The 65,563-nt window shown below is 51.3% G+C and overlaps 2 protein-coding genes across 6 annotated transcripts in view; both read right to left on the bottom strand.

The window, feature by feature from the left end:
- Positions 1-17,870: 17,870 nt before the first annotated feature.
- On the bottom strand, positions 17,871-36,760 carry CD300A (CD300a molecule). 5 transcript variants are annotated; one of them, XM_023211905.3, is made up of 7 exons: positions 36,358-36,760; positions 29,176-29,514; positions 28,360-28,579; positions 25,525-25,619; positions 21,386-21,423; positions 20,868-20,975; positions 17,871-18,662 (listed from the first exon to the last, which is right to left on the bottom strand). In XM_023211905.3, the coding sequence occupies exons 1-7, from the start codon at positions 36,395-36,397 to the stop codon at positions 18,537-18,539; spliced, it is 966 nt and encodes a 321-aa protein (XP_023067673.2). In that variant the 5' UTR covers positions 36,398-36,760; the 3' UTR covers positions 17,871-18,536. The 5 variants fall into 5 exon arrangements, with proteins under 5 accessions (XP_023067673.2, XP_023067674.2, XP_023067676.2 ...); XM_023211906.3 differs by having other exon boundaries at positions 28,360-28,513; positions 36,358-36,700; XM_023211908.3 differs by lacking the exon at positions 36,358-36,760 and adding an exon at positions 35,994-36,340 and having other exon boundaries at positions 17,877-18,662.
- A 12,881-nt stretch (positions 36,761-49,641) lies between these two features.
- GPRC5C (G protein-coupled receptor class C group 5 member C) overlaps positions 49,642-65,563 on the bottom strand; it is a 19,531-nt gene continuing 3,609 nt past the window's right edge. Inside the window, exons 2-5 of the mRNA XM_031934327.1 lie at positions 60,379-61,461; positions 57,331-57,425; positions 54,309-54,458; positions 49,642-51,962 (exon numbers count right to left, since the gene is read on the bottom strand). Of these exons, the coding sequence (XP_031790187.1) occupies positions 51,930-51,962; positions 54,309-54,458; positions 57,331-57,425; positions 60,379-61,461 (1,361 nt within the window). The 3' untranslated portion in view covers positions 49,642-51,929. The remainder of the gene's footprint in view (positions 51,963-54,308; positions 54,459-57,330; positions 57,426-60,378; positions 61,462-65,563) is intronic.

Here is a 65,563-nt window from a genome sequence, read left to right as displayed (position 1 = left end):
TCACATGATCACCTGTCACATGACATCACCCATCACATGACATCACCTGTCACATGATCACCCATCACATGCCATCACTCATCACATGATATAACCATCACATGACACCACCCATCACATGACATCACCTGTCACATGACATCACCCATCACATGGCATCGTCCATCACATGACATCGTCCATCACATGACATCACCCATCACATGACCATCCATCACATGACATCACCCATCACATGACATCACCCATCACATGATGTCAATGTTCCAAAGATAAGCGGAGCACTAAATTGATTCTGTTGAGTGAATATGGGAAGGAAAATATCCAACTCTCATCATACCCTACTCACCAAGCAGGAAAGACATGCATAAGCTTCTCCTGAAAGTCTTATTTTAGGGCATTGTCCTGACCATGAAGAGAAAAAACAAGGGCCTTGGAGAGGACGGGCAGCTGGCCAGAGGCAGGAGGGAGCTGTGGCCCGGCGTCGGGAGCAATGGTGGGACATACAGGGGGAGAAGAGAGACATTCTGTGGTTTATACGTGCATTTTGCCAATTATGGAATCAAGATGGAGCTCACAGTCCTATCCCCATCACTCTTTCAGCCAGGTTCTAAACATTTTCTGCCACCGTTACCTCTCCTAATACTTGAAATTAAGACCTAGTGGGAGGGGTGAGGGGAAAAGGTAGACAAAAGAAAACGACAAAGGAGACCCAGGCTGGAGATAGAAGGGCTTTGTCACAAGCATCCAGACTGAGGTGGTGGCCGCAAGCCACATGTGGCTCTTGAGTGCCTGAACACATGGCTAGCCTGTGTTGAGATGTGCTCTAAGTGTCAAATACACACTAGGTTTTGAAGACATTATGAAAAAATAAGTTAATTTAAAATATCTCCATCATCATTGAAAGGATATTATTTTGAATGCTTTGGGTTAAATCAAATCTACAATGGAAATTCATGTGGCTACTAGAAAATTTAAAATTACACACATGGCTGGTATTATATTTCCATTGGACTGTGCCGGGCTATAGACCACGTGGCATCGGGATTTTGCAGGAGCTGGAGGGAGATTCATGAGGCTGCCCCCAATCCTACTTCCTTCCAGCCTCCTGGAACTGGATGGTGAGGGTGGAAGGGTGGTGGGTTCTGTTCCCAAGTGGGGACGTTTGGAAAGAAATGACAGTGACACAGCCACTCATGGCTGAGCACAGGCAGACTGGATGTCCACTGCGTGCTAGACACTGAGCTGTGCTCTGGGGGCAAAACATCATTCCCACACTCAAAAAGCCCTCTTTTTGACTCACAAGTCATCCTCTTTCAAGGGACAAGTGCCCTTAGCGTGTAATGCACAGATGCCCCGAGGTGGTTGCCGAGAGGTGACAGCCATCTGATTCCACGGTGACCAACAGAGACTTCAGAGGGCAGAACATGTCACCCGGGCATGGAAGGATAAGCAGGAGATCCCCTGGTGGAGAAGAAGGAAGGGGCTTTCCAGACGGGGGTATGTACACCTCGCAAGGACAAGACAGAGCTTGGAGAAAGGGGTGACTTCTCAGGATGGCAGGAGGTGGCGACGCAGGGCTAGATGAACAGGTTGGGTCCAGTCAAAAGCATCGGATGCCATCCCAAGAAAAATACCAAGAGCTTCTGAGAATAAAATCAGGAGGGGTGCTGGAGCATCTTCTAGTCTTTTCTCTCCTGGGCAACTCTTTTGAGTCCTTTTGGGCTTCATAATAATTATTTTATGTTTTTTGTTTTTTGTTTTTGAGGTAGAGTCTTGCTCTCTTACCCAGGCTGGAGTGCACTGGCACGATCTCTGCTCACTGCAACCTCCGCCTCCCAGGTTCAAGTGATTCTTGCTCCTCAGCCTCCCAAGTAGCTGGGATTACAGGCACCCGCCACCACGCCTGGCTAATTTTTGTATTTTTAGTAGAGACGGGGTTTCACCATGTTGGCCAGGCTGGCCTCGAACTCCTGACCTCAGGTGATCCTCCCACTTCAGCCTCCCAAAGTACTGGGATTATAGGCGTGAGCCACCATACCTGGCCTAAAAAAAACTTTTAATGACTTCTAAATTGTTTACAAAATGAAATTGAAGCCTGTCAGTGAAGCTGATGTTCTGTGAGCTGGCCTTTCCCTCCGCCTCATTTCCCACCACTCGAGGCCTCCCCTTTCTGCTCCAACAGGAAGGAGTGGCCAGCTCTTCCTCCCCAGGCCCTGCCTCATGCAAGCCTCTTGCCACGCACTTTCCTTTAGAGGCACCTGGCTTGCTTATCTTGTAAGACTCCATCCACCATCCAAGAACCATTTTCAGGAAGCCACACAGGTGCCTACTTGCCCTCCACCACAGTGGGATGTGCCTGTCCTGCCTGCTCCCAGCACTTCTTGACTTTCTCTATCATTGCAGCTCAGGACATTTTGTAGTAACATTTTGACACTTAATGTTATCAGGCTCCCCAACTGGTATCCAAGCTCCTTCTAGACTGTGTCCCCATATAGTAAAAACATCATACATATTCATTACTGGATGGATGGATGGATGGATGGATGATTTAGTTCTTCTAACCACTATTCTTGGTCCTGGCTTCCTGATAGTGACCACATGATTAGTTGGGTCCTCCCACCTCTGGTTCAAAATGTCTAAATAGGTTATTTACTTATAAACTTTTAAAAAATCAGAATGGGCCGGGCGCGGTGGCTCACGCCTGTAATCCCAGCACTTTGGGAGGCCAAGGAGGGCAGATCATGAGGTCAGGAGATCGAGACCATCCTGGCTAACGTGGTGAAACCCCATCTCTACTAAAAATACAAAAAAATTAGCAGGGCGTGGTGGCGGGCACCTGTAGTCCCAGCTACTCGGGAGGCTGAGGCAGGAGAATGGCGTGAACCCGGGAGGTGGAGTGTACAGTGAGCTGAGATCGCGCCACTGCACTCCAGCCTGGGTGACAGAGCAAGACTCCATCTTGAAATAAATAAATAAATAAATAAATAAATAAAATAAAAAATCAGAATGGGGTCAGGTGCAGTGACTCACACCCGTAATCCCAGCAATTTGGGAGGCTGAGGTGGGAGGATTGCTTAAACCCAAGAGATTAAGACTAGCCTGGGCAACATAGTGAGACCCCGTCTGTACAAAAAACAAACAAACAAACAAAAACCACACACACACACACAAAACAAAAGCAAAAAAATTAGCTGGGCATGGTGGTACGTGCCTGTAGTCCCAGCTACTTGGGAGGCTGAGGTGGGAGAATTGCTTGAGACCGGGAGGTTGAGGTCACAGGAGCTATGATTGCACCACTGCACTCAAGCTTGAGTAACAGAGTAAAAACCTGTCTCAAAAAATAAAAATTTTAAAGTTGAAGGAAATCAGAATGGGAATTAGTTGAGAAGATTCAAAGCAACACTCTACATAAATTCCACGTAAGGCTGCCAAATAAAGAGGCAGACATTAGATTCTCCTAAGGGAAATGGTAAATCCGGAGGCTAAGGAGAAAGTTCCAGTTGACACCGTGTTGATTATGGAGTTTCAGCTCTCTCGTCGTGAAGCTGTCCCTCCTCCCCGCACACTCCAAGGCTTTCCTGAGGCTCTGAGAGGCCAGCTGCAGTCTCAGTGGGGACCAAGCTGCTTCTACTTCATTTGTGTGGTGAGTGAAAATGGCCCCAAAGTCCCATTTCCCAGAGCTCTTTCTCTGACACTTGTAGAGAATCTTATGCAGAACTTTCTCCTGACCCCATGTCAGTTGATGGCCTGTGAGATTGACAATCTAACAAGTTTGGACATTCGTGACACTCCTGCTAACCCAGGTATGGAAAGCTCGGAGAGGCAGTTTTCCGATCCTGTTCTGCTTCTGTGGAAGGCAGAGCAGCTTAGCCCATTGACATTCTGCAGGTGACTTTGATCTTGAATTCAGTTCATTGAGTGTCAGGTGATTACCCACCCCTATCAGTCAAAGCTCCCTGCTCCTTCCACACAACTCATCATCCCTTTTGTTCCCTGGCATTCCAGATTCTTCCACTGCACGTATTAACTCACAGACAGATGCCAGCGTCGTGCTTCACATTTTTTTTGTGTGTGTGAGATGGAGTCTCACTCTGTCGCCCAGGCTGGAGTGCAGTGGTGCAATCTCGGCTCACTAAAACCCCCGCCTCCCAGGTTCAGGCGATTCTCCTGCCTCAGCCTCCAAAGTAGCTGGGATTACAGATGCCTGCCACCACGCCCAGCTAATTTTTGTATCTTCAGTAGAGACAGGGTTTTGCATCTTGGCTGGGCTGGTCTCAAACTCCTGACCTCAGGTGATCCGCCCGCCTCGGCCTCCCAAAGTGCTGGGATTACAGGCATGAGCCACTGCGTCTGGTTGGTACGGCCACCACCCTTACAGATTGTTCTATTATGTTTCTACTAAACACTTGCCCCCACAGCTCACACAGGCAGCTGAGATCACTCGGTCACTCATCCTCTGCGACAGCCACATCTGCTGTTGGGTTTTACTAGGAAAAAAGTGGCTAGTTAAGCTTTAATAGTTTATTAAGAAGGTCATTGTGCTTTATAGAATGGCTTAACAATTACTGAGAAGAGAGAAAGAAAGAAGGCAAGAAAGAAAGAGGAAGGGAGGAAGAAAGGGAGGTAATTCATATGCAGAGAGAACATTTTGGGATCAAGGACTCTACTCAGTGCTTTCCTGTAACTCTCAACACTCCTGGAAGGTAGAACCTGCTGTTCTCATTTCCCGCTTTCCTTCCCAGACACATGGGAACCCAGGGCTTGCCCTCAGCCTGGGCTTCAGGATTAGGTCACGGGCTGCAATGCACCATGTGGCCCAGATTTGCAGAATGTAGGTCAAAGGGAAGAGTCCAAAGGTCAAATTCAAAGGACCTGAGAATAGCAGCAAAGGAAAGAATCGACAGCAAAGAAATTTTGGACAGTGAGGATGCAGGTGACGGGTGCTTAGAAAGAGTCCCAGAAGTGACGAAACAGCATGGGGGGCCCAGGGAGAGAGTGGCAGGGCCTTTTGTTAAAAGCTTGCATCAGCTGTGTATGGTGGGTCATACTGCAGTCCCAGTCAGTCAGGAGGCTGAGACAGGAGCCTTTCTTGAGCCCAGGAGGTTAAGCCCAACTGGGACCACATAGTGAGACACCATCTGTATAAATAAATAAGAGTGGCCAGGCGGAGTGGCTTACATCTGTAATCCCAGCACTTTGGGATGCCCAGGTGAGCGAATCACCTGAGGTCAGGGGTTCGAGACCAGCCTGGGTAACATGGTGAAACCCTATCTCTACTAAAATAAAAAAATTAACCTGGTATGGTGGCAGGTGCCTTAATCCCACCTACTTGGGAGCCTGAGGCAGGAGAATCACATGAACCCAGGAGGTGGAGGTTGCAGTGAGCCCAGATCACACCACTGCACTCCAACCTGGGTGACAGAGTGAGACTCCCTCTGAAAACAGAAATAAATAAATGAGAGCTTGCTTCAGAGCCTGGTGAGGGTGAACGCACTGGAGGGGCACTGGATCATTGCTGGAACAAATGAGGAAACTGAGACCCAGATGGCCTTGAATGGCAGCCCCAGACCATGTAGGTAACAAGGGCAGAGGTGGGATTAAGGCCTGTTCTATCTGACCCCAAACCCAAGATATGAACCACAGGTGGGGTGGCTGCCCTTGACACACTGCAGTTGGGGTGGGAAAATCTAGGAACTGGGAAGGGGCAATTGGACATGAAATAAAGAAACTCAAGGTTAGAGAGGAGTTGAGTTTTCTTGTTTTTGTTTTGCTTTTTCTTTTTCTTTCTTTTTCTCTCTTTTTTTTTTTTTTTTTTTGAGATGGAGTCTCACTCTGTCACCCAAGCTGGGGTGCAATGGCACAATCTCGGCTCACTGCAACCTACGCCTCCCAGGTTCAAGTGATTCTCCTGCCTGGGCCTCCCAAGTAGCTGGGATTACAGGCGCCTGCCACCACACCCGGCTACTATTTTTAGTAGAGATGGGGTTTCGCCATGTTGGCCAGGCTGCTCTTGAACTCCTGGCCTCAAGTGATCCACCTGCTGCAGCCTCCTAAAGTGCTAGAATTACAGACGTGAGGCACCGTGCCCAGCCAAAGAGTTGAGTTTTCTTTCAGCACAAAACATCCAAGGACTGGGCGTGTAGAGGGGCTGGAAAGCCATGAAGGAGTTTTCTGTCTGTTCCCCTGTTTCAAGCCCTCCCCCTTCTCAGCTGCTCTAACCCAGAAAGTACAGAATTCCTTTGTCGTTGACAGACAAACACCAACGAATTCAACAGGCTTGGGATCCAGGGATGTGTGATTCCCCGCAGGGCCACAGGGTGGAGATATGTGGCTATCAAATCTCTGTGTTTTGGTTCCCAGGCAGAGTCAGGTCTAACAAACCAGGGTTGGTGTTTGCCCAAACAGTAAACTTGAAAAACAAAGAAACACAATCGTGAGGTCATTTTCTAAACCGTGGATAATTCAGCCCTAAAAGGCTTGGGCTAATTAAAAAATGTCTTGCGCCTCCTTGGACCAATTGTGAACTATTGATGATTAACATTATTTAATCCTCCAAATATCTATCATGTTGGCATTCTGTGCCAAGCGAGGTGCTGTATTTTGAAGGCAAACCTGGATTGTAAAACAAAGACAAGGCGCAACTACGGGAGGGTTTCACCAGCTACTTTCAGAAAACACCGGAGTGGCACCTTTGTGTGCCCGGCTCATGCAAAAAGAGACAGTGTCAGCAACCTGTTCTCAGATGGTTCTGGGGAAAGATAGATAGAAACAGAGTAACAAAAAAGTGGCAAATTAAAAAAAAAAAAAAAGATAAATCTGGGAAAATGACATATGGGAGTTCTTTGTACCTTTCCACAGTTTTTCCTTAAGTTTGAAATTGTTCCAAAATACAAGGTTTTTCGTTGCTGCTGCTGTTGTTGTTGTTTTTAATGCTAAGATCCAGAAGTCCTGGATTCAAGGTTCAGATTTTATTACCCAATGGAGTGGCATTTGTCATTTCGGGTAGCCTCTCTGGCCCGTGGCTCTTCTGTAAAATAAAGAAGATGGCCAGACATGGTGGCTCATGCCTGTAATCCCAGCACTTTGGGAGATCGTGGCAAGAGAATCACTTGAGGCCAGAAGTTCGAGACCAGCCTAGCCAACCTAGTGAAACCCTGTCTCTACTAAAAGTACAAAAAAATTAGCCAGGTGTGGTGGCATGTGCCTGTAATCCCAGTTACTGGAGAGGCTGAGGCAGAAGAATCACTTGAACCCGAGAAGCAAAGGTTGTAGTGAGTCAAGATCGCACCATCCAGCCTGGGCGACAGAGCAATACCCTGTCTCGAATAAAATAAAATAAAATAAAATTAAATTAAATTAAATTTAATTTAAAAGGTAATCTGTTGTCACTGCTGTAAAGCATTCTGTTGTGTGAATAAACCTCTCAGCTCACCCATTCCCTGAACAAAACAAAAAGAATCAAGTGGAATGTTCACTCTGCATATGAATTACCTCCCTTTCTTCCTCTGTTTTTCTTTCTTTCCTACTTTCTTTCTCTCTTCTCAGTAATTGTTAAGCCGTTCTATAAAGCACCGTGACCTTTTAAATAAATTATACTAGGAGGCCAGGCACAGTGGCTCATGCCTGTAATCCCAGCACTTTGGAAGGCTGAGGCGGGTGGATCACCTGAGTCAGGAGTTTGAGACCAGCCTCGCCAACATGGTGAAACCTTATCACTACTAAAAATACAAAAATTAGTTGGGCGTGGAGGCACGTGCCTATAATCTCAGCTACTCGGGAGGCTGAGATGGGAGAATCGCTAGAACCCAGGAGGCAGAAGCTGCAGTGAACCGAGATAGCGTCATTGCACTCCAACCTGGGCGGCAGAGCGAGACTCCATCTCAAAAAGAAAAAAAAAAATTTTTAAATTAAAAAAGAGGAGCGTAACTAGCCACTCTTTTCCTGGTAAAACCCAACAGCACATGTGGCTGATTACAGAATGATGAGGTGACCGAGTGACCTCAGCTGCCTGTGCAAGCTGCCATGGCAAGTGTTCAGTAATAACACATTAGAACCATCTGTAAGGGTGGTGGCTGTACCAACCAGACTCCTAACTGTTTAATAGGTAAAGCACGATGTTGGCATCTGTCTGTTAGTTAATGTGTGTGGTGGATGAGTCTAGAATGCCAGTGAATAGAAGGGAACAGGGAGCTTGGATTTACAGGGGTCCATAATCTCCTAATGCTCGATTCACTGAATTCAAGATCAAAGTCACCTTTGATATTTGAATAATCAATAATCAATTTGATTAAATATCACATAATCAATTTGGATAACTGATATTTGAAATAATGTTTTTATTCATTTACCCCAATATTTATTTATCCCCAAAATATTATCAGGCTGGGTACAGTGGCTCACACCTGTAATCTTTAACCTTTTGGGAGGCTGAGGGGGGAGGATGGCTTGAGCCCAGTAGTTTGAGACCATTGTGGGCAACAAAGTGAGATTCCATCGCTACAAAAAATCCAAAAAATTGGCCAGGCATGGTGGCACATGCCTGTGGTCCCAGCTACTCGGGAGGCTGAGGCAGGAGGATCACTTGAGTCTAGGAGTTCAAAGGGACAGTGAGCCATGATCATGCTGCTGCACTCCAGCCTGGGACTCTGTCTCAAAAGAAAGCTTATGTACACACACACACACACACACACACATCAGTTCATCAGTCCAACAGGTACGCATTGTGTTATCAATGAGATATTTGACATCCTGTCATTTGCAGTAAGTCTTAGACTCAAAGCCTGTCTCAGTTTGAACCGGCCAGTCCCAAGGGCTCCATGCTCGCCTGTGGCTGCTGTGCTGGGCAGCACTGTCTCCTGCAGGTTCTCTTGGCAACTCTAGGTCGGCCCAGCCCTGGGTCCCACCAGCTCGCGCTCTCTCCCCTCCCCATCTCTGCTTCAGGCCACCCTCACCCCTTTTCTAGTCTGAGACTGGACAGTTTCCTCTGGCTCCTCGTTATTTCCTCAAATCTATGGCCTATGCACTTTCCTACCTCTTTCAACAAAGACTTGAAAGTTTTGAAACTACCTGGTCTCCTCTGCTTTCTGCTGTCTCACCACTTCCCGGAATCAGTGGAGGGGTGGAGTAGATCAGAAGGAACCATGGGAACTACAGAAATGCATCAGCTAAGCCGGGCGCAGTGGCTCATGCTTGTAATCCCAGCACTTTGGGAGGCTGAGGCGGGTGGATCACTTGAGGTCAGGAGTTTGAGACCAGTCTGGCCAATATGGTGAAACCCTGTCTCTACTAAAAATACAACAAATTAGCTGGGCATGGTGGCGAGCGTCTGTAGTCCCAGCTACTCAGGAGGCTGAGGCAGGAGAATTGCTTGAAACTGGGAGGTGGAGGCTGCAGTAAGCCGAGATTGTACCACTGTACTCCAGCCTGGGTGACAGAGCAAGACTGTCTCAAAAAAAAAAAAAAAAAAAAGAAGGAAACGCATCAGCTAGCATTTCAAAACTATTTTCCCACCGTAAAGGGTTTTCTTTTTTAATTTTGCTGTGTGTGTGCGTGATGGGGTGGGGAAGAGCAGTAGCGGGGAGCTCACTAATGGAGAAAGGACACTCCCAACCCCTACATCCCCCCGTAGGCAAGAATCTGGGGCTGGCCGATTCCTTTCTTCAGGTGAGGGCTCAGATTATGCAACGTCTTCCTCTTCAATGCTTTAGTGTAAGAGCAGTGAGCAGAGGGCAGCTCAGGAGATGGCGGTTTTGATAGGAGGACAGAGGAGTAAAGGGCAACAGGGAAACAGACTGTGCATTCTCAGTGGGCAGGGGTCGAGTTTTGTAACAACTATGTTCATTCTTGTGTTATGTACTTGTTGCCATCATTTTATCCTCACCACAAACATAGAAAGAATTAGAGAGTTATTTTTCCATTTTGTAGAAAGAAAAAAAAAAAAAACCTGAAGGTCAGGTAACCTGTGACTAGCTCTGTTTCCTTTCATTCATAAAAAGCAGAAAATCAAAGTCAGGCGTTGTGGCTTACACCTGTAATCCCAACATTTTGGGAGGCTGAGGCGGGAGGATCGCTTGAGCTCAGGACTCTGCGACCAGCCAGCCTGGGCAACATGGTGAAACCCAGTCTCTACAAAAAATACAAAACTTAGCCAGGTGTGGTGGTGCACATCTATAGTCCCAGCTACTCAGGAGGCTGAGGTGGAAGGATCTATTGAGCCTGGGAGGCAGAGGTTGCAATGAGCTGAGATTGCACCACTGCACTCCAGCCTGGGCAACAGAGCGAGATCCCAAAAGTGACTCCCGAGAAACCAAGGAAAAGGCTTCTGCTCACATTGCAAAGAAACTGCGTGCAGGTGGGACTGATCCCATCTGTCCTGAAATCCCCAGTCCCACCTCCCACAGCGCCTGGCCCATGGCTTCCTGCATTTGTTTAAGAATTTAAAGCAAGAAAATGAAATCCTGTTTACGTGTTCTCATATGTCTTTTTTTTCTTGTGTGTATGTGTGTTTATGTATGTACACACACCACACACACACACACACACACACACACACAAAAACAGAGCAAGTTTTTAGAAAATGACAACATGCCAAGTGGAGCCACTTCATAAAATCTTATTTATTTCGTATGCTCGTTTCTGTGAACTGACATTGTGCACATAACGTGTCTTTTTTTTAGTCCTCTGCCTCTAGGTCACAGATCTTTTTCTTTTTTTCTTTTTTCTCTCTGAAGCAGAGTCTCACTCTCCTGCCCAGGCTGGAGTGCATGGGCATGATCTTGGCTCACCACAACCTCCATCTCCCGGGTTCAAGTGATTCTCCTGCCTCAGCCTCCCAAGTAGTTCAGATTACAAGCATGCATCACCGCTCCCGGCTAATTTTTTTTTTTTTTTTTTTTTTTGTATTTTTAATAGAGACGGGGTTTCACCATGTTGGCCAGGCTGGTCTCGAACTCTTGACCCCAGATCTGCCCACCTCAGCGTCGCAAAGTGCTGGGATTACAGGTGTGAGCCACCACGCCTGGCTGACACAGATCATTTTGTGTTTCACATCTAAGTCTTTAATCCACTAGCATCTACCTCTATATATGCAGTTAGGTAGAGATTCAAGTTGTTTTTCTGCACAGAGGAAGCTGGGATGAAGCTTTTCCCAGCTTCATCCACTAAGCAATCTATCCTCTCTCTGATGGCCTGTGGGATTACCTTTATTATTATACTTTACGTTCCCATATATGACCTAAATGAAATACAATTCGTATACGGTATTGTCAGTGGCATGTGAACCAGAACAACTGGAGCTGGATAAAACGAGGCTAAAACCTACTGGGCTGCGTTCCCAGACGGTTAAGGCATTCTAAGTCACAATGAAATAGGAGGTCGGCACAAAACACAGGCCATAAAGACCTTGCTAATAAAACATGTTGCAGTAAAGGAGCCGGCCAAGACCCACCAAAACTAAAATGGTGACGAGAGTGACCTCTGGTTGTCCTCACTGCTACACTCCCACCAGCGCCATGACACTTTACAAATGCCATGGCAATGTCAGGCAGTTACCCTATACGGTCCAAACAGGGGAGGCACGAATAATCCATCTCTTGTTTAGCCTATCATCAAGAAATAACCATAAAAATGGGCAACCAGCAGCCCTCGGGGCTGCTCTGTCTCCAGAGTAGCCATTCTTTTATTCCTTTACTTCCTTTTTTTTGGAGACAGAGTCTCACTCTGTCGCCCAGGCTGGAGTGCAGTGGCGCAATCTCGGCTCACTGCAAGCTCCGCCTCCCAGATTCACGCCATTCTCCTGCATCAGCCTCCCAAGTAGCTGGGACTACAGGCGCCCGCCACCACACCCAGCTTTTTTTTTTTTTTTTTTTAAGTAGAGATGGGGTTTCACCATGTTAGCCAGGATGGTCTCAAACTCCTGACCTCGTGATCCACCCGCCTTGACCTCCCAAAGTGCTGAGATTACAGGCATGAGCCACCATGCCCAGCCTATTCCTTTACTTTCTTAATAAACTTGCTTTCACTTTGCACTGTGGACTCACCCCGAATTTTCTTGTGTAAGATCCAAGAACCCTCTCTTGGGGTCTGGATTGGGACCCCTTTCCTGTAACATATTTCTCTGACCTGTAACAGCATGAACCGTATGGTCTGCTCATACACTGGTTGAACTAAATGGAATGCAATGATCTGTCCTTGATCTTTCTGTTTGCCACTGATCTGGCTGTTTGATCTTGTGCCAGTGATACCACATCGTTTTTATTCCTACGTCTTTGTCCTTGTGGTGTGTCTTAGCATCTAGCAGGACAATTTCCTTCTTTCTAACTGTTTTGAAAGGTCGAATTAGCTATTTGTAGACCTTTATTCCACTGAATGCATTTTAAAATAAGTGTATGTTCCTCAAAAAAATTTCAGCTGGACTTTTTATTGGGAGTGTATTGAATGTACTGATTAATTTGGGAAGACTCGACATCTTCGTGTCATTAAGTCACCTGAAGTAAGAGCCTAAAAGACCTCTCCATTTATTCAGATCATCTTCTGTAACCTTTATTGGAATTTTGTTGTTCTCTCCATAGAGGTCTTATATAGTCTCGGTGATATGGTTTGGCTCTGTGTCCCCACCCAAATCTCATCTTGTAGCTCCCATAATTCCCACATGTTGTGGGAGGGACCTGGTGGGAGATAATTGAATCATGCAGGCGGGTCTTTCCCGTGCTGTTCCTGTGATAGTGAATGGGTCTTATGAGATCTGATGGTTTTAAAAATGGGACTTTCTCTGCACAAGCTCTCTCTTTGCCCGCTGCTATCCACACAAGACGTGACTTGCTCCTCCTTTGCCTTCTGCCATGATTGTGAGGCCTCCCCAGCCACATGGAACTGTAAGTTTGTTAAACCTTTTTCTTTTGTAAATTGCCCAGTCTCAGGTATGTCTTCATCAGCATCGTGAAAATGGACCAATATAGTAAATTGGTACCAGTAGAGTGGGGTGTTGCTGTAGATACCTGAAAATGCATCTACATTGGAACTGGGCAACAGGCAGGGGTTGGAACAGTTTGGAGGGCTCAGAAGAAGACAGGAAAATGTGGGTAAGTTTGGAACTTCCTAGAGACTTGTTGAATGGCTTTGACCAAAATGCTGATAATGATATGGACAATAAATTCAGGCTGAAGTGGTCTCAGACTGAGATGAAGAACTTGTTGGGAACTGTAGGAAAGGTGACTGTTGTTATGTTTTAGCTGAGAGACTGGCGGCATTTTGGCCCTGCCCTAGAGATTCGTGGAGCTTTGAACTTGAGAGAGATGATTTAGGGTATCTGGCAGAAGAAATTTCTAAGCAGCAAAGCATTCAAGAGGTGATTTGGGGACTATTAAAGGCATTCAGTTTTATAAGGGAAGCAAAGCATAAAAGTTTAGAAAATTTGCAGCCTGACAATGAGATAGAAAAGAAAAATTCCATTTTCTGAGGAGAAATTCAAGCTGGTTGCAGATATTTGCATAAGTAACGAGGAGCCAAATGTTAATCCCCAAGACAATGGGGAAAATGTCTCCAGAGCATGTCAGAGGTCTTCACAGCAGCCCCTCCCATCACAGGCTCAGAGGCCTAGGAGGAAAAAGTGGTTTCGTGGGCTAGGCCCAGGGTTCCCCTGCTCTGTGCAGCCTAGGAACTTGGTGCTCTGTGTCCCAGCCACTCCAGCTATGGCTGAAAGGGGCCAATGTAGAGCTCGGGCCATGGCTTCAGAGGGTGCCAGCCCCAAACCTTGGCAGCTTCCTTGTGGCAGCTTCCTTGTGAGGCTGAGGCAGGAGAATGGTGTGAACCCGGGAGGCGGAGCTTGCTGTGAGCCAAGATTGTGCCACTGCACACCAGCCTGGGCGACAGAGCGAGACTCTGTCTCAAAAAAAAAAAAAAGTACACAGTACAACTACACAGAAGTCAAGAATTGGGGTTTGGGAACCTCCACCTAGATTTCAGAGGATGTATGGAAACACCTGGATGTCCAGGCAGAAGTTTGCTGCAGGGGCAGAGCCCTCATGGAGAACCTCTGCTAGGGCGGTGTGGAAGGGAAATGTGGGATTAGAGCCCCCACACAGAGTCCCTACTGAGGCACTGCCTAGTAGAGCTGTGAGTAGAGGGCCACCGTCCTCCAGACCCCAGAATGGTAAATCCACTGACAGCTTGTACCGTGCACCTGGAAAAGCTGCAGACACTCAACGCTAGCCCATGAAAGCAGCTGGGAGGGAGGCTGTATCCTGCAAAGCCACAGGGGCAGAGCTGTCCAAGACCGTGGGAACCCACCTCTTGCATCAATGTGACCGGGATGTGAGACATGGAGTCAAAGGAGATCATTTTGGAAATTTAAGATTTGACTGCCCTGCTGGATTTTAGACTTCCATGGGACCTGTAGTCCCTTTGTTTTGGCCAATTTATCCCATTTGGAATGGCTGTATTTACCTAATACCTATACCCCCATTGTATCTAGGAAGTAACTAAACTTCTTTTGATTTTGCAGGCTCATAGGTGAAAGGGACTTGCCTAGTCTCAGAAGAGATGTTGGACTGTGGACTTTTGAGTTAATACTGAAATGAGTTAAGACTTTGGGCAACTGTTGAGAAGGCATGACTGGTTTTGAAATGTGAAGATATGAGATTTGGGAGAGGTCAGGGGTGAAATGATATGGTTTGGCTCTGTGTCCCCACCCAAATATCATCTTGTAGCTCAAAATTCCTATGTGCTGTGGGAGGGACCTGGTGGGAGATGATTGAATCACAGGGGCGGGTCTTTTCCGTGCTGTTCTTGTGATAGTTAACGGGTCTCAAGAGATCTGATGATTTTAAAAATGGAAGTTTCTCTGCAGAAGCTCTCTCTTTGCCTGCCACCATTGATGTAAGATGTGACTTGCTCCTTCTTGTCTTCCGCCATGATTGTGAGGCTGCCCCAGCCATGTGGAACTGTGAGTCCAATTAAACATCTTTCTTTTGTAAATTGCCCAGTCTTGGGTATGTCTTTATCAGCAGCATGAAAACAGACTAATACACTTGGTAAAAATTAATATGTCAGTTTTGGGTATAGAGGGATAACTAGCAAGTTATTAAAGATTGCTATTTCAAGCTGGGCATGGTGGCTCACACCTGTACTTTGGGAGGCTGAGGCAGGAGGATCACTTGAGCCCAGGCGTTCAAGACCAAACAGGCAACCTAGTGAGACCTCATCTCTACAAAAAAATAAACAAAGTTAGCCAGGCATGGTGGCGTGATCCTGTAGTCCTAGCTGCTCCAGAGGCTGAGGTGGGAGAATTGCTTGAGCCTAGGAGGTGAAGGCTACAGTGAGCCGTATCCAAGCCACTGTACTCTGTCAGTGCACTCTGCCTGAGTGACAGAGCAAGATCTGTCTCAAAAAATAAATACATAAATAAAATGATTGCTATTATTTTTCTTTTTCTTTTTTCTTTTTTTCTTTTCTTTTTTCTTTTTTTTTTTTTTTTTGAGATGGAGTTTTGCTCTGTTGCCCAGGCTGGAGTGCAATGGCATGATCTCAGCTCACTGCTACCTCCACCTCACAGGTTCAAGCAATTCTCCTGCTTCAGCCTCCCGAGTAGCTGATATTACAGGTGCATGCCACTGTGCCCAGCTAATTTTTGTGTTTTTAGTAGAGATGGGGTTTCACCATGTTGGCCAGGCTGGTCTTGAACTCTTGACCTCAAATAACCCACCTGCCTCGGCTTCCCAAAGTGCTGGGATTACAGGCGTGAGGCACCATGCTCGGCCAAAGATTGCCATTTAAAGATGCTGTACACTTGGCAATATCTATCAAAATTACAAGTGCACAGACTTTGAATTTCTCCAACTTTACCCTTCAGCTCTCTATGAAAATGTGCAAAATGGCATGCGTATGTCATGGCACAAACAATGGAATGTTATGGGATGTTCTGCAGCATTTATAGAAGAAGGTAAAATAATCTCCAAGATGGTTGTGACATGAAAATACTACTGTGCAGGAATGGTGGAAATGGGGGCATATCCCCATATATGGGAATGGGGAGGAGCATATACATGTAGGCTGTATACACATGTATATATGTGCAAGATGATTAACTATCTCAGGGGAGAAACATAAGAAACTATTAACCTTATTTATCTCTGGATTCCTGGTGACAGAAATAATAAAGGGACTGACTTTTCACTGTATATTCTCCTGTAAATTTTGAGTTTGGGCAGGGCATGGTAGTGCATGCCTATAATCCCAGCACTTTGGGAGGCTGAAGTGGGTGGATTGCTAGAGCTCAGGAGTTCAAGAGCAGCCTGGGTCACACAGCGAAACCCTGTCTCTACAAAAAAATTAGCTGGGTGTGGTGGCGCACGCCTGTAGTTCCAGCTACTCAGGAGGCTGAGGCAGGAGAACTACAGTGAGCCATAATTGTGCCATTGCACTCTAGCCTGGGCAACAGAGGAAGACCCTGTCTCTGGTTTGACAGAGATGGTCCTTCCCAGTGTCCTTTGGTATGCAAAGCTTCCTGGAAGGGAGTTGGCCAGTAAGACTTCTGGAAGACTGCTGCGAGCCAGCCCACTCCCTCCTGCTATGAGGCCTCCTTGGAGAATGGGGGTGGTACCAACTGAGACTCTCTGGCAGGAAGTGATATGAAGGACACCCAAGGGGCTGCCACCTTCCAAAGGGCAGGTGGTTTATACCAGGGAACTTATTCCTCCACCAAGCCTTAGAGATTGATGGGGCAGGGGGCTGGGGCCAGTGTGTGGCTGTGGCTGCAATACCCTCCTGTCCCAGCCTCCCCGGGCCACTCCACCCAGTTTTATTGTGGAGGTCGTGGTTGTTATAGCAGCTGGCATTGATAACCAACTGATAGCCTAGACATTTGCATTTTACAGAGGACTTACTTCTAATTGATAGAAATTCAGACTTAATTAAAGAGAAAATACTATTTCAGAGAATTGAAGTTCACTCCCATTGAGGAGAAGGGGTCCTTCAAACAACCCCTTGAGTCTTAGAGTGAGTCTGGTGCCATGCGCCTTTGTGTTTTAAACCACCCTGCAGAATTCTGTCTCTGCAAACAGGACCTCAAGAAGGGTTACTGCAGGTCGGGACTGGAACATGACCGGGCTCAATTCAAGTGAAGTCAACAACTATTTCTGAGTTCCCCTCCATACCAGGTGCATGTCTAAGCCCCGGCCTACATTATAGGCTTCATGGCAGCCTCACCTTTCAGATCCAGGGGTCCACATTGCACAACTCCAGGAGTTCAAGACTGAGCAACACAGTGAGACCCTGCCTCTAAAAAAGAAAAATTAAAAGGAAAAAATAGAAACATAAAGCTGTTGGCAGCTGCCACAGTTGCCTGGACAACTCTGCATCAAATTTCAAATCTCCCGACAAGAAAACTGCTGTGTTTTCCAGCATGGAAACTGCCAGGCATGGTGGCTCATGCTGTAATCCCAGCACTCAGGGAGGCCAAGGCAAAAGGATCGCTTAAGCCCAAGAGTTCAAGACCAGCCTGGGCAACATGGTGAGACCTCATCTTTACAAAAAATAAAAAAGTCAGGCATGGCGGCACATGTTTGTAGTCCCAGCTACTCAGGCGGCTGAGGCAGGAGGATCACTTGAGCCCAAGAGTTCCAGGCTGCAGTGAGCTGTGATCATACCACTGCACTCCAGGCTGGGGGACAGAGCGAGGCCCCGTCTCAAAAAACAAACAAGCAAACAAACAGACGTCATGGTGAGAAGCAGCTGTGACCCACCTTCTCCCGCTCAGTGGGACTTCTCTTAGGATGTCCCCAACCCACTGCACCCACAAGGCTTCTCTGCACTCATCTGGTATCAAAGCTGGGAGCTTTCTTTAGCAGAGGATTACAGACACATAGCAGGCATTGTTTAAATAACTTTTTACTTTTCCCTTAATAAGATATTTGAAACTGTTTTTATATCTCATATTAAAAATAAACCTAGGAGTCCAGAGAAACTTGCCACCAGTCCTGGAGCCATGAGCAATTCTCTCCTCCCTCGGGCCTCAGTTTCCTTGTCTGTGAGGTGGGGAGGATCTTTGATCTTGATCTTTAGTGGGTCCCCCACCATGGCCCCCATGTGAACAGATCTCCACTTTGGCACTCTCTTGGCTCTTCCTGACAGTTCTCCCCAACTCCCAAGCAATTCCAGACATTCCTGCAGGGCTGTGATGGACAAAGCTATTGGCAGGTGCCGCCTACGTGAGCCACATCTTTTCCTGGAGCCACGTGAAGGATCTTCGTCCTCCACACACAGAGCCGGGATGAAGCAGGGGCAAAGTGGAAAGGGGCGACAGGTGCTGGTGACTGGGAGTGCTTCCTGCTGCTCCCCGGAGCCCCCAGCCCTGCTGGCCCTCAGGGAAGCCAGTCGAGCTGATGGCAACAGAGGGACGGCCTGGGAAACCCAGCTGCCTGTCTATTGGTCACTGTCGTCGAGGGCAGGCTGAGGAGGACGTGGGCCAGGGATAAGGGAGCCATCCCTGGACTTCCTGGGGCCCATGAGACCTCCGGACAGTGAGGCAGGACAAAGGCCTATGTCTTCTTTATCACATTGTAATATGAATCTGGTTCTTTCTCCCGGGGCCTCTGAGCAGCTATCCTGTTGGTGTTAGAATCAAACACCACCGAGGCATAGTGAAGTTCTTCCCTGGGGGCGGCCTGCAGAGAGAAACCGAGAAACCGGAGGCTCGGGAGAGGCAGGGGAAGGAAGGACCCCCAGCATAGGACGGAGGAGGGAGGACACCTGAGGAGCCTTGGAGAGGCCTCACTGTAGAGGCTCTACTGTCCTGGCCTCTTTCTCTCTATGATCCTGTCCACCCAGCTGCTTCTCCCCACCTGTGCAAGCCACACCACAACATCCCCAGCATCAGAGGCGGGAGGCTCCCTGGACTCCTTGGGGCTGACTCAGCCTAGTCCATTCTACAGAGAAGAAACTAAGGCCCTGAGAGTTGGCTGGGCTCCCCTGAGACACCTCTGTGATTCTCTTAATGAAATATTCTCGCGGCCAGGCATGGTGGCTCACGCCTCTAATCCCAGCACTGTGGGAGGCCAAGCGGGTGGATCACTTGAGGTCAGGAGTTTGAGACGAGCCTGGCCAACATGGTGAAGCCCCGTCTCTACTAAAAATACATAAATTAGCTGGGCGTGGTGGCGGGCACCTGTAGTCCCAGCTACTTGGGAGGCTGAGGCAGGAGAATCCCTTGAACCGGAGAGGCAGAGGTTGCAATGGCCAAGATTGTACCACTGTACTCCAGCCTGGTGACAGAGTAAGACTCTGTCTCAAAAAAAAAAAAAAAGAAAAGAAAAGAAAAGAAAAGAAAAGTTCTCACAATGAAGCAGCCATGGGTCCCTTTCTGAGGTCCCTTTCTGCAGAGGACCCCTAGTTCTCTAGGTAGAGGTGAAGCCAGTACAGGGGTACCACATTGGCCCTGCAGCTCTGATTAACTTGCTGTGTTGTGGGCATGAGTCCCAACTTGTACCATGGGGGCTGGGAGAAGAGTAAGACCATGCCCCATCCACTTTAGATCATGAGACAACAAGTTAGAACAACAAGGATGTTGCTGGTTCCAGGCCATGCAGCTTTGTGGACACAAGATCATGTCACGCAAGGAAGGAGTCAGGCTTGACCATCGCAGGGGCGCTCAGAAACTTGGCCAGGAGCTAGCCGAGTGTGATGTCTCAATCCTGTAATCCCAGCACTTTGGGAAGCCAGGGCAGGCAGATCACTTGGGGTCAGGAGTCTGAGATCAGCCCAGGGCAGGTGGATCACTTGAGGTCGGGAGTTCAAGACCAGCCTGGCCAACATGGTGAAGCCCCGTCTCTACTAAAAATACAAAAATCAGCCAGTGCAGTGGCAGGTGCCTGTAGTCCCAGCTACTTTGGAGTCTGAGGCTGAGGCAGGAGAATTGCTTGAACCTGGGAGACAGAGATTGCAGTGAGCCAAGACTGTGCCACTGCATTCTAGCCTGGGGGACACAGCAAGATTCTGCCTTAAAAAAAAAAAAAAAAAAAGAAAGTTGGCCAGGAGCCATCCAGGACCCTGGGTCCCCAGACCATCCTCATCCTCATTCTGACAGCTGGCGGGAGGTTGGGGAGGGGTGTGGCTATCAGAGGACCCAGAGGTCGCAGGACTGGATCCCCTCTTCCCCTGTCCGGTGCAAAACGGCAGCCTGGGGAGAATGGTACCAGGCTGGAGATATCCCAGGGAGTTGGGCCACTTTTCCAGGCAGACCAGCAACAGTGTCCCCTGTCACCCTGGTGCCAGCCCTCCATGGCACCACACAGCATGTCTGAGGGGCCCCTTCAGCTCCCAGGCCTGGGGGGTTCTTTACACATCCCTGTCTGATGCTTACGCATCTCCCGATCCTCTCTGCCAAGGGACCCCCAGCTTCTGCTTGAACTCTCCCACTAGTAGGTGAGTCATGACCCAGGGAGGCAGCCCCCATCCCGTTATCCCAGTTGAAGGTGGCTGCGCCCAAGGGTTCACCCACAGCGGGTCACAGACAAAAACCTGAAAAACAGAGTTGATGCCAAAGAGATGATGAGACCAAAACAGTGAGAAGTCTCAGTTTCACACCTTGGCGCATGAAACACAGCAGGTGCTTAACCCATGCTAGACTTCACAGACTCTCAGAGCCATAGCTGCTGGCCACCCCCCTAACCCCCCAGCTGCAATGACACCAAGCTCTTCTAAGGACCTCTACTCTGGCAAAATCAACACTTGTTCCATCTCCGTGTGTCCCCGTCCCTGACAGGCACAAGATCACCAAGCTCACCCCTTCCTTCCCCTTCTGCCCACCCCCCTAGGGGTGCCCTGGCACAGCCCAGGGGCCACATGCCCAGAAGCCGGGCTCCTGCACTTACCACGGTGCTGTATTCTACCTGCACCTCTCTTGGTGGTGCTGGCTCTTCCTGCAGAGGCCAGGACAGCAGCTCCAGATTCGCGTAGTGCAGCTCACTCTGTTCAGCAGCCTGGGTGGGCGGGAGGTCCCAGGTGGGTGTCCACGGAGCCCTGCAGCCTCTGTCCCTGCATCTCTGCATGTGTCTCCCCCTCCTCTATGCTCTGAGTGCCTCAGCCCCCACTTCCCCTTCCTGCCTCCACCCCACTCCGTCCAGTAGTTGAATGGTCCCCAGGTCAGCTCCGCTGGGAGGGCCTCCCTTCATTCCATTTGCCCTGTTTGGGAGGGGACAGGCTGGCCAGGACTCAGAGCAAGACCCAGTGACCACATCTCCCAGCATCGTTCGTCCTGCTCTGGGCGAGCTCCCCGCTCCATGCATCCACCATCCATCCTCCATTGGCCAATGGGACTGTCCAACTCCCCAGCATCCTCTGTACCCTCCACCCAGCCACCTGCTACACCTCCTGCTGAAGCCCCCCTTACCTGCTTGGGGTTCTGAGACAGCTCTGAATGCTCACCAGCTAGAGATAAGAGGAGAGGAAGGAGGTTGAATCCTGGAGCAAGGGCCAGGATGGAAGGTCCTACAAGCCTTCTGGGAAAAGGCCTTTCCCTAGAGACCTCAGCCCTGGGGACCTATCCCTTCAGGCCTCAAGCATGGTAGGAACTCAAGAGTTTGTTGAGTGAGTGAATTAGTGGCTTAGTAAATGAATGAATTAACACAGGATGAGTGAATAAATAGAGAAATAGAAAGATCCTAGCTGGGCCGGGCATGGTGGCTCACGCCTGTGATCCCAGCGCTTTGGGAGGCCGAGGAGGGCAGATCACCTGAGGTCAGGAGTTCAAGACCAGCCTGGCCAATATGGTGAAACCCTGTCTCTACTAAAAATGCAAATATTAGCTGGGCGTGGTGGCACATGCCTATAGTCCCAACTACTTGGGAGGCTGAGACAGAGTTGCTTGAACCTGGGAGACAGAGGTTGCAGTGAGCTGAGATCATGCCACTGCACTCCAGCCTGGGCAACAGAATGAGACTCTGTCTCAAAAAAAAAAAAAAAAGATCCCAGCTGGAGGAGAGGGACCAAAGCAAGCTCTCAATGCGGGATCTCACATAAATGTTTCCAGGGGAGGAAGGATACCACTGAAAAACCCTGTACATCTGGGGCTTAGGGCTGCATCAGACTGTGGGAAGTTGCTGGGGGCCTTTGCTCCCATCCCTGTGCCTGAGGTCTGCCCCCCCAGACAGCCCACCTGCCTGCTGCCCCGGGCCGTAGGGAAGGAGGCCTGACAGCCCCAGGCACCCCAGCTCAGGCTCACACAGCCCTTGGCCCCCAGAGCACTGTAGGGGTGCTGCCTGTGAGCACAGCCCTGTACACCCTGACCCTTTCACCCCGGGAGCCCGGACCAGGTGGGCAGTGGGTAACACACACGCCGCTAATGCCCTTGGTTAGGTCCACAGCCAGGTAACCAGGGCCCACTGCACTGGATGCCGCGGGGAGAGACACTGTCCACCCTTTGGGGGGCCCCCAGAATCAAAGGGGAGGAGTCCACAGTTGAGAGACACAAGACTACGTATAGTGATGGGCTTGCTGAGCCGCAGCTGAGCTAACGGAGCACGCAGTCGGGTACTCTGGGGTGCAAAGTGCTCTGCTTCCAAATGTTGTGTGCAGGCAGCATGCCACCCTCTCTGTCCCCACCTGGGACAGGTGTTCTGATGAGAAGGGGGAAAAGAGCTGGTGGGGAAGAGACAGGAATTCAACGCCAGGGAAGGAGGGTGGTAGTGAAAAGGTTTGGGGGAGCCAGCCGCAGGGGAAGCTCACTGAAGGTAAGACCCAGTCTACCCCAGTCACAATGGTGTCCCCAGGGCCCAGCATAGGCCTGGCACACAGTAGGTGCTCAGGACAGCTTTGTTGTATGAATGAATGAATGAATGACAAAGGTGGGCTGGGGGAGAGAGTGGGGAGTAGGTGTGATGAGGCAGGCGTCGGGCTCCAGACAGGGCAAGGGGAACTCAGCCCTGGCCACACAGTCAGGGGATCGGGCACGGATTTGCAAAGCAGGGGACAGAGAGTCAAAAATGCTTGAATAGAAAGCCTTTATCTTGTTATGAGGATGGGTTAAAGGAAGCTTAAGACACTGGTAAACTCTGCAGTCAGCAGTCTGTGATTTTTAGAACATTTAATAGCTGGGAACATGGTACCATATATATATATATATATATTTTTTTATTTTTTTTTTTTTTTTTTTTTTTTTTTTGAGACGGAGTCTCACTCTGTCACCCAGGCTGGAGTGCAGTGGCGCCATCTCTGCTCACTGCAAGCTCCGCCTCCCAGGTTCACATCATTCTCCTGCCTCAGCCTCCTGAGCAGCTGGGACTACAGGCGTCTGCCACTATGCCCAGCTAATTTTTTTGTATTTTTAGTAGAGACAGGGTTTCACCATGTTAGCCAGGATGGTCTCAATCTCCTGACCTCGTGATCCACCCACCTCGGCCTCCCAAAGCGCTGGGATTACAGGCATGAGCCACTGTACCCGGCCGGTACCATATGTTAAGTGCAAAAATGTAGGTTTAAAAGAGAATGAGGGGTATGAGGCCAATTTGTTAAGATATCACAGATGCATGACTGGGTGTGGTGGCTCACATCTATAATCCCAGCACTCTGGGCTTGAGCTCAGGAGTTCAAGACCAGGCTGGGCAATATAGTGAAACCCTATCTCTAAACAACAACAAAAAAATTAAACAATTAGCCAGACGTGGCAGTGAGCACCTGTGGTCCCAGCTACTTGGGAGGCTAAGGCAGGAGGATCACTGGAGCCCTGGGTGGTGGGGGATCGAGGCTGGAGCGAGCCAAGATCATACCACTGTACTCCAGCCTGGGTGACAGAGTGAGACTCTGTCTCAAAATAAAAAAAAAGAGAAAAAGAAAACAAGAAATCATAGATGCATTTATAAAGGCATAGAAAAAAAGACTGGAAGGACATACCTCAGGTGCCAGTGGCTGGTTTTCTCTAGGTGGTGGGGTTTTTAGTTATCATTGATGATGGGGGATTTATTTCCTCCTTTGTGCTTTTACTCATTTTTCAACTTTCCTACAATAATCACATATATCCTTCTTAAGGGAAGAGTGAGAGCCTTTCTGGGTGAAAGGGCACAAAGGAAACTGAAAGGGACTCAGAACTCAAACAACCCAGTGGCGTCCACGTGAGTGCTGAAGTTTAGACTGGGGTTGCCAGAAAATGACACAAGCGAAGCAGACGGGAAAGAGGAAGTGATTTTCTTCCCATACATCCTGTACAGATCTACTATAGCTGATTTCTCCCCCAAAAGCCTGGGTCCCACGGAAGGCACTGGAGGTGCGTGTGAGCAGTGCTCCCCACCAAGTATGCACCAGCCTATCCTGCAGCTATGGGACAGGATAACCCCATCTCTTCCCACCCCAGTCTCACTGCAGTCTTGGAAGGCTTTGGACAAAGATTCCCCTGAGAATCTTCTGCCCATGGAATCTTGAATTCTCCAAACAGGGAGGAAGTTTCAGGCTTACACTTGACCTCGGCCAGGAATCTGCTCTCCTAGAGGACTGGTGGCCACACCTCCACTTGTTCCTCTGTTCCTGTGCTTATTCAGTTCGCCTATCAGGTATTTATTGAGCACCTACATACTGAGTGCCAAGAGTTCCTGTTCTTTCTTTTAATCTGAGCTCAGAGGAGCGCAGCTGGACTAGAGGTTGCCTGGAGCCCCCTGGGGTGCCCATTGTGGCTGGAGATATTGAGTAACACATTAATTTGATTAATACTGGTTCTGTACCTCCTTGAAGCACACGCCTGTGGGAAGACAGGTGAGGACACCAGCAATGACAATCTGGTTTCCAAAAGGCTGTGACAGCAGAGTTATAGCCAGGAGGGGTCCCAAGTCACTCTTTGAAGTCAAAGAAAAGGTCCCAGAGAAAAGAAAGTCTGAGGACCACCGTTGGAGTCCACTGGGAGCGAGCTGGGGAGAGAGGGCAGGGGAGACCCTCCAGGTGTCCAGAGCAAACCCAGAAGGAGAGGAGAGGCTGAGGTTGAGGCTCTCATTAAAGGAGATATAAGAAGTTGGCTTCCAGGGTGCACGGATGGGGAGAGGGAGGTGGGTAGGGCCAGATGGTGGAAGGCTGTGACTCCTGGAGAGACCTGGACTTTTTATGGTGGGGGAGATCATGCAAGGGTTTATTTTACTGTATAGACACGGGGGTCTTGTTGTGTTACACAGGCTGGTCTTGAATTCCTGGGCTCAAGCAATCCTCCCATCTCAGCCTCCTGAGTAGCTGGAACTACAGATGCACATCACTGCACCCAGGTCACCATGCCAGGGTTTTAAACAGAAGAGGATCATTGCTTCATGGGCCAGCCACCCTTGGGCTGGCAATGGGAATGCCTGCTGCTAGGGAGCCACCTCCCACAGCCTGTAACCACCACGCACAAGGATGCCTCCTCTGGGACCTGCTCTGTTGGATCACAGAGGGTGTGCGGTCTGGGTGTCGCATTTGATAGCAATACTGTGAGACGAGGACATAGCTTTGAAGATGAGTGTCTGTGGTCAAGGCCTGACCACCCCAGGTGGGGCAGAGGGGTGTGGGGAGCCAACTCACCTTTGATCCATTTCTGAAACATCCTCCAGGCTAGCAGGGAGGCCCCCATCAACAGAAGCAGCAACAATGCCAACAGGGAGAGGAGCAGCGGGAGCCTGGAGGAGGCACAGGGTGGTGAGGGTGGGACGAATTGCCTTCTCCAATTAATTTTTTTATTTTTATTTTTATTTATTTATTTTTGAGACAGGATCTGGCTGTTACCCAAAGGAGGCTGGAGTGCAGTGGTGATCATGGCTTACTGCGGCCTTGAACCCCTGGGCTCAAATGATCCTCCTGCCTCAGCCTCCTGAGTAGCTGGGTCTACAGGCACAGGCCACCACGGCTAATTTTTAAATTTTCTGTAGAGATGCAATCTTGCTATATTGCCCAGTATGGTCTCAGACTCCTGGGCTCAAGCCACCCTCCTGCCTCAACCTCCCAAAGTGCTGGGATGATAGGCGTGAGCCAACATACCTGGTCTTCTCTAACTTTTTAAGTAGATAGATACGGTCAATTTAAAAAAATAGACAGTATAAAGCTTCCTTTCTACACACCCCTCATTTACACATTCCCCAATTTCCCCACATACACACACATGCTGTTCTTAAGAACCTTCCAGACTTTCTTTATGTGTATACAAGCAAATACGAATGTACGGGATTTCCCTTCTCTTTTCACACAAAAGAGGCCTCATCTAACACTATTCTGGTTTTACTTTACAACACATCTTAGAGGTCTTTCCACGTCAGTGCATAAACAAGTCCCTCACTCTTTCCTATAGCTGCAGGGTATTCCAACACATGTATAGACTGTGATTTCTTTAAATGTTCCCTCTGAATGGGCATTTCCTCCAGTCCTTTGCAATGGTAAACGTTGCTTATAAATCGCCTTGCAGCTCCACCTTTTCACATCCGACCAGGCAGCAGCAGATTGACCAGGAGGCTGACGCAGCCCAGCTTCAGGCCCCTCCATTGCTTGGGCCCCTTCCTTCATGCCCACGTTTGCATTCATAATTTTGTCATATTTTTCTTAGATTACCCACCCACTAACCCACCCTGCAAATTGCACAACCTTCAGGCCCCACAGAACCCAGTGCTGCCACCTATGCATATCTACAGGGTAAGCTTCTGGAAGTGGCAGGTTCAAGCCTGAACTTTGCCTTGTCTTATATGTTGGCAGAAGCCTGTAGAGGGGTTTCTGGGTGTTGTCTAGTAAAGAATCTGGCTGGCCTTTGTCCCCAGCTCTTAGGAGGGAGGCTCTAAATCCTTGGAATTTCCCAAGAATTAGGAGTGTCTTTGTTGTTCATGAATCACACCTGGACTTTGGTAAGAGATGAAACAATAGGATGGGGCTGGTCACCAGAAAGACCAACCACGTAATTAGAGATTTGGAGCCCTGAGCCGGCTCAGCCTCCCAAAGAGGGATTGGAGGTGGAGACAGTTCAATCACATCATACCTATGTAATGAAACCCCAATAAAAACTCTGGACACCAAAGCTTGGAGGATCTTCCTGGTTGATAAGTATATTGAGGTGCAGGGGGGAGGGTGCAGGTGATGCTCCCTGATTTTAGCTGGAGAGGGCACAGAAACTGTTTGGGATCCTCCCAAGCCTTGTCTTATGTGTCTCTACATTGGCTGGTCCTCATCTTTATCCTTTATCCTTTATGATAAAACTGTAACTATAATACTTTCCAGAGTTCTGAGTCTAACAAATTATTGAACCTGAGGGGGTCCTGGGAACCCCCAAATTTGCAGCCAGTTGGTCAGAAGTGTGGTGGCCTGGGGATCCCCAAAGTTCAACTGGCATCTAAATCAGGGTGGTCTTGTGGATATGGAAGCTCTTCACCTGTGGGGTCTGCACTAACTCTGGGTAGCTAGCACGAGGATTGAATTGTGGGATTTTGGGCTCGAATAGGGAGTCCGTGAATCCCAGAAATGGTTTGTGACTGCACGTGTTTTTCTGAGGAGAGTGTCCATAGATGTCAGATTCTATGTGGGGTTGGTGACCCCCCAAAGAGGTTAAGAACCACTATTTAGAGAGGAGAACTCAAGGCTTTGGAGTCACATAAACCAGAATTGGAAGCTTAGCCTTAGCCTCTTGTAGCCACTTGACTGGGCAAATTGCTTAACCTCTCTGAGTCTCTGTTTACTCATCTGTGAAATGGGGATTGATGTGGGTTGGCTGTGTCCCCACCCAAATCTCATCTTGAATTGTAGCTCCCATATAATTCCCATGTGTTGCGGGAGGGACCCGGTGGAAGATAATTGAATCATGGGGGTGGTTTGCCCTACACTGTTCTCGTGGTAGTGAATAAGTCTCACGAGATCTGATGGTTTTATAAGAGGAGACCCCTTTTGCTTGGTTCTCATTCTCTGTCTCGCCTGCTGCCACATAAGACATGCCTTTCGCTTTCCGCCTTGATTATGAGGCCTCCTCAGCCATGTGGAACTGTGAGTCCATTAAACCTCTTCCTCTTTATAATTTATCCAGTCTCGGGTATGTCTTTATCAACGGTGTGAAAACAGACTGATATCGGGAATGACGATAGTACAGGGCTGCAGTGAAGGGCAAATGAGAGCACTCACATGAAGCATCTAACACGGGCCCCGTAGGATGTCACCAGCCCTCAGTAACTATCAGTTTCCTTCCATCTGCCCCTGACTTCTCCTCGACCTGAGCCCCCTTCCAAAGCCAAGGGCAGGTCCAAGCCGGGGTGTACAGACTGTGGCTTCCAACCTGGGCCTGGGGCAAAGGGAGCGATGCACACCTCTGGCTGACCCACATGGCTGAGGTCTCCGCCCTGGGCTCCTCCCCGCACAAGGCCCCCTCCATGTCTCAGGGGCTAGGGTGCTTACTGTGAGCTCACGACCTCCTCATTTTCCTCCCGGTTGCTGGTACTGTGGGTGGCACTCACTGCAAACAGGGAAGTGGATGATACAAATGGAAATACAGTTGTGATTGCTGAGGTCCTGGCTGCAGTGATGCTTGTAGGTGGTGTTGACGTTGATGCTGGTGGCAAAACCACATCATCAGACCCAGGGAGCCGTCCTCTGGCTCTCCCACCACTCAGGATGCCTTTTTGGTTTGATTTCACACAAAATGTCCACTTAGGAAGGGGGCAGGTTGCAGGACCCCAGGGCCACAGTCTCTCCAGGACCCTCCTGGGCCAACTGGGCATTTCTGAACAGGACACAGGTGCCACTCCCAATGGTCCTGATTTTCCATCCTGCTGATGAGGGTCCAGGTCTCCTGCAAGCCTCCCTGCTGCAGAGGAGTCTGTCTACACTGCAAATCTGACCTGTCTTGTGCTAAGGCTCCCCCTGAGGGCAGCAGCTTCCCATCTGGCCCCCCAGCCTCTCTGTGCAGCCCCACCCTTCCCCCACGCAGCTGTACTTCTGTGGGGCTGAGCCACAGGTGCGCTCCTGGCTCCTTCACAGGCAATGCTCTCTCAGCCTCCCTGTCACCGGACCCTCCCCTTCTTCAATACTGGGCAGACATGTCGGCTGCTCCAGGAGAGACGCCCTGACTGTGTTCCCCTGGCCCCCACCTCTCTCTCTCTTACACACACACACACACACACACACACAGTCGGCTTCACGTCTCTGACCTGATTCCTGCCCCAACAATTCCAACCTGAGCCTGTTTAGGCGCTGAGGGAAGGAGGGGCTCACCTGTGAACACGGACACCTCAACCTGGACATAGGGATCACGAAGGTCTTGGAGCCACGGTGTATCCACCCCACACCAATATGTGCCTGCGTCCTCCTCTGTGAGGCTCTCCAAGGTCACTGTGAAGCTGAGGTTTTCAGGAGAGTCCCTGATGGACACTCGGCCGTTCATTTTTCCTGCTGGTTCTTTGGTCTCCACAATCTTGTCACATCGGAGAAGCCGTGGTGGTCTGCACCAGTATTTGTTGAGAGTCTTATGTTCCTCATCATACGAACACTGCACGCTCAGGGATCCCCCCACGGGGCCGTACACGGTGCCGGGGCCTCTCAGAGGAAAACAGCCTGGAAAACACAAGCCTGAGTCCTGGCTCTTCCTCAGATAAGCCTGGTCAAGGGTGCCCTGGGGTCAGGGCCGCATGGACCCTGGGGGTGTGGAGGAGGTAGTGGCAGGCAGGCAGACCTTGTCCACCCAGAAGCAGGGACTGAGAGGCTCCCTCGTGCACAGGTGGAAATGGGGCAGAGGCTTTCCATGGAGACTGGAAGAGCTCAGGCTGGGCGCCCTGGGGTCACCTCCTCCAAAGATTCCCCGACTGCACATCAGCACCCCCAGCCCTCAGCCCCTGACTCCTTCACCTCATATCAGCTCCATCAGCCAGAATTGTGCCTTGAGCATTCTCTTTTCTGCTCTGCCACCCCCAAGATTTTGCTCATAGCAGCCTCTTTCTCCAGCCCCCTGCCTCCTTTCCCTTACCCTTCCCACCCCTCACCCACTGGGGGCCTCCTGCTTCCAAACCTGCCAGGACCGTGAGAACTCGCGCCTCAGCACCTGCCCTCCCAGGAGGGCCACCCCAGCCCTGGGCACTCCAGCAAGAGGAAGATCAGCCCTCATACTGATCTGGTCCCACCATGGGGGCAAACCTGGGCAGTAATGGGGTTGTCAAGCCATTTTAACAAGAATACTGGCCGGGTACAGTGGGTCACGCCTGTAATCCCAGCACTTCAGTAGGCAAAGGCGGGTGGATCACTTAAGGCCAGGAGTTCGAAACCAGCCTGGCCAACATGCTGATACCCGTCTCTACTAAGAATACAAAATTTAGCTGGGTGTGGTGGTGCACACCTGTAATTGCAGCTACTGGGGAGGCTGAGGCATGAGAATCTCTTCAGTCCCGGAGGCAGAGGTTACGTTGAGCTGAGATTGTGCCACTGCACTCCAGCCTGAGTGACAGAGCAGAGACTCCCTCTCTAGAGTCACAAACACAGAACGCTCACTGACAAAAACTTCAGTTCATCCTGTGTCTTAGTTTGCCCAGCTCTCCTAGACTTAAATCTCAGAAATAAATGAGCTTCCTTGAAAATTATGTCTACCATTTCCCCAAATAATTCTCAGATGCAAAGCAGGGAGAGTAAGGTGATGGCTCGAAGCTAGTGTCGGCTGCCAAGCAGAGGACACATGGCCCCTGCCCAAGGCAGATGGGCATGTGCCCACTGGGCAGTTATGTGTGCAGCATCTCACTGCCCTTGTAATTCTGTGGTCCTATATTGGCCAGGGATGGCAGGAGGAGGGCTTAGCTCTCCTTTCCTCGGGTGAGAACTTTTTTTTTGAGGTGGGGTTTTGCTCTGTTGCCCAGGCTGGAGTGAAGTGGTGGGATCTCAGCTCACTGCAACCTCCGCCTCCTGGGTTCAAGTGATTCTCCTGCCTCAGCCTGCTGAGCAGTTAGGATTATAGGCGTCCACCACACCCAGATAATTTTTGTGTTTTTAGTAGAGATGGGGCTTCATGTTGGCCAGGTTGGTCTTGAACTCCTGACCTCAGGTGATCTGCCTGTCTTGGCTTCCCAAAATGCTGGGATTACAGGCATGAGCTACTGCGCCTGGCCAAAACTCTTTAATTTTACTTACTGTTTCAAATGCTTCAATCTCCACACACATGAGACTTTGAAACCACGCTAATGAAAGCCCCAGGTGGGCAGGGGTCTCCTTCTCACACCTTCAATGTCTACAGGCGCCTCGCACATGGTAGGCCCTCTCTAAAAACTTCAGTGCAAGCTCCTCCTCGACCCCATTGGCTCCACACCCAGCCCACGGCTGCCCAGAGATGACAAGCTCCTCGGCGCCTCTCCCAGAGGCCCATCCAAACCTCTCCTCGCCTGGATGAACAGATCCCCCTGCAGGGAAGGCCTTTCTAAGCTTGCCACAAGTGTGATGTTTCCTGAGACTCTCAGCGGCAATTGCCAGGACAAAGAGAAAGAACCTCAGAACCATCTGTGTTTACAGCTCTACCCTATGACGTATCAGCTGTGTGTTCCGGGGCACGTGAGTTAACCTCTCAGAGCTTCACACACCTCGCCTATAAAGTGGTGACAATTGTCCCTGACTCATATGGCCTTTGCGGGTGTTAAATGAGATCACAGGTGTAAAACGCCTGGTAAATAACACTAGTTTGAATCACATGAAATGGCTGATATTCAACCTTTTGGCCAAGACAACAGGGTTTCACATGACTTGAGCTAATAAAACTAGATAACCTTTGGGCTGGCCTAAATAAGACATGACAAGAGAAAAGGACCATAGATAAAGAAAGAATGAAGAGTCAAGATATTATTTTGCAGAAATTCCCTACAGAAAATTCATAAACTTGGATGAATGTGATTTCCTAGAAAAACACAAATCACTAAAATTGACACATATTAAGTGCTTAATAAGTAAATGGAGCCTGGGCAACATGGTGAGATCCCATCTCTACAAAAAAATACAAAAATTAGCCAGCTGTGCTGGTGTACACGTGTGGTCCCAGTTACTCAGGAGGCTGAGGTGGGAGGATCACTTTAGCCCAGGAGATTGAGGCTGCACTGAGCTATGATTGCATCACCGCACTTCAGCCTGGGTGACAGAGTGAGACCCTGACTCCAATAAATAAATAGGCCAGGTGCAGTGGCTCATGCCTGTAATCCTAGCACTTTGGGAGGCCAAAGTGGGAGGATTGCTTGAGCCTAGGCGTTTGAGGCCAGCCTGGGCAACATAGTGAGACCCTTATCTGTACCAAAAACACAATTAGCCAGGCATGGTGGCATGTGCCTGTATTCCCAGCTACTGAGGAGGCTGAGGCGGGAGGATCACTTGAGTCCAGGAGGTGGCGGTTGCAGTGAGCTGTGATCACACCACTGCACTCCAGCCTGGGTGACAGAGTGAGACCCTATCTCAAAAAATAAATAAATACTGTCAGTTCCCAGCCCACCTTCACCCAAGATACTGTTCCTGCTCCCTGTCCTGACCCGATTCCCTGCCTCTCCTGGGCTGCGAGTCGTCATCTTTCTTTGTCCACGTTTTGGCTTCTCTCCTGACCTCAGTGACTCCACCACCTCTGCCCACAGCACCCAATCCTGTCTCTCGTCCTACCTCCAGTGTCTGACTTCCCTTTGGATTTAGTCTCTCCCCCTCCCCTTTCTCTCTCTGTTGCTCTCTCTCTTTCTCTTTCTCCTGATTAACTTCCTTCCTCTGAAATCTTGGATAAAAAACTGTCACCCAATCTCCCCAAAGCTCTGTCCTATCTCTCACCCAATGACAGCTCTGCCCCAATGACACCCAATGCAGGTGTCATTATAATTTAGAGATTGCAAAGTGTCAGAAAACCCTCCGTTTACTTCCCCACTTACCTGGAACGACCACACGGATCCCCCAGTGCTCCCACGCTTGTGTTTGTGTGCTTTCTCTCCTCCAACCCAAATCACTACCCCCAACCCCTCCAATCACAAACAGGAGACTGGGGACCATCTTGGGGCCAGGGTCCTCTACCAGGATATTCCTCTGTCATCTTAATGTTTTCCTTTAAGATCATAGAGTCTTGACCCATTAACTCTCAGATAAATGACTGAACTGTCCAACTCAAGAGGTCAGAAGAGGAGCACACACGCACATACACAACACGGAATACACATACACACAACACAGAAAGAACAAGGTCATCTTTCACGAATTGGTGAATTCACAGAAATCAGTGAATTAAGAAATAGAAAAACAGTGGAATTAGTATATACATTAATAAATGGATTTTTTTGTAAGGGGCAAATGATTAACTGTTTCATTTTATTTTTTTGAGACAGAGTTTTGCTCTTGTTGCCCAGGCTGGAGTGCAGTGGCATGATCTCGGCTCACTGCAACCTTGGCCTCCTGGGTGCAAGTGACTCTCATGCCTCAGCCTCCCGAGTGGCTGGGACTACAGGGTGGGTGCTACCATGCCTGGCTAATTTTGCGTTTTTAGTAGACACGGGGTGTCACCATGTTGGCCAGGCTGGTCTCAAACTCCTGACCTCAAGTGATCGACCCGCCTGGGTCTCCCAAAGTGTTGGGATAACAGGCGTGAGCCAACGTGCCTGGCCTCAAACAATTAATTGGACTAGTGGGTAGCCAGACCAAAAAAAAAAAAAAAAAAAAAGAAGACACAGACATAAAATTCAAAAGAAAAATAACAGTTTAATTTGCAATTCTCTACAAGTAAGTCTGTAAATCTGGACGACACTGATGATTTTTTAGGAAAATATAAATTCTCATTTAGGCCAAGAATAGACTTTTTTTTTTTTTTTTTTTTTAAGAGACAGGGTCTTGCTATATTGCCCACGCCAGTCTTGGACTCCTGGCTCAGGCTATCCTCCCACCTCAACCTCCCAAAATTCTGGGATTACAGGTGTGAGCCACTGCACCCAGCTAGTTATTAAGACCAGCTAGTTATTATAACTGTTATTAAGAAATTATTTCCCTTCCATCAAAAGAAAAGAAGCGAAACTCAGACAGTTTTACAAGTTACTTCTTTCAAAACGTCAAGGAACAAATAATTTCAGTTTTATTTAAACATTTGCAGAGAACACAGAAACAGGGAGATCTCCCTAATTCTTTTCATGAAGTCAGCATAATATATCAAGACAAACATCTGACTAGATCTCCTAATGTAATTCACCTCCTTCAGAGCTGAAAGGATAAAAATAATAATAATTTCTATAGATAATAAAAATGGTATTTTGTGGGGGCCTGGAGCAGTGGCTCACACCTATAATCCTACCACTTTGGGAGGCCAAGGCTGGCAGATTGACTGAGCTCAGGAGTTCGAGACCACCTTGGGTAACATGGTGAAACCCTGTCTCTATTAAAATACAAAAAATTAGCCAGCAGTGGTGGCAGGTGCCTGTAATCCCAGCTACTCAAGAGGCTGAGGCAGGAGAATTGTTTGAACCTGGGAGGTGGAGGGTGCAGTGAGCAGAGATCAAGCCACTGCACTCCAGCACTGGGTGATAGAGTGAGATTCTGTCTCCAAAAAAATAAATAAATAAAAATAAAATAAAAAATGTTTTGTAGGGGCCAGGTGTGGTGGTTCATGCCTGTAATCCCAGCAGTTTGGAAGGACAAGGTGGGAGGATCCCTTGATCCCAGGAGGTGGAGGCCAGCCTGGGCAACATGGTAAGACCCTGTCCCTAAAAAAAATTAAGAATCCAGCTGGGTGTGGTGGCACACACCTGTAGTTTCAGCTACCAGGGAGGTTGAGGTGGGAGGATCTGGAAGTTGGAGGCTGCAGTGAACTGTGATTGCACCATTGCACTCCAGTTTGGGTGATGGTGGGAGACCCTGTCTCAAAACATAAAAATGCTGGCCAGGCTTGGTGGCTCACGCCTGCAATCCCAGCACTTTGGGAGGCCAAGGCAGGTGGATCACCTGAGGTCAGGAGTTTGAGACCAGCCTGACCAACATAGAGTAACCCCATCTCTACTAAAAATACAAAATTAGCCAGGCATGGTGGTGCATGCCTGTAATCTCAGCTACTCAGGAGGCTGAGGCAGGAGAATCACTTGAATCCGGGAGGTGGAGGTTGCAGTGAGCCAAGATCGCATCATTGCACTCCAGCCTGGGCAACAAGAGCAAAACTCCGTCTCAAAAATAAATAAATAAATAAATAAATAAATAAATAAATAAATAAATAAATGTTTTGTGGATAGTCATTAGTGGATCCCTTCTTCCTACTACTGAGAAGCTCTGGTCCTTTTCCCCTGAGTCAAAGACAAGGCAGGGACAACCACCAGCACTGCGTCCACTGGGCCTCATTCTGGCTGTACCAGCCAACGAGTCAATGGGAGAAAGAGAAACAGATATGAGACAGGAACTGAAAACTCCCCATGCACACCGATCCTATGGAAACAAGAACACCCAAGAGAATCGCAGGAACACCGGTCATGGGAGGATGACCCGTTTCCAAGTCAAGACACCAAAAGTAATAACCTTCCCACAGACAAGTAGTTAGCAAATATAATTGCAGAAAACCTCCAGTCTGTAAGGAAAGCAACCAAAAAGACGTCAAATATCCTAGAATTAGGCCTGAGGAGTCTGCACAGGACCTGTCTGAGGAGAGTGGTGGATGTGACTGAAGGCACTGCGGGTGACTCTGCGGGAGGAAGCCCCGCGCCTGGACAGGGAAGGCTCAACCCCACGCTTCTCTGCCCGGCCTTTTCCCTCCTCACCCTCCCTACCGCCTTTTCTGTCCCCTCTGTCCCATATGCCCTTCTTGGAGAGGACTGACCCCTGGTTCTCAGGCCCACGCAAGGGCTAACCCCAGCCAGGCCTGCCTCGGGACTTCCCCTGCTCAGGCTCCAGCCGCTGGACTGCCCTGGTTAAATCTCCACATTCTAGAGACTATTGACCCGCTCCCCACTCCCACCGTACCTCCCCCACCGCCCCACCCCTCCCCCACACCCTGCATCTGGTGAGCCGGGCATCTCCCCCACCCTCCCCCCCCCCCCTCCTCCACACCCTGCACCCAGTGAGCCGGGCATCTCACCCACCCTCCCCACATACGCCTCGCAGTCAGTGGCTGCCACTCGCCACCGATGCTGCCTCTCGTCCCTCTTCCTGTAAGAATTCAGCTGAAAACCTAAAAGGTTCCTTTTGTGCACCAACCCCTTATCACTCGCCCCACTGTGGTTCAGCCAAGGTACGTGGGTGCAGAGCGGGGAGAGGCTCTGGCTCCTTCCTCTCCCAGGCGTGTGGCCCTTCGTCTGTCCATCTTACATGGTGGACACAGCGCAACCCGTTCTGCGTTCTGCACGGAGTCCAGACTCGGGGTGTCTCATGTGACACCGGCCCTGCGCCCTGCCCCTCGCACCCTCCCTCCCTGATGCGGACTTTCCCGGGCAGGGAGCCTGTTACCTGGGACCCAGAGAAGCAGCAGAGCCCAAGGCAGCCACATGGTCCCTTCCCCAGCACAGGCGGCACTTGTAGCGCCAGGCCCCAGCTGGACCCGAGGGGAGAGTCACGACTCCAAGGCCCCGACTTCTGCTTTTCTTGGTGCCGCACTGCTTCCTTGTTCAGCTTCTTTTGGTTCTATTCCTGGAGCCGGTCAGAAAATGGAGGAAGCTGGGGAGCCCCGGCTAAGCCTCCCCTGGGAACGGCACATCCTCCTTAACCCAGGTTGAGGAACCTTAATGCAGGTTCCTCTTGTTATTTCTAGTAATGAGACCTCTCCCGATAGTGATTGATAGTGATTCCGCAGCTTGCAGGACTGCTCCCCGACCCTCACCTCCCCGGGTCTCCTTCTAGTGGAAGGCCCAATAACTCCTCCCTCCTTTCCTTGTAGTCAAGATGGGCAACTCTGGGGGCGGGGCCCGCTGAGCCGGCTCCTCTCACCCTTGGTGGTGCCCAAGAGGGGGCTGCCCGGGGGAACTCCCCTTTCCTGAGTCCCTTCCGGGTCCAGGCCTGGGCTTCGGGGCTTAGGGAAGGGGAGTTGTCATCGTGGCCCCAGAGTCCCTGAATGGTTCCTAGTCTTGGAAATGTATTCAACTGGACACGGAGGTCCTCCAGCCATGCCTTCCTTTCTATATAGCCCCATTGGAGCCAGCTGGGGGCTGGGCACAGAGCAGGGACTCAGTGAGCCTGGAAGGACCCCTTTCTTTCCTGATCCACACGGAGTTCAGACTCTAAACACACACACTCACTCACACACACACTCACACATTCACACATACACTCACACCCACACACATTCACAAACTCACATACACACACAAACACACACTCACACACGTATTCACACACACAAACACATTCACAAACACACATACACATTCATACACACACACGCTCACATATACACACTCACACAAACACACACACATTCACACATACACTCACACCACACACAGTCACAAACTCATATACACACAAACACACACGTATTCACACACACATACACACACATTCACAAACACATATACACATTCATACACACACACACGCTCACATATACACACTCACACAAACACACACAGGCCCTCTCACCCACACACATTCACAAACTCACATTCACACACACCAACACACATTCACACACACTGATACACACATTCACACACACTGATACACACATTCACACACATGGAAACACATACACTCACAGTCACACAACGCATTTACACACATATACAACTGAAATACACTCACATACACAAACTCTCACATACACACTGACACATTCACACACAGTCACATACACTCGCAAACTCACACACGGTCTCACACACGTGCCTTGAGTAGGTGCCCCAGCTTGCACAGAATGACCAGGTGGGCACAGGAAATGCCACTCCTAATGTGTAATGCGTCACCTGGGAGCTTGCAGTCCCCAAGCTCAGAGCATCCACCCACACGGAGCCCTGTGCCAGCTATGGGATCCCAAGAATGCCCTTCCCTCTGGCTCCTTTCAGAATTTTTCACTATCCTCTTCCTTCCGGCCCCAGGAGCACCTTGCTCTGGAAGGTGTCAGGAAGCCAAGGAGACCTGTGGGCTCTGCTGCTGGAAGATTCAAGGACAGAGCCTGGGGGACACTGTGGAAATTTCCATGATGATGCAGTCATAGATTAACTAAAGTTCATTAAGATCCAAGACACTTTGGGGCCGGCCGCGGTGGCTCACTCCTGTAATCCCAGCACTTTGGGAGGCTGAGGCGGGCGGATCACGAAGTCAGAAGTTCGAGACCAGCCTGGCCAACGTGGTGAAACCCTGTCTCTACTAAAAATACAAAAATGTGGTGGGCGCCGGCAATCCCAGCTACTCAGGAGGCTGAGACAGGAGAATTGCTTGAACCTAGCAGGTAAAGGTTGCAGTGAGCCAAGATCGTGCCATTGCCCTCCAGCCTGGGCAATAAGAGCAAGACTCCATCTCGAAAAAAAAAAAAAAAAAAAAAAGATTCAGGACACTTTGGATCATGACACTGTTGAGCTGAACATAAAAATGCAGCAGTTGCGTCATATTCGGTGGTTTTTGTGGCCTGATAATTGCAAAGTTTCTCAAAAATTGTTTTTTGATTCAACCATGACCAAAAAGGAGCTGCTGCAGTCTTAAACATCCAGGCCAGACAGAGAAGCAGAAGGCTAAGTTCTGGCGTGGCTTGTCCACTTACCACTGAATGACCTTGAGCAAAGCCTGTGGCTTCTGTAAAACGTCAATAATGACAGCTTCTCTGTGGGAATAAATATTATAATGATTATACAAATACTGAAATGTCCGTGTTCCTTAACATCCTCAGGTCAGTTTTCCTGAGGGAATACATCTCTACTTTTGGTGAAAGGTAATAGGAAAATTGGATTCAACAGGAAGTGTGCTTCACAGATAATCTATGGGATGCAATTCTCCTTAGGCACATAGAGAAACACCTGACTTACTGCAAAGGGAGGGGATCAGGGGGATCCCTTAGACCCTGCCACGCCCATCCTGCTCACCCCACCCTGTCCACAAACCCAAAGGAAGAAACAAAATGGTGCAAAATAACCACAAAACATGAGAGAGTTCAGGAAGTTGCACATTCTGCTATGTCCCGATAGCCGTCAGGTGACATGACTCAGGGGGAGGATGAGCTGAGGCCACAGGGCTGAGGCCCATTTCCCAGGGGTGGGGGTGGGGGGTGGTCCCACAGCAGCCACAAAACTTCTGATCAGCCCTGGAGTCTCTTCCTGGCGTGGACACACAAGCCCAGGGGCCAGTGAGGGGTGCTGGTGGTGACGTGGGGTTGGGAGCTTTCTGGGCAGACCTGCAGCAGCAGCATTGAGCCCTGTGAACCACACGGTCCTCAGAAAAGATTTGCGGAGTGGATGGGCTATGGCACTTCTCCGCAGAACTTCCCTTTTGAAAGCAGCCCAGTCTCAGAGCCACCGTCCTGCCGGGGCAGCCTGGCTGTTCCCCATCCACTCTGTTCCTTCCTCCCCTGAGCTTGAAGCTGGGAGGGCCTCAGCCCCCTGGGTGCCACTCAAGGGCAGCCCAGAGGCTGGGCACCCAGAGCTGAGAAGCGGGATCAGGGCGGCTTGACTGTGGCCCCCCATTGGGACGAACAGCTTGACAGCTGCTGAGCACAGGATGGAAAGAGGGGGCAGACTGACCTCCCGGGGGAACCTGCTGCCGCTTGGTGCTCTTGCTGTGTGTACTTTGAGTTGTGTACTCAGGGTCTGAATGAGATTTGCAGGGGGAAGGGCATTAGGGAAGGACAGAGACTGGGGACTAGGAAGATCTCGCTTCCTTTCTTTCCCCAGGAGACCAACTGCAAGAGCCTGATGCTACCTGGGGACAGCCCACGCCCTGCCCTCCTGCCCATCTCTGGGGAAGCTTCCCCACCCCTCCTGCAGCCCTCAGAGGCTCAGGCAGCTTCAGCAACTCATGCCCCGGCACGTCCCGTGGTCCCCAGGCCATACATAGTCCACACCAGCTGGTCACGATGACTGGTTACCTGCTCTCCTGGTTGGTCCTGGGTGTATTGTGGTCAAGATGAAGAGGAAGAGGCAGCTGTAGGCAGATGTGTGGTGATCATAGTCAGAGGCCTGGGAGCCTCAGCGTCCCACAAGGTTTCCTGTCCATGATGCCACTGCTCCATGCGGGCCCCAAACCCAATCACGCCTGTAGTCCCGGCTACTCAGGAGGCTGAGGCAGGAGAATCGCTTGAACCTGGAAGGCGGAGGTTGCAGTGAGCCGAGATGGTGCCAGTGTACTCCAGCCTGGGGTGACAGAGTGAGACTCCGTCTCAAAAAAGAAAAAAGAGAACACTGGCTCCACCTTGGCTCTGTCCCCATCCCCCACCCATCCCTGGTTGTCTGTCCCATAACTGGTTGGCCCCAAGGGGACACATTGTGACCCTAAAAACTTAGGGTGGCAGGGAGGGGAGTGAGCAGAGACTGGACAGAGTGGAGCTGGGGTGGGCCAGATGGTGAAACTTAGCCCTGGAACAGGCAGGTTGTGGGGAGGTGCTTGAGGGGGGTCCCACAGTCCTGCTCCTAACTCCCAAAGTGGCTGGAGCCAGGGGATGCCAATCAGGCAGTGGGACCCAGCAGCCAGGAAGGGGTGCAGTCTGCAGGCCCCTGAAGAAGCTGCTGTCATTGGAACCCTGGTGAAGGCTGAACTGGCTAGTCACAAGCAGCCCCTGTCGCCATTTGATGGTGGCTGCTAGAGCTGCCCGCTTTCTTGGACAGGCAAATCAGTTCTTATCTCTGCAGGTCTGGGAGTGGAGAGGCGTCTGTATGCAGATCTCTCCAGACTCCCTAGCCAGTAGACCAGGAACCGGGGAAGGCTCCAGCCCCTTTGGAGGAGAATCTGAAGGCTCCAGAGGGTGAAGCCCTCCAAGGGAGAGGAGGAGTGGATGAAAAGAGAGGGAGAGGCAGAAGTCACAGGGGAGGCCTGGGCGCAGTGGCTCAAGCCTGTAATCCCAACACCTCGGGAGACGGAGGCATGAGATCACTTAAGCCTAGGAGGTTGAAGCTGCAGACAGCTATGATCGTGCCACTGCACTCCAGCCTGGGAGACAGAGAGAAACCCTGTCTCTAAAAAAATAATGAAAATGTTTTAAAAAGATGTCACAGAGGAGGAAATGGCACAGTGCCCAGCCTTCAGACCAGGCCACCCAGGAGGGTCCACGGGTGCCGTGGCTTGGCCTCTGTGGTCTCTTGGGTTCCGGGTTGGCAGTTGAGGAGACCCAGGGGACTCTCAATGCCCAAGAAGGCCTGTAGCCCTGAGGCCAAACTGGGACTGTCCAGCTGCCCCAGTAGCGTAAGCAGGCTGCAGCACTGTGGCTCCACTGCCTGCCTCTGATGGACTGTTTCAGGAGAGGGGAGGGGCTAGGCTGCAGGCGGGGAGTTGCCTCTAGGACTGAGAGGACAAAGGCAGGAACCTGGGTTTCACGCCTCCCTCCCCTCCCCCGAATAAGGTTATGTGCTTTACCTTAAGGCTCTGGGGTCAAGGGACACCGCCCCAGGGCTCCCAGCTGGCAGTGACCCCTTTGTGAACATGTGTTTTGGCCATAGGTGCAGGAACCCAGGGTTGTGACTTTAAATACTGCTGAGGGCCCGGGCGTGGCGACGCACACCTGTAATCCTAGCACTTTGGGAGGCTGAGGCAGGTGGATCACTTGAGGTCAGGAGTTCGAAACCAGCCTGGACAACATGGTGAAACCCTGTCTTTATTAAAAACTCCAAAAAAGTATCCAGGTGTGTTGGGGAGCGCCTGTAATCCCAGGTACTTGGAAGGCGGAGGCAGGAGAATTGCTTGAAACCAGGAGGCAGAGGTTGCAGAGAGCCTAGATCATGCCACTGCACTCCAGCCTGGGTGACAGAGCAAGACTCCATCTCAAAAAATAAAAAATAAAAAATAAATACTGCTGAGGTCTCTAGCTTCTAGAGAATAGGAGAGTCAACTTTTATCGTGGGCGGTTTTGGGGGTATATTAGTCAGGGTTCTCTAGAGGGACAGGACTAACATAGATGTAGATATAAAGTGGAGTTTATTAAGGAGTATGGACTCACACAATCACAAGCTAAGGCCCCACAACAGGCCATCTGCAAGTACAGGAGCCAGGAAGCCAGTCCAAGTTCCAAAACCTCAAAAGCAGGGAAGCTGACACAGCAGCCTTCAGTCTGTGGCCAAAGGTCCAACGCCCCTGGCAAACCACTGGTGTAGGTCAAAGAGACCAAAAGCTGAAGAACTTGGAGTCCAGTGTTTGAGGGCAGGAAGCATCCAACACAGCAGAAAGATGGAGGCTGGAAGACTCAGCCGGTCTGCTCTTTTCATACCTGCTTTTATGGTGCTCACCCAGATCGAGGGTGGGTCTGCCTCACCCAGTCCACTGACCCAAATGTTAATCTCCTTTGGCAACAGCCTCATAGACACACTCAGGAACAATACTTTGCACCCTTCCCCCCAATTAAGTTGACACTCAGTATCAACCATCACAGGAGGTCAGAGTGTATATGTTGGGGTGGGGACTCAGAGTGTAGCAAAAACAGCAGCGACCTGGAGAGAGCTCTGTGGGGTGAAGCGGAAAGAGACGTAACTCCAATGCAGCTTCCTGGTCCCGCTGACCATATTTGCTTACACAGATTCTGGCAGAAGTCTCAAGCCTAGGTGCACATGAAAATTCTTCGGGGACCTTCGGGGGCGGGCATGGTGGCCCACACCTGCAATCCCAGCCAGTCAGGAGGCTGAGGTAGGTTGATGGCTTGAGCCCAGGAGTCCTAGACCAGCTGGGCAACATTTGGAGACCCTGTCTCTAAAAAAGAATCATAAAAACATCCATGCCTGAGTCCATGAGTGGAGCCCTGGCAGAGATTCCACACCCTGAGGAAGAGGGAGGATGGGAGGGCACTGCAGTGGGAGAAGAGGTTTTAGACACTAGACAGTGCATAGGAGGGGGTGGAGGAAGTGCAGAAGTCGGCTGGCCATTCCAACCCAGGGAGATATTCTCCAACCCCAGGACTACCTAAGCTCTCCACAGACAAGGAGGGGGTCTCTTTAGGGAGGACTCAGCACAACAAGTCCCAGCCTCCTGCTGAATCCTGCCCATAAAGTTGGTTCTGAAAGTGAATAAATGAATGGATGGATGAATGGATGGATGGATGGATGGATGGATGGATGGATGGATGGATGGATGCTGAGAGTGATGAGGAGCATGAACTCTGGGTTTCACTGCCTGGTTTGAATCCCAGCCCTGCCTCTGATAAGCTGTGTGACCTTGGCTGAGTTACTAACCTCTCTGAGCCTCAGCTTCTCCATCTGCAAAATGGGGAAAAAAATCACACCACTCCACAGTGTCCACACTCCATAAATGTTGGGATTGTTGTTATCTGCAGTCTTTATTATATCACCACCACCCTCCATGCTCACCGGGAATGCATGGTGCTGCAGCCTGTGCCTCCTCTTCCCTATCCAGAAGGAGCAGAAGAGCCTCCTTGGTCTCACCCTGTCCATCACACAGCCTCCTTTCCCTCTTCTTTTTCCATGCCCTAAGTGTCCCTGCCTCCCTTTCCCACCTGCCCCTTGTTATCCTGAGAGAGTCACATCTTTCAAAGGCCCACCCCTCACCTCCCCACCAGACCTTGTTCAGGGACCCTTACCTCACCCCTATATGATGTCCCACTTGGATGGGCCTCCCCAAACCAGGGGACCAGGACGCATCCCCCAAGGTCTGCTGCTCCAACTGAGATCTAAGCACCACCATGCCCGCTGACGCCGCCAGGTGGCGCTCGGTGCCCAGGCACTGCCCATTTGTTCACCAAACATTAATGGCTGCCCCCATTGAGCCAGGCACTGGGTCCAAAGATGGGGACATGAAGATAAAAATACCGCAATATCTCCTTTTCAGGAGCTCATCGTTTCGTGGAAAACATGTAAACAAAGACGGGAAAACAAAGGATTGCCTTAAAAGGTGAGAGGCAGAAATCCCAGAGGCCTAGGTAGGAAGGCGCCCTTCTATCAGACACAGGGAAATGGCAGGAGGCAAGTGGCCCAGGGGTCCTGGACACCAGCCCCGTGCCTCCTTCTCAGCCCACTTGCTCACTCTCCCCCTTGAGGAATTCTGGAAGGAGGGTGAATAGAACCCTTGAAAAATACAGGAAAACATCCAGCCTGTCCTCAAATGGGTCCTCAGTCATGGGGGAAGCTGGGGAACCACAGCCTTAGATCTCTTGATTCTTCCCTCTCCTATCCCAACCCCACACCACAGTCCCTCCACAAGGTCCCACCTCCACCACTGAAAAAGTGAGAAGGTGATGGCTTGAAAGGCCTCCTGGTCACTCAATCACCCAGCTCCTTCTCCCAACACCCCCAGGCAGTGGTAGAAGCAGCATTAACCCATCTCAGCCTCCCCTACAGTAGTGGGGCCCAAGTTTAGCTGATGTAACAAACACCTGGAGTACTGGCTGAGAATGCAGATTCTGGGGCCTGCCTCGGACCAGCTGAATCAGGAGTCTCTCCAGTGGGGACTGGGAATCTGTCATTTAACAAATGCTGCCAGATGACTTCTAGAATCAGACAAGTTTAGGAACTGGAGTGCATAGGGGTTATGAGAATACCTGGCATTTCACTGGTGCCCAGGAGAGCACCCTCTTAATCTTTCTATGACCAAAGGAGAGAGTCCCCCACCTCAACCCAGGCCATCTCCCTGGCCTACTTTCTTTTTTCTTTTTTTTTTTTTTTTTGAGACAGAGTCTCAATGTGTCACCCAGGTTGGAGTGCAGTGACACAGTCTCCGTCCACTGCAACCTCCGCCTCCTGGGTTCAAGTGATTCTCCTGCCTCAGCCTCCCAAGTAGCTGGGATTACAGGTGAGCACCACCACACCCGGCTCATTTTTGTATTTTTAGTAGAGACAGGGTTTCACCATGTTGGCCAGGCTGGTCTTGAACTCCTGGCCTCAAGCAATCCCCCTGCCTTAGCCTTCCAAAGTGCTGGGATTATAGGTGTGAGCCATCACGCCTGGCCAACCAGCCTCACTTTCAGAGCCGGGACACAGCTGTCCGCAGGTGACCAAAGTCCCCATCAGTGAACCCTCATCCCCAACACAGGGACATGAACACAGATGCAGAGATGGGGGTGTCTTTGCCCTTGTAGACCTCAGAGCAGGTCAGCATCTATGGACACTGTCAAGTAGCTGAGGAATTGGCACACACAGTGAGAGGTTCCCCTCAGAGACCCAGGACACCGGGCTGCAGTGAGTTGGGGAGGTAGAAGCCTCAGATTTGAGGAGGTGAAAGAATTGTGTGCCAGACAGACTGGGATACTAGGAGAGAGATCAGTGTGGGAATTGATGTTAATTAGAATGATGGCACGGAGCAGCCTTTGATAAATATGGATGAAAACCTGATGAACGAATGAATTAATGAGCCAAATGCTATTCCCATGTCTGTTGCTGTCTGCCCCGTGGGACAAGGCGTGTTTTATGATGATGAGTTACACTCGGAGAAACAGCACACCAATCTACTCCACGGATGTAAATCTAATTCCGCCTTCGAAGAATCATTTAGCAAGGCTGGGTGGAGGGTGGGCGCCCCAGGCCACATACATGCAATGAACACACACTCCCCACCCCAGCCTCCTTGAAAACCCTCCCAAGGAGGGAATGAGTTGAAAATCCAGGCAGGGTAAAAATTGGCCCATCTTTCTCAGGGGGAGAGATGAGGAAGGGGAATGTGGCTGAGAGTAGCTCACTCTGGTCTTTGTGTGGGCTAGGGCAGGGACGTCGCAGTCCACTGCAGCTGCTGATGGAGGGCCACTGCTACCTCTGGCCCTTTTTCTTTCTTTCAGATGAACTTTTTTTAATTACGTAATTTATTTTTATGGAAAAGAGAGAAAGGAAGGAGAGACAGAAAAAGCAAAACAAGACAAAAAATCTTCTTGTCCCTCATCTGCTTGGTACCAGTGGATTCCCACCCCCACACCCAGCCCCCTTCCCCGCTCCCCCGCCCCCAGCCAACCCCACCAATGATCCACTTTAATATCTGCTATGGTGCCTTTTGTCTCTTTCCAGATTTCCTATGCAAATACAGCCAATTGTGAATACACAGGGGGAGGGGGACTACTAAAACCTCCCCTGTTAAGTCTGGAATTGGATTCTTCTGAAAATTCTGCTTTGCATGGCAGGGTGGCATGCAGATGGGGGTTGGGGCCAACGGTGCCCTGCCCCAGCCCTCTCAACCGGCCCTCCTGGCTCTGATGACCGCCCTCAAATGGGTCTGGTGAAGGGACAGGGCGGGATCCTCCCCAGCTGGGACCGACTCCTTTTGTCTTTCCCATGCCCCACCCTGTGTGTGTGTAAGGGGTGGACCCTGTGGGCCAGGATGCCCTCTGACCTTCAGTCCTGACAGCCCCTGGGCTCACATGGTAGCCTCAGCCCAGCTTCTCCTGGGGAACCTCAGGCTGCCCATGGACACCCAGTGTCTGAATCTCTTTCTGGTGCCCCAGCTGGCCTGACTGCTAGTGACGGGCTTGTCCCCAGCATCCCCTGTCCCAGCACCCACATCAGGGTGGGGGGCACCCTATGGTGAGAAAGCCTGGCAGGTCACATGCTGCCGAAATACTGACAGGCCAAGGGTCACAGTCCCTGGCCGGCCTGAGGCAGCTGGCAGCGGCGGGGAGAAGGGGAGGCCGGGGAGAAGGGGAGGCCAGCACCAGCGTCCTGGCTGCAGGGACCTCGGACTCCCGGCCCCCAGGCCGTGTGGCTGCCTCAAATGCCCATTGTAAAACCCTCGGAGAGTGGGTCTCTACCCGGAGAGTTTGCCCCCAGGGGACATTTAGCCGTGTTCAGAGACGTTTGTGTTTGTACGGTTAGGGGGCTGGCTGTGCTCCTGGCACCCAGTGGAGGGGGTCCGGGATAATATCCTGCAGTGCCCAGGCCAGCTCCACTACACAGCGATCCGGCCCCAAATGTCGCTGGTGGAGCCGAGGAACCCCGGTCTAGAGCCAGACGTAAGGCAGCGGCAGGGCTCCCCGTGCCCTCGGCCCCACTACGTCCACCCGTGGAAACTCCACGACCCGGCAGGCCTCCGGGAGGGGATTCTTCCCTTGGGAAAAGGGGCCTGCTTCCCTGGCGTAACCCACCCCACCCCCGTCTCTGCGCTGGCCTGACAGACACAGGGATGAATGCGGCCCCCGCAATCCCCGGCGGCTGCGAGGCCCGACTCTGAGGGCGGGGAGGGGCGGAGCGCGGCGGCCCCGGGCTACAGCAGGAGCTGGGACAGCTGGCTCCGGCCGCCGCCCGGCGGCGAAGATCGGGTTGCAGGGGCCAGGGCGGGGTTTGAGGTGGGGCACGAGAGGCGGCGTCGGGTTGGCTGGAGCTGGGGGTGGCCGGGCCCTCGCGGGAGAGGCACGTGGGCGCGCCTGCTGCTCGGGCCCACCCCCACGTCCCCCGACCCAGGTGCGTGCGGAGGAGTGGGCTGTCTGCGGCTGGGGTTCCGGGGCCCCGAGCCTTCTGCCAACCGGGTCAGATTATGACGCTGGGTTAAGGACGAAGCGTAAAACCTTCCCTGGGCCCGGGCCTCCATGGCCCTCTCATGCGGTCGGTGGAGTTGGGGATGAGGCAAGCCACTGTCGCCTTTGGGTGAATCAGAAGGAGCCACTTCCAGGCCCCCGGCTTGGAGGAGCCTGCGGGGGTGAGAGGTGGGGGGATGGGGCGGACACCGGCTGGGACAGGCCCCACTCACCCCCGACGGGACCCAGCTTCTCTGTCCAAAGCACAGCCAGGCGGTGACCCTGTGTCCGCCCAATTCTGCTCCAGACTTTGAGTCAGAACCCGTAGGGGTGTATCTGTGGCACAGCCCTGGGGCTTTAGGTCCCCTCTCCACTGCTTGGGACACCAACTCCAGGGCTTAGACAGAGCTGGAGACATCGGGGTGCATTTTACAGATGAGGAAACCCTTGCGGGGGTGGGGGTGGGGTCAAGGGAGCTGTCCAAGGCCACAGAGCTAACTGGAGCCAGGACCTGTCCGAGATGCCCTGCCCGCCACGAAGGTGCCGCTTGGGAAGGGGATGCCCAGGGAAGCTTGCTGAAGGCACCTGCCTGCTTAATCCCAAAACGCATTTGCTGGGACTCACATGGCCACTCCCACTTCAGCCCTAAGGCCTGACCTGGCAAAGGAGGGCAGGGACCAGATCGTTCTCATCTCCACTCCCTCCCGTCCACCCAGTAGACAGTGGACTTTGCTGTCAGAAAGCAGTTCTGTCCCAGCTCTTCAGCCTAGCTTCCTAGACTTCCTGTGCACCTAGTGACCCTCCTAACGCCTCTGCTAGCCCTTCTCCCCTGCCAGTCAGGGCACGGGCACTGCCAAGGGTCTCTCTCCTTAGCATCCTCTTCCAATCACGGCAACCTGCCAAGCCACCCACTCTGGGGACCCAGGGCATGAGGCAGCGTAGAGGGAAGGGAGGATGTGGCACCAGGAGGTGCCAAACTGAAATCTGGCTGGAAGACCTGCTTGTCTGGGCAGGAAACACTGGGCAGATGGTGCCTGGATGCTCTGCCTTGGCTGTGACTTTCTTGGGGGTTACCTGGAGGGGACAGAATGCCAAACACAAACTCAGGAGGCTGGTATCCCCATTTTTCAGATGAGAAGACTGATGAAGGACCAAGGGAGCTGCTGAAGGTCACAGAACTACTAACAGCCAGGATCTGAACCCACAGCCTCTGATTCCAAAGTCGTATTTTCCCCGTGCTGCAGAATTGCCTCCTGCTACAAGGGCATGGGTCCCTGCTCCCCACCTCCTTCTCTGAGGGTACTGATGTCTCCCTTTCAATCCCCCGCACCCCAGAGGGATGCGCTGCTCCAGCCTCTGCCCATCAGCAACCTTTTCTCAAGGAGGATGAGGTCAGAGCACTCCCGGTCTGGTGCAAGTGCTAAATAATTCATGCAGCTGCTGTGAACAGGGCCTGCAGCTTCCTGGAGGGCCCAGAGTGGAGACAGCAGACAGGAAACACATTCTGGTCCCTGGCACCTGTGCCTGACCTTGGCGCGTCCTCTGGGGCTAGTGAAAATGCTGGCCTTGGCGAGAGTGGCTTGGAGGGCCGACAGACCCTTCCGAGCAGCACCCCCAAGGGGCAGGCACTTAGCCTCCGTTGCTTGCTCTCTTCTATGAGCTGCGAGGGGCTGACGAACAAGGGCAGGGCCATGAGTAAACTAGAAAGTCAGGCATGGCACTCGGCAGGTCTTCATGCCCGGGGGATTTATCAGCCATCTCTGGTTCTGGTATGCCTTTCTGTGCGCTGAGAATCTCACCCAATAGGTGTCCTGGCTGCCTCTTCCAGCCATGCCAGGCAGCAACAGGGATACTATTGGGGTTGCCCCCCTCCCCACTTAAATCTTGTGTAAGTGTCAAGAGTTCTCTGGCCTTGACTGGTTGAGAGCTCAGTGGTTTTTGGAGGCCTGGTTTTCCCCGACGGAGAAAAAGGTTAGTTGGAATCAAACAGCCTTTGTTGGTATAAAAAGCAAGAGGACTAGCAGGGAAAATACACATGAAAAAAATCCCAGAGGCAGGGTGGGGGGTGGGGGAGCAGGCACCTGAAATGGAGAATCGCTTGAGGTCAGGAATTCGAGACCAGCCTGGGCAATGTAGCAAGACCCTGTCTCTAAAAATAAAATAAGAATAATTTTTTAAAAAAACTAGTAACTCCCAGAAGAATTTATGAACACACAGGAATTCAATGGCAGTAAGCCCTCACCCACAGAGGGTAAGGTCATTTAATTCCGAGCAGTTATGAAGTCCAAAGTCCTCAGTTTGACAGTGGTGGGTGTGAGATTTCCCACGGTGCTGGCTGGATGACGGTGAACCTGTGACAGGCTCTGCCTCTTCTAGTTTTCTTCCATTCAGTGCTTGTTTGTGATGCCACTCGACCACCTCAAAGAAGCCACCTCTTTCCTCCTAAGAACTCATCTAACAACTTCTCCACTTGGCCCAGGCAGGAGTAAGCAGGGCCAGTGGGTACTCTGAATACACGCAGGCCTGCATTTTTTAGGAGCCCATCCCACCCTAAGCCTCATGCGCAGGCGCAGAGCCCCCAGAGGACTCAGGCTATGCACAAACCCGCGTCCACTGGAGACTGCAGCCTCTGGGCAACAGGCACTGCCAGGAACTCCTCTGAAATTATCACATAGGAAAGCAACGCAGCGCCTTGATTCACTAAGGGATCTTGGGGCTGCTAAGCTAGACTAAGTGCAGCGTAAAGTCCACAGAGCTCCCTGCTTCCCTTCCACTGGAGGGAAGTAACACTCTGTTCATGGATTTCAGCAAGCAACAAAGACAGGTCGGGGGCCACAGTCAGGGTTGCAGGCCTACTCTGCAGGGATCGCTCGCCCAATTTAGCTCCGGAAAAGTACGCCAGTGACAAAGGCACAGGCTGCTGGGGATAGGAGTAGCACCAGAGGGCTGTGGGACGGACTACAGGGCACCTCCCCAGAGAGCTACTCTGGTCGTCACCCTCCAACCCGGCACCCAGAGGTGCTGCTGGGCTGGGGACTGAGCTCTAGGGCCCACCTTGGATAAGGGCAGGAAAAACCCCAGGAAGACAATGCTATAGAGAGCTCATTTTCACAAGCCTGGAGCTGTGCCCATCTCTGTCCTCGGTGCCAGCATCATGGAGGTCCTGAGAAGGCACCCTCTTCACTAGGTGACCGCCAGGATCCTCTGGAGCATGTCTGAGGGCTCAGAACACAAGAGGCTCCTCCAGTGATGAACCGGCACCAGCACATCCAGGTGCTGCTCAAGATGAGGTAGAAACTCAACACATCTGACCATCAGGAAATAGCAGAGTCTTTAGCCCTGGATCCCACTTACCTGAGGATCCCACTTACCTACTTACATATCTGCCCATCAGGAAATAGCATAATCTTTAGTCCTGGAATTCACAGGCCTCCCACGTCCCACAAGTCCCAGTCATGAGAGAGGCCTAGACTCCAGTTCATCTGGTCCAGGGCTCTCCAGTGGTCCCTGAGAATGCAGTCCGAACCCCGACCCCACGTGTCCTAAGGGTACTTCCAGGCCCTGACCAGAGATGTTAGAATAGCCACAGCGGGCCCCTACTGCATTCCCAGAACCTGTGAGATCCAGGTAATCAGGGTCATGAACACCTGTTCCTGCCACAGGAGCCACCTTGAACCCCAGATGCCAGGGTGGCCTGCCATTCCCAACTCCTTAGTGAGCTGTCCATGAGGTACTGCTGGATAAAGAGAGCTGCCCTCATCCCAGCATGTGAGGGGCACTGGGGGCAGAGCTCAGGCAGGGCTGACCCTGGCTTGCTGGTGGAACCCGCTTCGTGGAAGATGGGGACGGCTCAGGGGCTCTCAAGTGAAACACCCCAGGGGTTCAGATCCGGGACCCAGAGGCTGTGGAGAGACGCAGTGTGCCCAAGCCTCGGGCTGAGCTCTGCCCCCATCTCAGTGACCTTCCACAGTCCGGGTGGTGGCAGGAGGCCCTGGTGAGAAGGGCAAGGGCCAACTGCTGCCCTGGCTTGGCCTCCAAGTCTCATGGAGGAGATCCATCTAGGCAGAGGGCGGGACAAGCCAGTGCCAGACACCAAGATGGCAGGGCCAGGAAGGTCCAGAGTCAAGACGGCGCACTGAGGCCTGTTGCTCACAGAGGGGAGGATGACAATCTGAAGAACCACAGCCTGGGGACATAGGGGCTATGATTTGGTGAGGGGCGGGGGGTGTCAAGAGGGGAGTTGGAGGCAGCCTGGCGGCCTGCGGACAGCTCCTTGCAGCTGCAGCCACCTGGGAACCAGGAAGATGGGCTGGGCAGGAAAGGGAGGTGGCCCTAGGCGCTCCAGTCACACACTCAGTGCTTCACAGGGGCCCACTCAGTCCACTGCTTCAGGTCGGTGGCCTCTGGCCCCTCCCAGCTCCAATGACAAGGACAGGAAAGGTGCTGGGCCCAGCCCAGCCTGGGTAGAGAGGAATGAGGATCAGGATGCCGTGCGGTCCCGGGAAGAGGGCTTCTACCATCTCGTTTTACTTTGCGGGGACTGAGCCTAAAGTGACCAGAAAGAACAAGAGTCAAAGGGGACTCTACCGTGCAGGGCCCAAGCACTAGTTTTTACTTAAAAATAGTGTTTCAGTCCCCAGGAGGCTGATGCAATCTGAGCACAGAAGGAGAAGTTTGGGAGAAGTTTATTTTTTTTTCCAGCAACCTTTCTCTCCCTTTCAAGTTGTTTTTTTTTCCCCCCAGCAACTTTTCTCTCCCTTTCAACAACAACATTTTTTCCCCTACAACTGGTATCAGAAAATAGCTTCTGACTAGTTGGGGAGAAACATTCCCAAGCCTGGGAGGAGCAGGCTCCCCGGGGCAGGCCTGGCAGCCCCCGGCAAAGCCTTGAGCAGCATCCAAAGGTCAGGACCCTGCTGTCTCATCCACATGGCTGGAAGTGCCACCCACTGGACTGGCTTACCCAGGGTGGGCCACGGAGAAACGCTGCTGGATGTCAGAGTCTTAGGAAAACCTGGTTGGGGTTGGCCTGACCTCTCTGGGTCAGTTTGCTTACCTGTAAAAGGGGGTGGTGTAACCACTCTGAGGCCCTGTCTCACCCCAAAGTGGTACAGTTCTGGGATTTTGAGTCGGGAAAAGGGAGAGCATACTAGTCCCGCCCACCTTCCAGGGCAGCCTTGGGGATTAAAATGAGCTGATGGGCCGGGTGAGGCGGCTCATGCCTGTAACCCTAGCACTTCGGGAGGCTGAGGTGGGCAGGTCACTTGAGGCCAGGAATTCAAGACCAGCCTGGGTAACATGGTGAAACCCTGTCTCTACTAAAAATACAAAAAGTTCGCCAGGTGTGGTGGCACACGTCTGTAATCCCAACTACTCAAGAGGCTGAGGCAGGAGAATCACTTGAACCTGGGAGGCGGAGGTTGCAGTGAGCCGAGATTGCGCCACTGCACTCCAGCCTGGGCAACAGACCAAGACTCTGTCTCAAAAGAAAAAAAAAAAATTAAATTAAATTAAATTTAAAAAAAATGAGCTGCTGAGGAAAGGCTTTTGCTTAGTATAAAGTACTGAGCAAACTGACTTTCTTTTTTTGAGACAGAGTCTCACTCTGTTGCCCAGGCAGGAGTGCAATGGTGCAATCACAGCTCATTACAACCTCAACCTCCTGGGCTTAGGAGATCCTCCCACCTCAGCCCCACAAGTAGCTGGAACTAATGCCTGGCTAATTAAAATACTTTTTTTTTTTTTTTTTGGTAGAAACAGGGTCTCACTATGTTACCCAGGCTAGTCTGGAACTCCTGGGCTCAAGCAATCCTCCCACCTTGGCCTCCCAAAGTGCTGGAATTACAGGCTTGAGCCATCGCGCCCTGCACAAATGGACATTTTAATGACCGCTCAGGAATGAACCCAACCAGGACCTGGCCCAACCCTTTGCACTTTTGTCAACCCATTTGTAAACAATTCCTGACCCTCTCTAGGCCATTCCTTTGCACGTATCACATGGTGTGATCTCAAAGCATGGAGCAGAATGAGTCTCCATTTTGTCCGCTATGGGATCTTCACTGTTATTCATCCCAGGAGAAGCTGAAATTAGTTCATCTTCCCTTATACACAGAGCCACCTGCTCAAGGCCCACCTTCCCAGTCCTGTCCCTGTAGCCACTGAAGGGGGGTTCCCGGAGGAAAGCTGCCTGACCTCAGACAAGCCCAGGTGTAGGACTGCATCCTAGGCATGCACTGAGCCTGGGTGTTCCTTCTGATTGCACACAATACAGACAGAGGACCTGCTAAAGAACCCCTCAGGGGGAGAGGCATCAGCTACTTAATTGCACAGGAAAAATCTGCAGCAGCTTTAAATATGAGCTGGATTTGGAGGGAAGAAAGAGAAGTCACCCACAGGCCATGGAGGAGGAGAGGTTCATCAGAAACCAGGAGCCCAGCTCAGAAACCACAATCCCAAAGCGACAGTTAATAAAGCAGAAATGTATTTATTAGGCACCCTTGTTCCTCACAGAGGAGCAAGATCCAGGCCTGAGCGCCTGAGAAGTCTCTTGAGGTTGCAGGAAGCTCCAGAGAAACATAGGCGCTGCCCGGCCACCACCCCGAGAACACTGTTTGGCTGGAGTGTGACCGCGGAGGTGACCCTGGCAGGAGGCTGGGGTTGGCTCGACTCCACAAACACTGAGGAGTGGGTGAGGACACCCAGGACACCCACTGAAACCCTGGCAGAGAGGGAGGCCCTTCTAGCTCTGGGGCACATGTTGCTGAGCCTGCCAGTGGGAGGAGGAGCCTGGAGAGTCCCTTGCCGGGGGCCAGGTCCTCAGGGCCCTCCCCAGATCCACCCGCCTCTCCTGGCCACTGCTGACTCAGTCCCACACATAGGGGTTTCTAAAGACCTGAGAGTTCTTGCCGTCTTTCAGCGGTGTGGCCGCCTGGTGGCTCTGGGCCGAGTACATGTCTTCAGCCCGCAGGGTCGAGTTGGCACTGCCCATCACCTGGCTGTTGGCGGTGGCCCGTGGGAGGATGACGTCATAAGCTCCTTCGGACTGGAAGGAAGAACAGGCGGTCTCACAGTCGGGGATCGGGAGCCAGGTTCCGCCGGGGCGGATGCACAAACACTCACTTCCTGCAGGGCTGGGCCTGCCAGATCCCCCCTGACTCCCCCCTCGGCTCCTCTGCCCCCTCTGGCTGGGCCCCAGGGGCGGCCTGGGACAGCCAGACCTGAGCCCCTTATCTTGCCCTGCCTCTGGGCATGGGAACAAGGCCCCTGGTGACCTTGGATGGTGCTGGGGCTTGACAGAGGGGGGTCCTCTTCTCAAGCCCCCTCCTGCTTCTAATTGTTTAGGTAAATGCTAGGGCCAGTGGAGGGTCAGCCACATAGAGCTGCTATTACCTGTCTGGTATAGCTCCCAGGCCCCCTTCCTCCAAGAATCTTACCCCAAGTCTACCGCCTGTCGCTACCATACCCCCAGCATCACAGCTGCTGGCTTCCCTGGCTGAGGACATGGCTCTGGGTGTGCCCACACATCCCTCTAGGCATCTAGGCTGGCCGGTCTGATTTAGAGTCTTTTTTTTTTTTTGTAAAGATTGAGGGGGTCTCACTACATTGCCAGGGCTGCTCTCAAACCCCTTGCCTCAAGCAATTCTCCCATGTCACTCTCCCAAAGCACTGGGATTAAAGGCATGAGCTACTGCATCCAGCCCTGATTTGGAGTCTTGAAACCTGAATTCTCTGCCTGGCGCTGGGTCTTGCTCCCATGTGGGTGAGAGACACCAGCTGTGGGGTGAAGAGGGTCCTTTTTTTTTTTTTTTTTTGAGACGGAGTCTCGCTCTGTCGCCCAGGCTGGAGTGCAGTGGCCGGATCTCAGCTCACTACAAGCTCCTCCTCCCGGGTTCATGCCATTCTCCTGCCTCAGCCTCCCGAGTAGCTGGGACTACAGGCGCCGCCACCTCGCCCGGCTAGTTTTTTGTATGTTTTAGTAGAGACGGGGTTTCACTGTGTTAGCCAGGATGGTCTCGATCTCCTGACCTTGTGATCCGCCCGTCTCGGCCTCCCAAAGTGCTGGGATTACAGGCTTGAGCCACCGCGCCCGGCCTAAGAGGGTCCTGAGGTACCTGTTCTGGCTCCCATGCTGGAGGGAAGGTGAAGTCCTGGCCCCATCTGTCTTAGCCCTATGGGAAAGAGCTGCCACCAAATCTCTGTAGCTCCCAGGCCCCAAACCAGCCTTCAAGTCAATCAGGCCCAGGAGGTCCTCAGCCCTGTCTGCAGTGGCCCCTGTCCACGTGGCCCCTGGAACATCTACATCCGTGGTCCCAATCCACGGATGAGTATGCACTGGAATCATCTGCACTGCTTGATAAGCCTCACCGACTCATAGCCGGACCCTACACAGTGGGCCCCAGGAAGCTAGCAACAACTGGGGCTGGGGAAGGGAGTGCTGAAAGCAGGGCTTGCAGATCTGCGCTGAGTAGTACCCCCATGGTGCCGATGCCCTGAAGGGATGCTAACAGTCAGCTCCATCCCAGCTCTGGCCCCGTCCCATCTGCACTTTTATTTTTTTAATTTCTTATTTATTTATTTTTTGAGACAGAGTCTCACTCTGTAGTCCAGGCTGGAGTGCAGTGGTATAATCTCGGCTCACAGCAACCTCCGCCTCCCGGGTTCAAGGGATCAGCTTCCCCAGTAGCTAGGACCACAGCTCCCCAGTAGCTAGGACCACAGGCATGTGCCACTATGCCTGGCTAATTTTGGTGTTTTTAGTAGAAATGAGGTTTCGGCATGTTGACCAGCCTGGTCTCAAACTCCTGACCTCAGCTGATCCACCTGCTCAGCCTCCCAAAGTGCTGGGATTACAGATGTGAACCACTGCACCTGGCCCCCTTTGCACTTTTAGCAGGCTCCCAGGTGAGGCTAATGCTGGTGGTCTGGGTACCATGTCTTGAGAACCGGTCAGATAAAACATCCCTGTTAATCCAGATCATCCCCCAGGAAGCGGACTCCAAAGGTGCTGGGGAGTGAGGCACAACAACAGTGAGGGAAGCTACTCAGGAAAAGCTTCTGTGGCTGCCCACTCCCCACCAGAGCTGGCGGCCCGCAGCCTCCACTCCTGGTCCTCCGGAAACTCTCCTCTGCCCAGGCTCAGTTTCAGGCTCAGGGAGAGGGGAGGCGCTGGGATTGGAAGCTTCAGCCACAGTCGCCTCCCCCTGCCCTGCGGCTCTCACAGTGAGGGCGGGGAGGGGGATGAGAACGCCACCCGGCTGACCTCCTTGCTTCCTGTTCCCAGTGTCCTGCCAAGACGGGTCACTGACCTCTCCCCACAGCCTCTGCCAGCCGGGAGGAGGAACACATACAGGAGTGAGTAGAAGCCAACCCACTGTCTTCCCTCCCCTGGCTAATGGAGCATCTAGTTTCCAGAACCCAGGGGAGGTGTAAGGTTGAGATTTGCTGCCTGCCTGAGCGGGAGGGGTCATGGGCCCCCTTGGCACAGCTGTGGTTGAGAAGTAAACACCTATCCAGACCTGCAACATTTGAACCCTGGTCCATTTTGGAAACACCTGGCTGAGACCCTCCTTTGTCCCTCCACAAGCTCTCCAGGGTAAAGCTGGCAGCTCCCACCAGGGAGAGCTCACCCAGCATTCCCTACAGCATCCCGACAGAGCCTGTGTGCAATGCCCCAGTGACACAGGGCGGGTCCCACTGCAGTGCAGCTGGAGGTGGTGGGTACGCTGACTCCAGGACAAGGAAGTTAAGAACTGGGGCTCTGGATTCCCCAGGTAGAAGCACCAGATGGAGAAGTTTGTCTTCCCCCTACCATCTCCACCCAACCCAGCTCCAGCCACATGGCCCTCTCCCGCTGGCCTGCTGAGACTGGTCTCTGTAGCCCAGCTGCGTCATGGGGGCCTGGGGAACCCACTTACTGGGACTTTGTGCATCAGGGCCATCTCGGTGGGCTGGTACACACTGGTCAGCAGCTGCCCATTGTACCCGCTGTATGGTGACACCGGCCTCTTAGCTGCAAGGAAAAGGAGGAACAGTTTGAAGATCCCAGGGCTCTCAGCTCCCTTCCCCACCTCCCACAAGCCAAGCAAGGCTCTCTGGGGGCAGGGAAGAGGTACAGGCGGGCAGGCCAATCCTGGCAGAGTCTCTAATCCAGGAGTGGCCAAGTTGGGGATGAGGTTGTGAACATGGGGGCCCCCTCCCAAACCTAGCACCCCTTTGTACAGATGCATGGGAGTGAACGACACTGCTGGGCTTCCCTGCACTGTAGAACCCCCAGCCCCTGACCCAACACCTCAGAAAATGCTCCGTCAGCAACCTCCACATCCCCATCCGCCCTCCAGGGCCAGGGGCCAAGAGGACACATGGACCTTCGGCCACCTTCCAAGATGGCCAGCCTCCAGCTCTGCCTGTCACCACGGGCCAGCTGCCAGGCGCAGGCGTAAATACATCTGAGACCCCACGGCCTAAGCCTCTTCATGTCCTCCCAGGGCCGACCTGGGCACCCCTTCCCCACTACACCAACCTGGAGCCTGGCCAGGGAGCCTTAATGCACGTCCCATCCTATAGCTCCCTGGCAAATTTCCAGAACTATTTTTAGCTCCAGGGATACTTCCCTGTGCCTTTGGGGTGTTGGTTTCCCGATGTGTTCCGCCCTGCTGGGCACTCCCAGGGTGTTTGAGGAGGGCTGCTGACCCACCCCGGGGCCTCGGAGCAGGCCCCGCTGTGAGGACGGCACAGCGGATGTCTGGCTCCAGCAAGGCTGATGGTCCCGCAGCTCTGAGGGACCGCAACTATATAGAGTTTCCTAAGTGCTGAGGCTGGGCTCAATCTATTGATTTTTCCATTTAGAAAAAAAAAAAAAAGGAAATAAAAACTCAGCCCGAAGGTTGAGAACCATTTGGCCCTGACAGGCATTCGGTGTGGGGGGCGGGGCCTGAGGCTCCTCCCAGCACTTGTCCATAAGCCCCGCCTCTCCGGTGGGTTTTGCGGATTCCGCCCCCCCATGCACACTGTGCGTGTGACAGGGGCCACCCAGGGCTGCGGCCAGCACCTCAGCCCAGGTGGGCAGATCAAAGATCAAGTGCCCTGAAGGACAACGGTCATTTCTTTCCCCAAAGCAGGGATTATGAGGATTTCAGAGTTTGTAGAAGAGAAAGGAATGTCTCTAATTCTAGAACTTCCACTGCCTGACTCTGACCTCCCGGTAGAGCCCCCAGAGCCGGTGCTTGTTAACCGGGCAGTTAAGAAAGTCTGAAGCCCCCAGGCCTCCAGATCAGCACAGTCTGGGGACAGGGTCAGGCCTTTGAGATGGTACCCCCAGATTTCCAGGTCATGTCAGCTGAGGGGCTGCAGCCAGCAGGCTGAGGAAGAGCAGGTGGGAAGTGCGCAACGGGCCACATAGGTAAGGGGATTAGCACAGGGGCTGGCACAGAGCAGGTGCTGAGGAAATGCTAGTGGGCTGCACAGCTAACAAGGGCGCTGCTGAGACCACTACGCGGCACCCCAAGTACTTTTATTAAAAAGAGAAAAAGGCCAGGTGCAGTGGCTCACACCTGTAATCTCAGCACTTTGGGAGGCCGAGGCAGACGGATCACTTGAGGTTAGGAGTTCGAGACCAGCCTGGCTAACATAGTGAAACCCCGTCTCTACTAAAAATGCAAAAATTAGCCGGGTGTGGTGGTGCACGCCTGTAATCCCAGCTACTTGGGAGGCTGAGGCAGGAGAATCTCTTGAGCCTGGGAGGCGGAGGTTGCAGTGAGCCAAGATCGCGCCACCGCACTCCAGCCTGGGTGACAGAGCAAGACTCCGTCTGAAAAAATAAAAATAAAAATGAAAAGAGAAAAAAAATTTCCTGAAAAATACTTCCTTTTAAAGAAAATTAAGGTGATTATGGATACACACATAATAGAAAAACAAGTTCTGGAAAGATAGTATTAGTAAAATACGTAAAATAATAGTCACGCACACACAGCAAATAGCTAATTCTTCAAGAGCGCTTTTCATGGGCCAGGCACTAAGTAATTTTTTTTTTTTTTTTGAGATCATCCAGGCTGGAATGTGGTGGTGCAATCATGGCTCACTGAAGGCTCAACCTCCTGGGCTCAGACAATCCTCCTGCCTCAGCCCCCGGGGAGCTGGGACGACAGGAGTGCACCACCACACCTGGCTAATTTTTAAAATTATCTGTAAAGATGGGGTCTCACTAGCCTCCCAAAGTGCTGGGATTACAGGCATGAGCCACAGTGCCCAGCTGGCACTAATGAATTTAATCTTCACAAGAACCCTGTGAAATAGATACTGTCATTATCCCCATTTTACAAATGGAGAAACGGAGGCACATAGATATTATATCAGTCAATAGCACTCACTTCGGGGCATGGAACAGGATGGGATGGGTAGGACTGGGGAGGCAGCTGGGGAAATTCTCATTTTATCTGTAATGTTTGAAATTTTAAGGTAAGAATATATGCATGAATTATATGAATATGGAAAAAAAATCTTTTTTTTTTTTTTTTTTTGAGATGGAGTCTCACTCTGTCACCCAGGCTGGAGTGTAGTGGCTTGATTTTGGCTCACTGCAACCTCCACCTCCTGGGTTCAAGTGATACTCCTGCCTCAGCCTCCCGAGTAGCTGAGATTACAGGCATGCACCAGCACACCCAGCTCATTTTTTTGGATTTTTAGTAGAGATGGGGTTTCACCATATGGGTCAGGCTGGTCTCGAACTCCTGACCTCAAGTGAGCCACCTGCCTTGGCTTCCCAAAGTGCCAGGATTACAGGCATCATCTGCCATGCCCAGCTGAAAAAAAAAATCTTTAAATTAAATGGCATTTAGAGACACGTAGGCAGAAAACTACAGAAAACCTCAAAAACTTTCCATTTTGCTCAAGAGACTGGATCCCTGTCCTGCGGTAAAAGACATGGGGTGGAGAAAGGGGCCACTGGGGCATCCACAGAGACCCACCTGCAGCCGGCTCATCCATGGAGAAGGCCTTGTTCTCCACGAACATGCTCTGACCCTTCTGCTCTTTCAGGATGGTCTCATAGCCCACGCCCCGGGTGGGGTACATGTCCCCCTGGTAGCTTTGCTCTGGGCTGGCCTTGGTCACCTGAGAGACCTCGGGGATGACGTAGAAGAGGACAAAGGCCCAGGCATTGGCGGCAAGGGCGATGGCCAGCGTGGGGTCATCCCAGGTGGGGCTGTTGCGCTGCTCGTTGCCGTAGGTATACATGACGATCCACACCACCCATATGGCAATGGAGGTGGCCGTGGTGAGCAGCACGAAGACCCCGTGCTTACGCCAGCGCTTGAAGCGGCCACACAGGGCAGGCCAGGCCCCCAGGAAGGCACCCAGCAGCAGCAACATAACGTAGATGAGCGCCATGACAAAGTCCATGTTGGCGATGGCGCAGGGGGAGGCCACGGCCCAGCGGGCACTGCTGTTGCCCTGAGGGCCGCCGGCGCCACTGCCCCGAACCAGTGTGATTATCAGCCACTCCGTATTGATGATGACCTCCACCAGGGTCAGCAGCAGAGCCACGGTGAAGATCACCCAGCCCCGGGGCCCATGGTTCTTCCGGGCCAGGAAGTTGAGGGCAAAGACGTGGGCGGTCAGACAGGAGAAGCAGACGGCGAACAGAACCCCAAAGAGGAAGCGCCGAGAGGCACAGGTGGAGAAGTCGGGCTTCACCACGCAGGCAAACACGAGGCAGAAGAGGCCCAGGGTCCCCAGAAGGAAGAACACCTGGGTCCCCAGCAGGCTGCGTTTCTTGGTGTCCTGCACAAAGGGGAGGCTGGCCACCAGGATGATGGTGAGCACAAACGTGGTGACGACGCCTGCCCCAGCCACGGCCTCCAGGACGATGCCCCATGCCCCAGAGCGGTCACACAGATTGTAGTAGAGGGGGTTGAGGCCTTGGCTGCAGCCGGGTGGGACATGGCTCTGGGCCTGGGCCCCTGGGAACAGGAAGAGAGGCAGTCCCAGGCACATCACCAAGGCTCTGTGGATGGCCATCCTGGCTCCCAGGCCAGGCTCTGGTTGGCTCCCTACAGACAGAAGGAAAAGGAACAAAATCCAAGGTCAGACTCCAATATACATGGTGCTGCTTTCCCCACCCCAAACCCAGGCAGACAGTGCCAGCTGACCATGAGGCTCTCTGGACCTCAGAATCCTTCTTAACACAGAACTCCTGAGAGGCATTTCAACTGGCCAGAGAGGCAAATGAGACGAAGCCCATTTGTCAGCCCTATTCCTAGCCATGGCAAAGGAAAAACCTGTCATTGAATTTTCAGTGCCCTCCCTTCCACCAACCATAACCTGGGTTCAGAGATTCCCTGAGCTCTGGCGGCTAGGGTGGAAGATGAAAGGGCTTTGTGAACAAGTCAAGACTAAGCATACCACCCACCCAGCACTTCCTCTCTGCCCTGGGACTTCCAGGCTTCAGGAGGCAGCTGCTATGTCCCTAAACTCCATTCCTGTAAGGCCTAAATCCATAGCCAGTCAGCTATGCATGCATTCATTCACTCATTCATTCATTCATTTATTCATTCATTCATTTATTCAATAAGGACTTAACAAGCACCTGCATCAGGTATAACCGACAGCCAGGAAAAATGAAGAGACAGTCATTTTCCCACTTTTAGTGCCAAGTCTCCACTTCAGAATCCTACACTTTTTGCCTAGCTCAGAAGCGGAAGTCAAGCATAAAATAAACAAAGTCCCCAGCTAAGGAGTCAATGACTTAATGCCAAAATTTTCCTTCAGAGCATTAACATTTTAAAAGCAAGAACAAGGCAAGGGCAATGCAAAACCCAAAGGAATTAATCTTTAATAGAAGACTTTAAGGCGTGGTAGCCACCAGGCGCGGTGGCTCACGCCTGCAATCCCAGCACTTTAGGAGGCCGAGGCACACGGATTACGAGGTCAGGAGATCGAGACCATCCTGGCTAACACAGTGAAATCCCGTCTCTACTAAAGAATACAAAAAATTATCTGGGCATAGTGGTGAGCGCCTATAGTCCCAGCTACTCTGGAGGCTGAGGCAGGAGAATGGCGTGAACCCAGGAGGCGGAGGTTGCAGTGAGCCAAGATTGTGCCACTGCACTCCAGCCTGGGTGACAGAGCAAGACTCCGTCTCAAAAAAAAAAAAAAAAGACGTCGTAGCTAGAAGGCAAGAAAGGTAGCTTTTATTAACACCAGCAAGGTAATTTTCACTCCATCTACTCACTGCCGCTCTACCAAATGCCACAGATCTGTGCCAAAGAAGAAAACCAAACCCCTGCTCCCAATACCGATTGGATTTTCCCACGTGAAGTGGAGGTAATGGATTTAACAGGTTAAGAGAGACATTAAAGACCAAATCAATGAGTTTTTTCCAATCAAAAGTTTTAAATGTACTTGCAGGAACCTAACACTGAAAATTTAAATGCTGCTGAGCACGGTGGTTCATGCCTATAATCCCAGAACTTTGGGAGGTCAAGGTGAACAGACTGCTTGAGTTCAGGAGTTTGAGACCAGCCTGGGCAACATGGTGAAACCCCATCTCTATAAAAAATACAAAAATTAGCAGCCAGGCGCAGTGGCTCACGCCTGTAATCCCAGCACTTTGGGAGGCCAAGATGGGTGGATCACTTGAGGTCAGGAGGTCGAGACCAGCATAGCCAAAATGGTGAAACCCCGTCTCTACTAAAAATACAAAAACTAGCCGGGCGTGGAGGTGCACGCCTATAATACCAGCTATTCAGGAGGCTAAGGCAGGAGAATCACTTGAGCCCAGGAGGTGGAAGTTGCAGTGAGCCAAGATCATGCCATTGCACTCCAACCTGGTCAATAGAGTGAGACTCCATATAAAAACAAAACAAAACAAACATATATATATATATAGATGAATTAGCAGGGTGTGGTGGCATGCACCTGTAGTCCAAGCTACTTGGGAGGCTGAGGTCAGAGGATCATCTGAGCCCAGGGGATCGAGGTTGCAGTGAGCTGTGATTACACCACTGCACTGCTGCCTGGGCAACAGAGCGAGACTGTTTCCAAAAAAAGAAAGAAAACTAAAAAAAAAAGAGAGAGAAATCTTAAATGCTTTAAGATGCAGGTTATACATTTCAAAATTCTATGAATGCAGGTAGTCCACATTTAAGTCACCCCACGTGTTGAAATAACTAGTTGTAACCCCGCTTCATCAGGAACTCGCTGGGAAAACGGCAACCAAGCTTTCCTGGTCTGACAGTGACCACTAGTGGCTGGTAGGGGAATGGCATTATCTAACTGTATTCTGTAAGGCTGCTACCCTTCTTCCCTTCTTAGGGGGACTGTGAGGTTATTTACACACGGTTTACCTCCTTACTGTTTTCTGCCATTCTTGGCTACTTAATTTCTAATAGGCAAACAAAAGCCCTACATCCCACAGTTGATAGAAATTGTCCCTCTTTTCAACACAGAAGCAAAAAAAAAAAAAAATTCTGTCCATAATTGATATGTGAAAGAACATTTACTAAATCAGGGGCAATGAAACTCATAAAATTCAGTGAAATGGACACAATAAAGAGGATCCATTGTCAAAGTCCCTTCAAATAGTCTGCAGGCCACTTGAAAATATTTAGGTGTCTTAGCCATCTCAGCTACCTCATCTTTCAATTAATATTAAGATTAATTCTTAAAATTAACCATCTCATGCAAATGTACTGTTGTTTTCCTAAATAACTGGCGTTGTAACAGCTAGTTTCTCTTCACTTCCAATGCAGGACTTAAGCTTCTGTAGGGGACTTTGGAAATCAATAAAGCACCAACTGTATTTTATTCACAAGTGCTGGAAAGAGGAGTAAGAGAGGGCTAAGAAGTAAGGAGTAGGCCAGGCGCGGTGACTCACACCTGTAATCCCAGGACTTTTGACGGACAGATCACAAGATCAGGAGTTCCAGACCAGACTGACCAACATGCTGAAACCTCGTCTCTACTAAAAATACAAAAATTAGCCGGGCATGGTGGCGCATGCCTGTAATCTCAGCTACTTAGGAGGCTGAGGCAGAAGAATCGCTTGAACCCGGGAGGCAGAAGATTGCAGAGAGCCGAGATTACGCCACTGCACTCAGCCTGGGCAACAGAGCGAGACTCCGTCTCAAAAAAACAAAACAACAACAACAACAACAAAAAAGGTAAGGAGTAATATGGAGCCACTCCTGGGACATAATTTATGGATAACAACATTCTGTGGAGTCCTAAATGTTCAACTTCATCTTGGGCTCCATAGCCAATCAGCCAGAACTTAGGCTTGAAGCTGGATGTAGGGAAGGGAACCCTCAGAACTGCCACTTAGCCTCCGGGCACCTGTACTTTCAAGGACTTTTCACCCCACCTCCCTCAGCCAGGGCCCAGTTTAGAGCAGGCAATTACTCCAAATCAGCAAATATTGACCGTGCGCTGGGAAGGAAAGGGCCTGTTGTTCCCAGAGCTGTGGAAAATACAAACATGAACATAGTCCCTGACTTGATGGCATTTAAAATCTATCAGGAGAGATAAGGTAGGTACTCACAAAAATTACACAAGGAAGAATATGATTAAGGGCCACACAATGGAATTTACCTGTAGGAGAGAGCTACAGGAACACAGAAGAGAAATAGGCAGAGCAGAGAAAGACTGTTCCACAGAGTTTGACTCAGAATCTAATAAAAAAACATCCAGGTCCCAGACACCGCCAAGAGACAGGGACACCCAGAAGCTAAGCCCTGAAGAATGTGAGGAAGGGCTGAGCAGGTGAAGGGAACAAGGAGAAGGACGTGTAAGGCGGAAAAGATGGTGTGAATCAAAGCCCTTTGAGCCCAAGTCCAGAGCAAGTGAAAAAAGAATTCAGTTTGCTAAGTATCAGCTGAGTTTGCAAAGGGAGGCTGCAGCTGCTGGCTGACACATTGGAAATGCTATGGGGTGGGGCTGGGGGCATTATTCTAAAGGTAACAGCCAGCCACTGAAGGCTGTTTTCAGCATGATGGGGGGCATAGCCAGGGTTGTACTTTTAATAAATGAGTCTGGGAAAAATGCACAGGCAATCGGTTTGTTGGGGGTAGGGGGCACATTCATCCCAGTTTAAAGGTCAAGGGCAAAGGTAAAGCCAAAATGGCCAGCTCTGAGAGATCGTTTCCAAAAAACAAT

Source organism: Piliocolobus tephrosceles, chromosome 16 (assembly GCF_002776525.5).
Source record: "Piliocolobus tephrosceles isolate RC106 chromosome 16, ASM277652v3, whole genome shotgun sequence".
In the NCBI taxonomy this organism is placed as follows: domain Eukaryota; kingdom Metazoa; phylum Chordata; class Mammalia; order Primates; family Cercopithecidae; genus Piliocolobus; species Piliocolobus tephrosceles.
Note: the sequence above shows the minus strand (reverse complement) of the source record. Positions and strands in the feature narration are given on the sequence as shown.

Excerpts from the sequence above, each read along its gene's own strand:
- CD300A (XM_023211905.3), bottom strand. The coding sequence starts at position 36,397 with ATGTGGCTGCCTTGGGCTCTGCTGCTTCTCTGGGTCCCAG. Across the intron at positions 25,620-28,359 it reads GAGGAGGTCGTGAGCTCACA|GCTCCCGCTGCTCCTCTCCC; the intron begins GTAAGCACCCTA and ends TGCCTCCTCCAG. Across the intron at positions 18,663-20,867 it reads AGGTAGAATACAGCACCGTG|GCCGCCCCCAGGGAAGAACT; the intron begins GTAAGTGCAGGA and ends TTCTCTCTGCAG.